At 36.1% G+C, this 72,089-nt stretch overlaps 1 protein-coding gene across 1 annotated transcript; it reads left to right on the top strand.

Annotated features, from left to right (window-relative positions):
• Window positions 1-12,267: 12,267 nt before the first annotated feature.
• Window positions 12,268-63,225, top strand: LOC121418653 (gamma-aminobutyric acid type B receptor subunit 1-like). The gene is made up of 16 exons (XM_041612634.1): window positions 12,268-12,405; window positions 22,684-22,854; window positions 36,384-36,485; window positions 38,957-39,071; window positions 44,524-44,672; window positions 45,570-45,720; window positions 48,041-48,202; window positions 49,719-49,811; window positions 53,559-53,709; window positions 56,352-56,484; window positions 59,188-59,295; window positions 59,416-59,535; window positions 60,024-60,201; window positions 60,544-60,692; window positions 61,833-61,985; window positions 62,990-63,225. The coding sequence occupies exons 1-16, from the start codon at window positions 12,292-12,294 to the stop codon at window positions 63,125-63,127; spliced, it is 2,187 nt and encodes a 728-aa protein (XP_041468568.1). The 5' UTR covers window positions 12,268-12,291; the 3' UTR covers window positions 63,128-63,225.
• The last annotated feature ends 8,864 nt before the right edge of the window (window positions 63,226-72,089 follow it).

Genomic DNA, 72,089 nt, shown 5'->3' with positions numbered 1-72,089 from the left:
CACCAACAAATTAATGCGAGCGCGTAGCACGAGCTTATTTTTTTATTATACTGACAGGAAAAGCGTGCCTGTTTAGGACTGTTTTTAGTAACTCATGAGGAGGATACATATCTCACTATACAGTTAGTACGAGTCCCGAGAGTGAGGTGAAATTTCTTTATATTCTGACCTGAAAGCTTGATGTTCTAAGCATTTTTGCTACCAATGATTAAGATTGGTATCTAAAAAAGAAAATATGCGAGTTGAAAATTTTGATATTTCGATTTATATATCCAACAAAAGATTATTGCAAATCGAAGCAGGAGTTCTTTTGAAGCTTAGAACTGACAACAGGACATTGACATTTACCTATTTAATCATGAAAATTATGGGGTTTTGCTACAAAAATGATGCGAGCGCGAAGCGCGAGCTGAAAATTATTACATTCCAATCTGAAAAGCGGACATTTTGAGCACGATTTTAATCAAAGAACGAGTTGTGTATCTCAATCTCGCTTTCTGAACATTACAATCTTGGTTGTTGTTTTTTTTGCATATCCGGAATTATTGGGGGGGGGGGCAAAATGATATGTTTGCCCCCCATATTTTCATTGGTGGGGTGATCGCCCCCCTGCCCCCCAGGATCGACGCCTCTGCCATCTCCCTTCCCGGCAAAACAACGCGTTGTCAGAGATCAATGTAATTTGAAACCTTAGAGCTTTATAAAAAAGTTGAATATGTTGTTTTTATTGATTTCATATCTAAAGGTAAGTCATTATATAGGCGTGAATCTCTCTACAGTGCTTATCCAAAAAAAGTTTACACTTAGAAAAAATCCTGTAAAATTATATATTTGTAATATCCTGAAGATTTTTCCACATTTTAACATTGGTACAGATCCATTCAAGCAAATGACGATATAACTGTTGAAAAATATTTCCGCTTGAGTGAGCACCACTTACTTTTGAAGTTAGTGAAAAATGATTTGCGCAGAACTTTGAAATAGTTATGCGAATAAAAGTAGACCTTAATCATGAAGAACACGTTGAATTTAGCTAGTAAAATTGGTTTGAAGATATCTTTTACCTTTTTAACTTGTTTTCTTGCCCAAAACACTTCGAAGAGTGCACTGCGCCCCACCCTACTCCCCCAAACACCGAGGCCATCGTGGCGATATTTGCTTTACACTGACCTGTGATTTACATGAAATGGCTTAGGCTTGATTTTCATTTTGTTAATCATTGTCAAGCTTCGGAAAAGTGTGGAGAAACAATTAGTATTAAATTAAAAATGAAATGTAAACCCACTTTAAATGATAAAAACTTAGTGAAAAAATGCTGGAGATGTCTGATATAAACTTTTGTCAGATTTAGTTATGTCTTCAGATCCAGCTGGCACAAAAAGGGTAAAAGTTGTGCTTACTAAGTGTTGAAATTTCATTTTGGGTGGGCAAAATTGTTACAAAATGCTTGAATGTATCTGCTGTATTTCAATTGACTAAAAGTGCAAGAGAAATGGGTGAGAAATGTTTCGGAGGGTAAATTTGATTTCGCCCTTTCCCCTTGACACAGCTTGAAAACGAGCATTTCTGCGCAAACAGATTTTTGCGAGCTTTACAAAAGTGGACAGTGCTCACTCAAGTGTAACATTCTGTCAAAACTTTTACTTTCATTGGATAGATGAGACCCAAACCTAAGATTACATGTGAAAAAATTACCCACATGTTGTATATTTGTGAATTCCCAGGGCTTTTTCAAAGTGTAAACTTTTTTTGATACGCACTGTATATAATCATTTTACGGCAATTTTCTGTACTTGCTTTGAGGATAAATTCAAAACCTACGGTTCTTAAAATATATTGATAATTACAATATTGAAATGAATCTGCTAAATATAATGGAGACAGTCCGTTCAAGTTTCTCGTTGCTCGCCCTTGAGAGACTACTGTACGTGCGTAGTAAGAACCCCTGAAGAGTAGTTTCTCGTTGCTCGCGCAGAGAGAAACCACTGCACGTGTAGGGTAAACGTGCAGGGTAAAACCCCTGATCAGGTAGTTGGGGGTATTTTGGAACACTTTGCCTACCATACCTGGGTGCAATTCCCACTCGGCGCGCTCATGGCCGTACGCAGTGGTTGGCAGGGGGCGGTTGCCCCACCCCCTGACATTTTGAAAACTTCCCTGTTTTACACAGTAAAAAAAAATAAAAGCACGCTGTTTAAGCCTATCACTTTAACAACAAGTTGTTAAAAAAATTTAAACAGTTGTTTAGAAAGTTTAAGCAGTTGTTAAAAAAATAAACAAAAGTTGTTAGAGTGACAGGCTTAAACAACGTGCTTAAAATTTTAAATTGCGTTTCTACAGTATACTGAAAAATTCACAAGACTCACTAAAAGTGTGTATAATTTAACTTCAAAAGGTGTCCAAATGAAAAGCTCGGTCGCTTCGCTTGCTCACTTTCGGGTTTCTTTGAAAATTTAAACGCATCCTGCCCCAAGGAAAAAAATCTGCGTACGGCCATGCAATGCAGAAACTCCGGTGTTGATTTAACACCAGCCCGGAATCTACATATGTCCACACAAGAGAAGTATTAAACAACACCAGTTTGGAATCAAACCGATGCTGTTGGAGCGGAGAGAAAAAAATAAATACCGTTCACCATTTTCGATTTCCATTGTTTTTTTTTTGCTTGCTTTTTTTTCGATTTATGTATTCGATTTTCCCCCAATTTTGTGAGCGAAATTCGGCCCTCTTTCCCTACCGCTCCACGGCCGCTCCAACAACGCTCGGGCGGTGAGACCATGCCTTAAACCCCAGCCCACCTATATTATGCAGGTTTGGTATAGGTTAGGAGGATTCAAGACAGCTTGATATAATTTCATGAAATTGTCATTTCAAACTATTAAGATATTTTCATCCTGTTACAATTTTGCTACTTTTTGACAAAACAAAATAATGTTATAATAATAAAGCCCAATATTCAAACGTCTTTCGGAATCCTGTTTACCGTGAAATGGAAGCGCATTTGTTTTGTTTTGTGAATTTTAACAATGATGTCAGAAATGTTGGTCACGTCATGATGAAAAAAACAATCATTATTTAAGTTTAATCGAAAAAATGATGGCCAAAGCTTTACGAAAAGGACTCACAGGATCGATTTCTGGTCGAAATGGTTGCAAAGACGAAGAAAATAATGGGAGGTGAAATGAGGAGATTTAAGGGACCTGCGATTTTCCTATTTTCTTTCTGACGGAACACTTTCGCAGTCCCTAACAACAGGATGATCTCGGGGTACGTGGCATGTTCTAATGTTCGATCTGAACAACATATCCTCCTCTTACTTCTCCGCTCAGATTGTGAATGACTTATTTTCCCTCCTTTTATCAAGTTCAGTAAAATGTATTATATGACCTGGAAGGGGGAGGGGATTGTGCTTTTTTGGGGCTAAGATCAAATTGTCGTTTTAGAACATGTTGAATTCGAGATTCTCGCTTTAAACCCATTTCATCTCAGTTTTCCCCCAAGAAAGGTTCGATAACACGTAACTGGGATGGTGCCACTGTTTTCACCCCTACATACCTTACGACGCCTTGTTTTCAACGATTTGTGCCGAGAACAGGAGCATCATCACTCCCCAATTAATTTGAGTAAGGTCCTTGTGAAATGTACAAATACCCACCCCGGACGCCCACCCCCTATACGTCACCCCACCCACACTCATACAAACTACATCGCGCAGAAGCATATAGATACTACATTGTAATGGAAAAGTGACATCCAAACAAAGCACATGTTTTGATGGGCATAGATGTATACGGTGTTATTGATACCCTTTCATCGCTTTGGCATTCTAGCATCATCAAAGTTGCATCCCAATCCATTCCCCAAATAATTACGAGGATTCAGAATGAAAACCAGTCAAAATATACGACGCATGACATGATATGTTTACACATTTCTGTCACCACGTTACAATAAATTGGTCGTCTCAATCGATTTGATGTCCCAGTCAACGACATGGATGTCAGACCAATGCAATGCATTTTTTTATCGTAATACACACGAAAAATTTCAGAATCATTGATATACACGCTGAAAAGTAAGGGTTCATTAAAAGTTTCACGAAAACCCTGCAAAATCATTCGGTCAGCCGTGGAAAATAAAATCAATAGAGGCTAAACCGAGAAGAGATGTAGAGGAATAACATTACTGACTTATGATTTTCATTAAAGATCGAGCATGCGATCTTAATACATAGGAGTAATGCTGAAAATTTGTTTACAGGAATAACATTGTTCTGAAGTACCAATCAATTCAGTTGCATTTCTATGTATTGCTAGGTATTTGTTTTTTTTTGTGTGTGTAATTCGTTTTTATTGAAAATAAAAACATATATCTTTCCCTGATTGACTTATAAATATTTAATAAGAGTCCAGTCAATTTACATTAACCACAACAACACATGATTAATTTATGGTTTCTTTTCAGTTGTTATAATGACTCCTAAGTCGATGACAATCTGCCAATACTTGGTATTGTCATGAGGATGCGGCTTACAAAAAGGCGCCAAACACTGACGCATCGGCGCGTGGACGCATCGGCGCGTGGGAATGACCACTCTGCGTCATAAAAGGGGCGGACCTATAAAATCTTTTTCCGGCAACATTCTAAGAGTGAAATAAAAGAAGAAGATTCTCCCTTTTCGCTGTAAATACGGAATATATTGTTGTTTAAGGTAGAAAATGGGTAAAGTACGCATCCTTGGAGGTTCGTGTGTCTGTTCACTAGCAAGTCAAGGTGACTCATCATTACAATGTGTTTGTTAATACGTCGGTATTGTTTTTTTTTTCTCTGGAATAATTAAAGCTGTATCGATTACTCGATGAGCGGGTGGTTTTGTGGTGTATTGTTAAAGGTGACCATTGACGTGATTGTGACGAGATCAATGACGTCGCCGACGACGAGGGTGATGGTTTCGGTGAAGTCAAGGATAACAGAACGATAATCTTTCTTGCATGATACACATGTGCATGTTTACTTTGAAAATTTTTGAACATGTCCAGTTTTGTTGCCCACGTGTTTAGAGAAACGATGAAGCAGTTTGGAAACGTGTACAACAAACAATCTGGCGTTGTACGTACGGTTTATTTCCAATTCGTCTAATGCCGATTCGTCCAATTGCCAACTCGTCTATCATTTGGTCTACCCAATCAATTCGTCCACTCACCGCATTGTCTACTTTCATTTAGTCTAATGCCATCCCATCTAATAACCAGCTGGTCCAATAGCCATTTAGTCCATATACTATTTGGTCTAATTGGACTAAATTTTTGATTGTGCAAAATGAAAGAAAAGAAAATGGGTATTAGCCCGACAAATGTTTGTTAGATGAAACGTTGATGGACGGAATGGCAATTTAGACTAAATGAAGGTAGACCATGTGGTGAGTGGACGAATTGGCAATTTACCGTACGTACAGGACCACACCTTTCATTGGTACTCCGTTGTTAACCTTTGTGTTAGATCAATACATGGGTGCCATTACAACACCTTCGGTTGTTTTTTTTTACACTTTCCAAATTGTTGCTTTGTGAATCAACTCAATTCAACTCTTTCTTTCATTTCCACATAATTATATAGTACGAATTCATATAAATCAAATAAAACTTATCAGATTGACAGCATAATGAAGCAAATGGAAACGGAAATAGTGATCTAGATATACAAAGTAAAGACTATTAAATTCATTGTATTGATGATGATTAAAAAATTACAAATACCTTAATACCTTATCATCACCACGCTCATCATTGTTAGAATTGTGGAACCAGGTTCGTTTAAAGGTGGAGGATTCTGTGTATATTTAATTCATTCGTTTATTGATGATAACATCCGTATTCAGCTACCATTATACTTATACTTATAGGCTGGTCTAGAAAGGGGCCTTGTGAACAAACGAAAAAAACATTAAAATTATGTCTGACGAACAGTATTTATGTATACATGTATACACGAACTACAAAAATTAATGAAAAATATTTCCAAAGATACATAGGACAAAGAAAATAAGAAACAAAATCAATTTGTGAATATGTAAAATTAGAATAATCAAATTCATTAATATTTCAAGTAACTCACATGCTACGTTATATATTAAATAACTGAAAATATTACTATATAACATAATATTTTTAAATGAAATATAAGTTACTTTGAAGTAATTAGATGAAATATAAAGGATAATTTTGCCGAGTTATGATGCCAATGATAATATTTCTGAGGGTGAAAAGGATCAGTAATATTTGATGGTGCTGTTGTTGATGGGGTTGCTGATGGATGTTAAAATGAATCATTTTAGGATTACGATGATGACAAGGATGACGACAAGACCAATGAGGAACAGGAATAGGCAGGAAAAGATTATCATGATAATTATGATGATGATTAATATTTGATCAATGATGATAATTGCAGAACAATGATTAAAAATACAAGCCAAACTCGTAGAAACAACTCCATAAAAGGCAAATAAACGACAAACATTCGACTTGTATAAAACAAAATCGCCCAATTTTTGTTATAACCAGTTGATCGAAATGAATTGCCAAACAAAAATGCTCCATGAGGGTAATTATGTGTCCAACCAACATTGGGCATTTGTATTTATCCAGTGTGCTGCAAATTCTCCCCATTCTAAAGTAACTGCTGCTTATTTTTTTTAACCTTACTGGACAATATGCTTCCCGCATTGGGTAAAATGCTGCCCAAAATTGGTTGGGCACATAAGTACCCTCGTACTTTTACCCAATATTTTATCACAGTAAATACATCGTTTCATGGAAGGACATAGAATACATCACAAGTACACAGAAGATGAATCCATTTCATCTTTACCTCTGCATGGTTTAGATTTAGCATTCCAAACACCCAAAGGTAAAGTTTTCAGATTTCCTGACAAACTTGTTCATTCTTTGTCTTGACCTCTGTATCATCATAATTGTCTTTTCAACATTGAGATATAGTTAATTTAACTGTAACAAAAAATGGTTCACAGCAATTACATATTCTTGTTAAGCCAATTTCATACTCTCTATATCTCCATCGGATCCTGATAAAAAATAATGTCGTGTCGTCGGCATACATTGTAACATGACCGTTCTTTATTGCATTAGACAAGTCATTATTTAGGACCAGAAAGAGTAGTGGGTCTAATAGGGATCCTTGAGGTACTCCGATAGACACGCGTTCTTTCCCAGAAATAGATTTATTATATTGGACATATTGCGACCTCATGTTTAGATACGACTCAAACATAGAGATATGAAGAGTTCGGTTGCAAAAGGGGTAGAATGGAAGAACTTTCAGCACCATATAAATACCTTATTCTACAAATTATTACTTAATTTACTTATTCTTAGGGAAAAGAGAAACTTCTGGAACTACAGCCCTTACTTATAATCAGACAACCTTTGGGCGTTTGGAGTGATAAATCTAATCCATGCAAAGGTTTTCTGATTATAAGTAAGGGCTGTACCATCAGAAGTTTCTCTTTTCCTTGAGCATAAATAAAGTAATAATTTGTAGAATAATGCATTTACCATGGTGCTGAAGGTCCTTCTATTAACCTTTGTCATGGAATCTGAAAACGTTAACTTATTAGCTTGTTACTGTTACTTAAATCGCGAGGAGTGCTCGCGGCGCGCGCATTACGCTAATTACACCACCCTCTTCAAGAATGTTGATAATCGCCCTTTATTATTAAGATCTCCGTGTATTTAGTTATTCTTTGAAGTAATGGCTCATTAATTCAATAATTGACAAATAAAACTTGAGTTCTGGAAAAGCGGTTGGAGGTCTGTTACAAATATTTTTTTCTACCTAAAATTAATCTTGATAGGTTAAATCGCTCTCTTTGACTACTCATACAGTGTTTCTTTGAAAATGCCGGAAAGGCAATTATCGAATTTATTTTGTTATGCAGAACTGAGGCATTTGTTTAGTAACATACTTGGTTAAAATTCAGGAAAGGTGACGCATTCTGAGCCAAGGAGTTTCACTCTACGGTAAAATTTATTTTTTTTTATTTTTATTTTCTGAGATCTCTTTAAATGGTGGCAAATATCAGAAAGATAGTATAAGCACTCCGTGAATCGAAGAATACGTCTAACTGCATTCTCTTTCAAGTTTCGCCATGTTTGCACTGGGGTACAGTTTCAAAGCCAAAAACGATGAGAGATTTGGCCTTTCTAGAGTTGCCCCTCATCATACACCCACTTTAGGAAGTATCTTCATTTCAACATCTTCTAGGGTTGCCTCCTTAACCTCTCGTGTACACCGGCTCCGATTTAGATCATGGAAATCGCTTGAACTGGTTGCTGTCCCCGGTGTTTTGTTTTGTTCGTTTTTGTTTTAATAAAGCTGGTCATAAACTAACATACAAATTTATACACATGACTAAAACGTAATCGTAGGTGTTAATGGCGTAATAATCCAAACATTTTGAGAGGGCCAGATAATCATGCCGTATCGAGAAAAAAATATGAAAAGTTGCGAGTGAGAGAAGTGAGCGAGCTAAGATTTATAAATTTTTATTACAAATATCCAATTATGTGACAGATTTGACATAATATTACAAGATATTATATTTCATCCTTCTTTCTTTCATTTCCCTTTTTTCATTTTCTCTTTTTTATTGGTAGTGATTATTTACTTATCTATTTATATATTTATCTATTTTTTTTTTTTGGGGGGGGCAAGCGCCCCACTTTCCTCTGTCTGTACGCCACTGGTATAGTAAATGCATAACTTGCGAACAGTTTAATTAAACGTCTCCTGTAGCTGTAAATATTACAAGGATACAGATTGCAATATTCAATGGCTCATGAAAATGTACATGCCAAGATTCTAGCAGTGAAAATATCTTCTGAAATTGTCGATGAGACGGATTTTTCAACATTTTTGGAATGTACTCTCTGTGGGTAGCGATAATTTGAATATAGACTTTACTTGAACAATTAGATTATCATGCTTGATCCACGGTATAAGTAGGACCTATAATTATTGACACAAGGAGTAGGTAAGAGCCTTTATTAACAAAGCTTGTCTGCGCAAATGAAAGATTGTTCAAAACTCAAGCACACAAAGGTTTACCTAATAATCATTTAAAAAGGGGGAACATACATTTTGTTGTGTGAAATAATGCCGAATACTGTTTATATGCATTTTATCCATAGTTGAACTGAAATGTACCCCTCCAAAAAAAATGCATTTTGCCTAATATGAAAAAAAAATACCAAACACACAAGATTGCCCCCCTTTTTACCAAAAATTTGGGTGAACTTTTACTCCTTTTTAATAAGTGCATTGTTCCCTTTTTTGCACAAGATTTAAATGCATTTTATGTAAATGATTTGCTGATTAATAGAAAAATGGGTATTTGTGACTCACCCATATGGCTCCAACCGACTCCCTCTATAGAAGTTATTATAAGTCTACTTGTTGAATACCAGTGAATTTCACTATAGATTTTGGGTAGATAAAGTCTACATTCTGTCTTAGTATGGGACGTTTCTTGGTGTTCGAATGTATCGTTTTACGAAGCAATTTCACACGAAGTCATTTTTAATTAAATTTCTCCGTGTGCTCTGGGTTGAAAAACATTGTGATGTTATTTTCACTTTGGGCGAACGATATAATTTCGGCGTATATATTTGTCACTTTTTTTCAGGCAAGAACGGAAAATACACATTTGTTTTCTAGTCTGATTATTTTGATAGGTACATAAACATTGAAGTTAGTCACAATACTATCTTCAATCATTTCAATTTGCAAATTTCTAAATTCGGATGCTTTAATCAACTGTGTGAACAGCACAACGTTTAACAAGTTTGAATAATCGCCAATATATTTTGTTAATACCTCGTTCCAACCGCAGGGAGGCAAGGGGTGCGTTGACACTTTTTTCACCCCCCCCCCTTCAGACAAAAAGGACCGACGGCATGGGATAGGGCTTGTAAGAAGGGCGACAAGTATCGGTGTTGTTATATTCATATCTTCTGTAGATATCTTATACATACTACTAGTATATTAGTACATACTATAACCCCCCCCCTTCATACCACTTCAAAAAAGCTGATGACACCACTGCACCGTCTAGCGATCCGTTATAAGTGGCCATTCATAACTGATCGCGAAAATATTCGTGCCTTCTAACTTTTGTTTTCTACAATCAAAGCGATTGCCAGGACTGACCTCAATATTTTATAAGATCTGGCACGATCACTAGACGATTCCTCTACGATGTAGACCACGAGTTCAATCATGGCGCGAAACGTGATGTCCAGTGAGAACTAGGTATGCCATATATTAGTAATTACCCGAGTGAGCTACTATATTGTCCGTAAATCGCCTTGTATACGCACAGTGGCAAAGTTATGTACGTCAATTCCCAGCATTGATTGAAAGCGAGTGGTGTGATATCATCTTCGTTGAGTTATACCCGAGGGACAGTTGTCAGAATGACTGTGCGTGTGCTTTTCAGGCTTGTTCTTGAAAGGGACGTGAAATATTGCAGACTGCAGTGAAAGAAAAAAACCTTAATTTATAAAATAGATTGACGGAACATCGGTGGTTATTTTTGTTGTTTTATAGACTATGAAAAACAACTTTTAAGGACAACGTAATTATATGCAGCTCACCATTAATTGAATAAACATATATATTACAGGCCTAAACAATAAATTTGAACCTTTGCTGATTCGCACCAACATATATCTTCAGTACTAAGTATCCTGTCCAATTAATCGTTGTTTTCACTGGTTCTACATTGCAACGATGACCGTAATTATGCTGAGTGTAATCTTCTAAATGACCCTTGGGAAAGAACCCTAAAACACCTTTTAACCGCGAAATAATTACATGACGGACGAACACGTGGCTAGCACGTCCATGACGTGACGTAGATCCGCTTTCGTTTGTCATATACTGCGTGCAGTATGCTGACGTCGTACTTCTGATTTAGAACAGATTACCGGAGCCACTAAGGGGTGCAAATTCCATTCAAATAAATATTCATTTGCCTTTTTATTGGTTCTCTTCAACGCTCTTAAAATAGTGGGCTAAATTCCCAACTTTTAGTCAACCCTGGGCAACATACTGTCCACACAACCATTGGTTAAAATCTGTCCAAATTAAGTAGGGAATTTGATCAGTAGGATAATAATTGGCAAGAATATATATATGTTTTACCAACATAAATTACCCAACACAGTGGACAGTATGCTGCCCAACATTTTAAGTGTGAAACTTGCGAAGTATTTAAAGATTTCTATTCCTATTTATAGCGATGTCTTCGCACCCAAGAATCGATTGGTTTATACATCGTGTAACCGCATTCCTTGGCCCTCAACTAAAATAATTCTTGGCGGAAAACCGTTGTATTTTCGATTATGCTGCGTGGTTTTCACTATTGTAACTTTATTTTATTTTGATTCTAATGGGTGGTTTTTAATGATAGCATGTTTCAGTGAGGTATTTTGCGACTGATGCGCACAAGGCTAATCGCCATATAAGTTTCGAACGACTATATAGCATGCCGTTCGAGTCTAAATGACATATTGCCAGCTTTCACAATGACCACTTTCTAGTAATGTCTCGGTTTTGGGTTCATACACACCAATTTTATTTATTTATTCATTTGTTTCATTTTATTGGGGGCGAAATGGATATTTTTTCTGAAAGGCAAAAAAAGTCTGGAACAAAGATGCAAAACCGGTCATTGGTAGGGTGCTCCTTAGATGTACAATCTACAGGATCTGGCACAACGTCAGTGAACTTTGTTAAGTGTTAGGAAATTATGGGAAGGGAGGTTATTGTCTCCTTGTCTGCTGGTGGTTATTATGGTAATTATTTGTCTGTTGGTTATGGTCATTATTTTCGATATTGAAAAATTGCTTATTTTTTTATTACACAAAATTGCTTTTACTAAAATCTTAGATCTAGTAATTACGAAAGGCTTTTTGTGGAGCCTAAGATGACTTAACTCGAATCTGGGTCATTATGACTGTACCCATTCTATGGTTTCCAGGATCCTGTAATGTAGTGAAATGTAATTTGATTGTTTTTTCCATAATATACGATGAATCTAATTCAACAGCTTAATTGTTGACTGTTATTGAAAGCGATCAAAATCAAATAACTTTTCACAATTGTTAAGTAGGGCCTAATACTGCTGGAGACTGCTGAAAATACTTAATTGGTAATTTATAATAATTTTCTTGTCTCCCGCAGTGTAATGGTGGCAAAGGGACCGACGTAATGTACAAAGAACTCTACAACAAGACTACGACAAAGATCATGGTCCTTGGAGCAGGCTGTTCGATAGTTACCCAACCAACAGCGCAAGCATCGCACCTGTGGAACCTGCTTCAGGTGAGTACTGTTCTTTGACCCCCTGTGGGCATTGATATCATCATGGTTGCCCTTCAGCCGGCTAAGAGTTCTTGACTGGTAGTCCGTAGTGTCTCATCCCCATCTCACAATGCACCCACCCCCTTCTCCTATATGCCCTTTGCACAAAACCACCTGCTTCAGGCGAATGCTGTTCTTTGAACGCCTGTGGGTGTTGTCATCTCCATGAACATACACGGGCCCTCTGCACAATACCACCTGCTTCAGGAAAATACTTTTCTTTTAACGCCGCCTAAGGATGTTGGCATCTCCATGAGTATACACCAACTGGCCAAGAGATCTCGACTGGTCCAATTGTGTCCCGTCCGCATCTTATACTAAACTCACCATCCCTCCTAGGCCTATCAACACAACCCCACCAATTAGCTGAACCATGAATATGACCCGTCTCAAGAATGTACATTCCTTGATCGTGGATGTAGATTTTCGTAGAGGGGCTTCCTCCATTCTCTCCGGGATGCCGTTCCATAAAGCTGTTCGTAAGTTAAGAGCGACTTTAAGAACGACTGGTGATCCTGTCATACGCGCTTAACCATCGCCTGTGGTGTATAACATTTACCAAAAGAAAGGATCACCAGTCGTTCTGAAAGTCGTTCTTATCTTACGAAAAGCTTTATGAAACACCCACCAGGGGCCCGTTGCATAAAACTTTTTACCTGAGAAAACTCGGGTTGTTTTTACCGGAGTTTTTGCCCTGTGTTAAAGTCAATGGCAGAAATCAGAATAACCTTAGTTTTCAGTTTTTACCGGAGTTTTCTCAGGTAAAAAGTTTTATGCAACAGGCCCCAGATGTGTTGACATTGTCGCATTTCCAACAAAAACAATCTTGACATGGCATCCTACGCCCCCCTCCTCTCTTACTGGTTAGCAAGGCGATAAATACATTCAAATTCCTGATTTAAATCAGGAGAAGGGAACATATCTTGTATTCGTACATGAAAGAGTGAAGGATATGAACGTGGATCATCCATTTGTTGAGACGTAGAGACGTGGTCGCATTTCATAAGTTGGGTATGCAAAAAGGGTGGCGTATGAACAATTTTCCACACGGTGCCATGGATAAATTGTTGCTACATCACAGCATCTTGACCAAATTTATTGGGTCATATCTCATTTTGAAGCTAGAACTATAGGCTAAATATATAACTATGAATGAGATCAACACAATATCAGGAACAAAAACTATAGCACATTAAGTTTGAAGTAACAGGGGTGGCGGAGCCGGTGGATGCGGTAAATGATAAAATATTAATTAAACCTAATTAACAACTTACTATAATATGTAATATGATTGTTATCCTCATATTTCTGGGCGTTTTAAAGCAGGGAACAACTAAATGTCATAAAAATTTGACAATTTTGAAAATATGCAGCAATGGAATACATGTGTATGTCAGCTCTGATCCGCAACCTAATCAATTACTAAACCGGAGAGATTTGGTTAATTATCTAATTTGTAATCTTAATTTTTAGTACAAATGTTGTGTATCATTGCAACAAACATTTCTACCCATGATGTTGTCATTTTGCCAAGCATATAAATACAGTGACATGTATTTTGGGGGCAAAAATGTGAAATTAAATACTGTTAATTAATTAGTATAATTAATATGCATACAACAATAATAGATAATTATTCGATTTTTGGTACAGATTTAATTATTGATGTTTCAAGATTACAACTGCAATTTACTAGGGTGATCCAATGTTGCATTAACTTTTGACACCATTTTATGTGCAGCAGGTCCAATTTGAGAAAAACACATTTCAAAATTCACATTTACATTGACGTCTATGTAATAATTAGCTGTTAGTTAGTCATTTTCAGGAAAAATAAAAGTATTCGAGACTTAAAACTTTTCCATTATTTAGAGAATGGTAATAGCTATAACATATCAAAAAATTAAATTTTTGACCATTTTTACCCTGTTCGCGAAATTGGACCACCTTATGACATGCGACCACATATACTTTGCTACACACTGTTCAAGGGCAATTCGTAAGACATTTGATCATATTGGTTAACAAGATATCGATGGACGAAAACAACTCCCTCTGTTTCCATCATATCGTAGCAAGTGGGGAAGACGGGAATTTCAGAGGGGTGTTTGGTCGAAGTGTCGTACAACTGATATGATTATATACCTCTCAGTCCCCCCCCCCCCCCATCACATTCCCTCATCCTCACCTTAACATTTTTTCCCTGGCCTTTAAAAACGGCATGTTAAGGATAACAATTGCCAACTGTTTGTCCAGATTTTTATGTAAGGGAAGACGAGAAGGTCATAGATGGCGTTAAAATCAATACGCTCTCCATTTGGAATAAGCCTGATACACTTTATAGTTCCGATATTTCAAGTGGTCAAATCAGGGTCAAATTGAAGATGAGGAAATGGGCAGAGCTATATTAGATTAGAATGTAGGAGTGAATTCCATCTTTTGAGTTATTTGTAACCTGTACAGTTAATCAAATAAGATATTGGATGTTCGGAGCAGTGTTTCGCGTTTTGCCGGTTTTGACCTAGATCTGAATGAAAGCCAACTCAATCTCGGCATTTCATCCGTTTGAAATGATTTTCATTAAAAGGATGTAATGCATCCTGATGGGCGTTGAGAAACTGATTGATTTTTGGTCCTCACGAAAACATCACGAAGATGAATATTGTGAGGGGAAAAAATACAACAATATCAGGCATTTTGAAAACATATGATATTTTTTCCAGCCATGTCCTTCAGAACACTGGTTCGTGTATGAACGGCCAACGTGTGATATAAAGAATATAATTTGGTCATATATATTTATTCATAGAGAATATCAACCGTGAAAATTATTATCAATCGTCCCCTTGTGAAATGATAATTATACTTCATGAAAAAAAATATGGTGTGAATTCATAAATTTCAATTTCAAGATGAAAAACAAAAACACGAGTTATTTGATCGACTACAATATCATACGGTTCAAAGTATTGAAATGTAATCTGACGGATAATTGATTTGCATTTGGGTTTAATAGATTCTTGGAAGAAATTCTGCCCACGTTGAAAATGGACTGGAATTTCGTTGTTGTATTTTCAAAGAAAGAAACTGATGTTATTTGCGTCTGCACACTGTTAAAATACACAATATTCCACTTGTCAGTGTTGTACTTTCAACTCACTTTTGAAAGGAAGAACTTTTTCTAATTTGGTTTGCTACTATGTATAGACAAAATGTGATGTGTGTGTTTTTTTTTCACGCAAGCTTATTTCTCAACGTAATGATTTACAAAAGACACATTATGCAAACTTGCTTTTATTCGATACAAAATGGTTAAAGACTGAGCTAGGCTAACTTACCAGTTGCAGAAAATATGCCTATTAACGCCATATTTCATATCTTGCAACAGAAAAAGAAAATCCCTAATTGAGTGTACGAGGAGTATATAATTGCTTGTTTTTCTCAGAATATCAGGGCACCATTTCACCTCTGGTTTCATGAAGCCTGGCAGCACTTACAAGTTGTCATTATCTGACAGTTTCAGTCCGATATCGGTGCTTCTCAGCCAATCAAAGCCAAGGACAAGTTGGGGGCGTATGACGTAGTTGTCAGTTTCGACATCTTGTCAGACGACAAATTTAATTCCCCCCCCCCTGTCCAAGAAATATTTCACTCTGCTTTAATCGGGACTTTCGCACCACGACGCATGGCGTATTCAAGAACAGAGTGAATCTATTGAAAATGCCCGTCAAATGACAATGAACAGCTGGGAGGTCTTTGTCGAAATTGGTGAACCGGATCAGTAGTTTCGTCCGAGGTTTCGGAGCAGACGAAAAATTGCAAATATTCGCGTGTTCAGTGTCCAGGACGAAACTGTGTTTTGGTTTACTTATTTTCGACAAAGACTTCTTGGTTGCTCTTTGTCATGAAGGGTATTTGACAATACATTTTCTATGATCTTGAATCTGTCGTGCATTGTGGAGCGAAAACACCCGATTGTTAGCAACCAGCAAAAACTGTGGTGTTGATTGGTGTACATAGAGAAAACCACACCAGTCATTTTACTCAGGTGTTACTTCAATAAATATTGGCTTATTACAACACCTTTGGTTGTTTCTTTACACTATTTGGTGTAAGGTTCCATCTCTTTATAGGGTGTTATTCTGATACCTCATGGTGTGGTCATCTAAAGACCAAAAGTGATGTTAGTTTTAACACCCAAGTTTTGCAGTGCATGGTCCAAGATATGTTTTAGTTAGTCCATGATGTTTGGGAATTAGCAAGACTTTGAAATAAATGAAAAAAAATGACTTAATCAATGGATACATTTTATAACAAACTTTTATGGTACCATTAAAAAGTGAATGAAACAATAAGTAGGTGAATAATGAAATTGAACACAATCGATACGCGAAGAACTACCTCGCATCCAACGATTAATCGCTTTGGGGAAAAAATATTATTATATAACTGTTGCTCCTGTAAAATAATTTATTTATTGACCTAATAAAGGATGACTATCATTTCAGAAATTATTATATTTCCTACGTGGTTTCGATCAAGGCAGGTGAACGACACGTGTAGCACGTAATTATAGAAACCACAAATTCGCAGAAAGTTTCTAAAGAGAAAAAGATTCTTTATAATCTTCTCATACTCATATTCACCGCAAATCATCTCCCGTCTTCCCGCCAAATGTCTTGCTGTTATCAGTTTTTATCTTATCTACTTTGACAGGGGAAGGGATGTATCTAAGAATGACCATAGCTATTCTCTCTCCGATGCGTGAAGGTTATCCAACTCTTTATTGGATTATATATATACTGACACAGATCTTTTGGTTATAATTTGTATATCTAGATTGAATAGGTCGATAAAGTACACACCACGTATACTGGTTGGGCAAGAGATGATAACACCCTACATTATACGTGGAAGGTCGTACATGCTTAAAGATAAGTGCACCGTAATTTAAATGCTTAGAATTAATCTTACGAACGTTTGCAAGCCTATTTTACATGGCTGGACATATAAGACTTTGAAATATTATTACCATTATTATTATAATGATAATATAATAGTTATTATTATTGTTAATATTGTTATTATTATTATCATTATTATTATTAGTAGTAGTAGTAGTAGTAGTAGTAGTAGTAGTAGTGGTATCATCATCATTTTTATACTATCTCTAAGGTCTTATCCATTTTCATCGAATCCTTGCTTTCCCCACACACAATGTATGTACTATCTCCGCATGGTGAGCGTCCCCAACAAGAGTTCCAAGGCTTAATTGCTAGTGATATTTCCAATGGCGCACAGATGGGGGGTGGGACAGTTACCCCCCCCCCCCAGTTTTCCACGACCATGAAAACAAAAGGAAAGGAAAGAGAAAAGGGGGAAAATATGATGTTATTCTGAATATGTCAAAATCAATCACAGAATCAAACTTTGGTGATAAAAATGTCGAAATTCTGGCTCGCTCGTAACTTTTTGTGGAATTTTGCCCATAAACCATATCTGGTCCCTCAAAATTGTTGGCTTATAACGCCACTGTACATAACATAGGCTTTTGCATCCTACCAGGTACCCATTTAACACCTTGGTGAACAGTCGCAAAGTGTGCATTAATGCCTTGACAAAGGACGCTAGCTAGGCCGCAGTGGGATTTGAACACACGACTTCTGAGAATCTTAACCCCGACGCCAAGGTGCTTACCATTGATATTTATCATAAGAAAATTGAACGATTCATTATTTTGTGTGTATCATACCCCTAGATTTTAACAAAAGCTCCATTTATTCGCCTATTCTTCCACCTTCTACCCCGTAGTCCAGTAGACAGCCCATAGGCCATGTACATGACCAGGAAAAGTTGTTTAAGTACAAGGTTTGTTGATGGTTTGAAGTTAATGCAGCTTTAATGCGACGATAAATTTGAAAGGAAATGAAAATCAGTGTCTTAAATTAATTCCTCATCACAGAAATCATTGAGAAGAGTTCTGTTATTCATGTTTAGGTCTACTAGATTAAAACAGCAACAAAAGAATCTTGATATTTCACATAAGCATAGTATTGTAATTATGTTAATTACCATGATTACATTGATTAGAAAGGAAATCTATTGTCATAAATTAATTCCTCGTCATAGAAAACCTAAGAATAATTGCATTATTCATATTTCCGAGCTCTGTAGATAATAACGTGACAAAGAAATGTACCGGCCGATTGCATATGAATATTAATTAGCCTATTACGGTAATTATGATTACATTAACCAAAAAGCCGAAATCTAGAGTCATCTAGAGACAACCTTAGAAAAGCTGTATTATTGATGTTTTCAGGCTTTGGGGACATTAATGACAAAGAAATACACATGTTAAGCATATAGTGTATTAAGCTAATTATGGTAATTACTTTATTGGCTTAAAAGGAAAACTAGAGTCATAATTGATTTCCATATCATAGAAACTCTAGAAAAGCTGCATTATTCATGCTTTTGGGCTTTCTGGATAGAAATGACAAAGACATCCATGTATATTACACACATTCTGTTGATTAGTGAAATTATGCTAATTACGACAGTCATACTGTATAAAAAGGAACATGAGTCATAAATGAATTCATCGTCATAGAAAACCAATTATGAGCTGTATTATCTATGTTTTCGGGGATTTCCGGATATACATTCACAAAACGGTCTATATTACACTTATGCTAATTAGCTCGTTATTTTAATTACTCTGGTTATGATGACTGCTTTACCTAAGAATAAAAAGATAAGAACATGAATTAATTCCTTGTCACAAGAACCCTGGGAAAAATAGTATTATATGTGTTCAGTCTTTCTTGTTTTAGACCCGTTTTATAGTAGTTGTATATTACATGTAAAAATTATGCTAGTTACATGATTATTCCAATCCAATTTAAAAAAAGTGCCCAAGGTTGCCAAGGTGGCAACCAAGCTAGATTTACTTCAGAGCCCATCTAGAACGCACATCAAACAAAAAAAAACTTGTATTTTATACTTAAAAACTTTTCCAGGTACGGATGACCTCTACTGGATTACCTATTTTCAGTTCAGTTCAGTTCAATTCAGTTCAATTCATTTATTTCCAAATAAAAATCACAATATAAAAATTCATAAAATACATAATTGAGCAAATGTAAACCAATGTATACAATAAGTCAACATTTAAACAGAGGAAATAGGGAAATTATAAAAACCCCAAAGTAGAGTTTGTCAAGATAACCTCCCACAAAGAAATTAGACAAAATATAATTGACAAAGTAAAATATAAGAAACTTATTTGCCCACAATAAAACACAAGATCAAAAAGAAAAACACAAAACAAACCAAACAAACCCTACACAAAGGTAAAAGGTGGAAAATAAATCTACACAAGTTGAAGACTGATTAAATGCTCCTTTATACTTATTTTAAATGCATTATAATTCTTTATTGATGTTATATCACTTGGCAGGTCATTCCAAACTGTTGGTGCTTTATGACTGAATGAAAATAGCAGATAGGATTTTTCGACTGCCCATAAATGATATTTATTTTTATTCCTTGTATTATAGTTATGTACCGACATATTTAATGAAAGCATATTATTAAGTAAACAAGGTAAAATCCCAATTTTATGTTTGAACAGTAAAATCAAGATGCAATATCTATTCAACTGATAAATGTTAAGAATTTTGAGTGATTTGAACAGGGGTCTACTATGGGCATAGTATGAATTCAAAGAACATATTCTAACAGCCCTCTTTTGTAATAAAAAAGGGACTTCAACTTAGATTTGTAAGTGTTTGCCCAAACAGCATTACAGTAAGTCAAAAATGGTAAAATAAATGTATTGTAAAGCAATCTCAATATATTTTTAGGTAATACTGTTCGCAGTTTACCAATGATACCAACACCCTTTGACACTTTGTTTGCAATATACATAATGTGATCAGTCCATGACATGTTTTCATTGATAAAAATACCTAAAAATTTAACAGAGTGGACTCTCTGGATAATCTTGCCGTTCATTGTTATCTTTAGCTGTTCAGAAATATTTGTATGAAATTTAGATTTTTTGATATGAAAGTATATTAAATTAGACTTTTCAGCATTCAATGATAATCTGTTACAATTAAACCAGTATGAAACATTTATTAATTTGTCATTTAAATTGTTTATTGATAAGTAATTTTTTGTTGAGTAAAGAATGTTGGTATCATCGGCAAACAAAATAAATTTCAACTCATCTGAGCAATTAGGAAGATCGTTAATAAATAGTCCAGTATTATATGTTATTCATCCTTTATTATATGTTCATGGGATAGATGTTGAATGAAACCCTGATAAATTATGTTCTTATATATATAAGTAAGCAAGGGAACATTTAAAGGACATTGGAGCAGTAAGAAAGGTCTACATCCCCCTTGCCAACCCATTGCGAAATCCCATCAATTTCAATGCTGACGTTTGAAAAAAGCTACGTGTAAAATTATATATCAAGTTGATTGTATCAGATATTCAAAATTTTTAGCACACCAACGCATAAATCGTAATGTTTGTAAGAAACCCATATCAAACAAGGCCATTGCAAATGCTGACCCTCTTTCCAATATCTTTTAATCGTTCTGTCATGTTTTGTTTTCCTTCGCATAAGCACAATAAAAGTATGTTCCAGATTTGTCAAGATATCGTTCGCCTGACCTAGATGTGATATTGATATCGGTCGACTGATGGAAACACAGGCGAGTTTGCCGTTATTTTATGAAAACCAATAAAAACAGAAAAAAAATGATGCATGTTGCATGTTTACAACTAAAAATTATTATTTTCTGGGCCTATTGTCATTTTATTTGTGTTCGGCATTTCAGCAAAGATTAAGTTACAAGCAATTTACATGATTACAAAGACGGAACAAGGATAGCTACAGAAAGTCCAGGTGGGTGTTTCATAAAGCTGTTCGTAAGTTAAGAGCGACTTTAAGAACGACTTGTATCTTTTCTTGTGGTAAAGGGTATATTCATTGGCGATGGTTTAGCGCATAAAAAAGGATCACCAGTCGTTCTTAAAGTCGCTCTTTGCATACGAACAGCTTTATGAAACGGCCCCCAGGTTACCTGGAAAAGGAAAAGTAAAATAAGCTACTATAGCATGTAGGCTTTCCTCCCCTACCTAGACTTGTAAGTACATGTAAACATCCACGATAGTGAAAGCACACATGAAAATTCAGATAAAGAAATAGCATGCTTAAGTTGATATGTATACAAAAAATAAAAAATAAAGTGGGATACGAAACAAAATATAGGTCATCTTAAAAGAAAAGGTGTGATGATTGATATTTTATTGTAAATATTAATTATATTGAAGAAGTAAATAACAAAAAATACAAGTCAAATGGTTTCGAATTAAGAACCAGAAAGGAATATGACGGTCGGTATAAGAAGTGTGTGTTCATTAAAACAAAAGGGAACATAATGTACTGTTACTTTTCTTCATCAGGCTTAACAAGAATTCGGAATGCATCGCCATTATTAGTCTGAGAAAAGATCAAATGATTGACCAGAATACTGCTGAAAACTATAAATATAAAACTGAAGTATGCTGCATGGTAATGCTTTCAGTTATGTCTGAATATTGCAAAAAGGGCATCCGTTATTTATGTTTTATGAGGTAATTCTATTTTAAACCCTGTTTATATTTTGAGTGACGTTTTGTAAAAAAAAAAAAGGGAACGCAAACGCACATTTTCACTCCAAATTTACCATTTAGAAATTCACTCCCTGAAGAGCGAACATTTTCATTTTTCGAAAACAGGGAGGGAAATAAAAGTCAAACAGCACGATATCTTTGGTTGATTATGATTACTATTTGGCGACTCTGATTACACTACTCCAGGCACCACTTTTCTTGTACATGTTTATTATACTTCAGGGGGAGGAGGGGTAAACAGATGGTCTTGTACTGCACCAGTGTACACCTACACAAAACAACTAGTATATCTATCGTCTCCAAACAATGTTAATATTCAAAAAGAGAAAGCCGATGAATCAAATATCTAAATGTAAGGTACTTCTTTTTTTTCACTCGGCTATCCACAGATAGATTTTTATACGCCTTTTCCTTAATTCTTGCCATTATTTCTGTTGTTAAACATTTTTTGCAGAATATGTGCCGAATTGGCGCATGATCAATGTTTTGAGCCCAAATCATATACGTAACCATATTTTTTAAATTTTCTATTTAATCTTTCAGCTGTCGTATTCTTCGGCCTCACCAAAGTTATCCGAGAGAGATCTCTTTCCGAAGTTTTTCAGGATGTTCCCACCGGAGACAGTCTTCAACGTCGTGAAGTTCGCCATGTTACGTCACTTCAACTGGCATAAGGTCGCCACTTTACACCAAACCATCGAACTCTTCTCACTGGTATGTACTGATTCTATTCTATTCTATTTAATTATACAATTTCCTTAAATACTTACAAGATTGTTACACACATATAGATATGAGGATGAACATATTAATCAAATTTTTATTGAACAATTTTTAACACTCAAATTTATGTTAATTTTGTGTATCCTAAAATAACATTCTCATTGTTTTCGTCTTGAATTTCTAACCCCCAAAATACTGTAGCCCCTCGAACATAAAATGATTCATGTTTAATACTAGCGATACAAAGTATCACAAAGCGTTGAATGTAGTTCGCATTGCTTTCACCACCCCTTAACAATATTCACTTTTAAAAATCATATCGAGAACAATGTTCCGAATTTCCGTGCCTATTGGCTTAAGTTAATATCTATCTATCTATCTCTCTATATCTATCTATCTATCTATCTTTCTATCTATCTATCTATCTATCTATCTATCTATCTATCTATCTATATATAAAATAATCACAAAAGGTTTAGTAAATGCCGTGGATATAAAATCGTAGATTTTAAAAGGAGCATAGCTCTCAAAAAATGAAAGGTAAAGTCACACTCTTCGTCAGTGCCCATGATGTGACAAAAAAAGAGAATTCAAAATCCATTACTGAAACAGTCGTGAAAAACACGTCTGTTCATGGGCATGCGGATGTGTATATATATATATATGTACACACACACACATCATCATCAAAGTTTAGACTCACAGTTAGTGGTGCTATAAAGTAAGTGATCCCCACCTTCATGCGGAGTGTTGAATGGAGACAACAACACTACAATGTTGGGTGAGCCCAGCGAAAAAAACTTTATTGAATGTAATATTTTATCACCTGACTTCACAATTAGATATCTAAAACATTGCAGAACCAGAACACTTGAAATATGATCATTTTCCGCAGGGGTTCACTAACTTTTTAGCACCACTTTATCTTCCAAAAGACAGTTTAATTTTATGACAATACCTATCTGTTTAACCAAGATTAATACCAACTAAAAAAAAGTATTAAAAGAAAACCACCTTTTTGTGGGGCGAGTTCACAACACCTGGCCTCGCAATAATATATGGGTCATAAAATCAAAGATAAAAGGATCACTAATTTCCTGTAATGTTTATCGCATTTCCGTTCAAGGTTGACAAGCCCATAATGTCATTCATTTAATTTTTAAGTTCATGTTGTTGATGTCCCTTTTTTTACTGACAATTGTTACAAGCTATTAAATTCCTTGATATTTAATATATATATATCTTTGAGGGAACACATTACAAATGAAGATGTAAGGAAGCAAACAAACAAAAAGTTTGCAAAACGGAGGCTGAAATGGCTTGATCACGTGCTGTAAGGATGCCAGGAAACAGCACAGTCAGGACGGATGTTACATGGAAACCAGGAGGAAGGGAAAGGAAAAGAGGGAGGCCGCATCAAACATGGTGGGGGGGACAATTAAAAGAGATCTTAATGATCAGGACACAACTTGGAACGAAGCAGTCCCCATCGCCCAGGATCGATGTCCAGTGGCGGACCCTTCCGAATCAATGTCCACATATATATGGAACATGCTAAGTTCTAAGGTCTAATTAAATTCCTTACAGCTGATTGCCTGGCAGAAACATTTCCAGTAAAAGTAGTCTGTAAGACTGTCCCCTGTAATTCAAGTTGGGATGATTTTATATCTCACTGTATCTTCATATAAACTGACGATGATGTATAGGATTCACCACAGGGCATAATTACGAATGTCATTTATCATCATTTCTCTCTAATTTGTTGAAAGGCAAACCTTGTAGGGAAGTTTATCTTCATTTCTTTCTGCCGTCGAATTTCATTTTTTGTTTGTTTCATTGATCAAGCTCTCAATGGAAAATTTCCACACAATAATATTTTGATACACAGCTCTATAAAGGCATTGTTTAATTTTATTCGGGATCTAAAAATGTTTCTCTTACAGCAAATGCTGTAACCATAGGTCCAAAACTCGAGATCAGACAGGAATCACCTAAAGATTTTTAGGCTAATCGATCAATATGATGACTGCATTCATTAACGTCCATACATTTTAGCCAATGGAGGGAAATGATAATTCGTACTATACATGTATTGAGAATCATGTAATGATACGTTATCAAAAATATTTTCTAGGTATCCTCCAAAAAACAATGTTACATGCACTAGCAGCCTGTAGGGCCTTGCATACATTCGTAATTCCGAAGCTTCGTAATTCCGAAGGTTCGTATTTCCGAAGGTTCGTAATTCCGAAGGTTCGTCAATCCGAAAACGAAATAAGGTTCGTAATTCCGAAGGTTCGTTAATCCGAAAACGAAATAAGGTTCGTAATTCCGAAGGTTCGTTAATCCGAAAACAAAATAAGGTTCGTAATTCCGAAGGTTCGTTAATCCGAAAACGAAATAAGGTTCGTTAATCCGAAAATTGAATAAGGTTCGTATTTCCGAAAATGAAAATTATTCATTTTGGTAACAAACACGGATAATAATAATAATAGCTGGGAGAACAGTTTTCAGAACTGAAGTGGCTTCCCTGGGTAAATAATATAATTTTTATCATTTTAGGCCTACATGAAATTTCCAAAAGTTTGAGCACGTGATTCGCTGGCAACATCTCACAAGGATGCCCTTTTAACAGTAATTGACCAAATAGGCGAATTTTACATTTTCCCAAAAACCGCTTGCTCGCTACGCTCGCAGAAATGAAACGTAATATATAACTTACCAATCAGAGATCACTTAATTTTTTTGCTCAACTTAATTACTACAAAACACACAACCTCTTTACACAGATGATAATCTTATGGCGAAAATATCCGTTTGCACCAAAATGCCCCTATTGGCCCCTTTTTTGGCTCCCCCCAAAAGGAAAATACGTTCCGCCGCCACTGGTTGAAACACGCATCGTCTTCATGGCTAGCTGCAAAAAGTTCTTAAAATGTCCCCTTTAGATCAGGTCAGAGCTTATATTTAAAATTTCTGTTCGCGCTTCTTGCTCGCAGTTATTATCTAGTTACATAGGCATCTCGTTTTGAAGATCACAAACATATTGCCCATCATATTAAAAAAAATATAGCTCGCGCTCGCATTATTTAAAAAGGGTTTATCATGTTATTACATATTTACTTTATTTTATAAGTATAAAGCTAATTATTGACTGTTAGGACTACCCTTTCAAAAAACAAACAAAAATCAACTTTAAGCTGCCGATCGAGGAAAATATGGCCGAAAAAAAAATTGCCCCCCCCCCCATTTGACAAAAGTTGGATCCGCCGGGAGGGAGGCAGGGGGCACTTGCACCCCAAAAATGAAATAAAAAACAGGGAAATGCATAATTTTCCAAAAATGGGAAAGATCATTTTTCAAAAATAAATATGCCTTTTTTCATGTTTTCGAAATAAAATACTCTTTTTAAAGTAAAGTTTTCAGGCTGGAATATTGCAAATTTTCAGCTTGCGCTTCGCACTCTCAGTTATTCGATTGGTGAAATATGTATCCTAAAGAGGTCACTAAATTCTTTCTTTAAGATTCCTTTTCTGGTCAGTATATTTAAGCTCGCGTATTGCGCTCGTGTTAATTCTTTAGTTAGATGTACATATTTTTAGTGACAGCAGAAATCTGCTCGGATTTTTAAAAACTTATTTCCATTTTTATTGAAATACCCTTAAGTTTTAGCTTGTGATTCACGCTCGCAACACCTCGCAATAATGCCATTTAAAGAATAATTGACCCCCAAAACGAGTTTTACAACTTCACATTTGATTTTTTTACCAAGCCGCTCGCTCATTATACTCTCTCCCGAAAAATAAAGGCTAAATATACATTTTGCCATAATAAGAAGTCATTTCAAAAGTTTTTTTTTGATAATCTTAAGGTGAAAATATCACCAAAGTGCCCATTTTGACGTATGAGTTTCATTTTTTGGCTTTACCCCCCAAACGAAAATTCGTTTGGCCGCCCTTGCCTTCCCATCCTCATAACAATTGAACGGCAAGTGTCCCCCCCCCCCTTGCCTCTGCCTCTGCTTTCCCGGTTTTCATTTTTCGGATTAATGAACCTTATTTCGTTTTCGGATTAACGAACCTTCGGAAAAACGAACCTTATTTCGTTTTCGGATTAACGAACCTTCGGAACAACGAACCTTATTTCGTTTTCGGATTATCGAACCTTCGGAACAACGAACCTTATTTCGTTTTCGGATTATCGAACCTTCAGAATAACGAACCGTCGGAATAACGCCACAAATGTTCGGATTAACGAACATCGAGGTATAGGCAATTTACGTGTTTCGGAATTACGAACCTTCGGAATAAAGAACCTTCGGAATTACGAAGCTTCGGAATTACGAAGTGTAACCGTAGGGCCTCATATGGATTTTATTTATCATTTATTATTCAACTACAAAAAAAAGTTAAAGGCCACCGCCATTTCTGGAAGGAACCACTTGTATTTTGTTTTGTTTTTGACAAGCACTAAAATGGGTCATTGAAATTCTGTCAGGGTTCTCTATGGCAACGCCCCATACCCCACTTAGGTATAGGCCTACGTACCACGTGACGTATCAATTTTTCGATTTCCTTCAAGAAGTTTTATTTTCTCGTTTTTATTCAAATCAATGACCGGACATGTTGGCTCAGTGGTAGAGCGCCCGCCTCATGGACGGGAGGTCGTGGGTTCGATCCCCGGCCGAGTCATACCAAAGACTTATAAAAATGGGACCTTCTGCCTTCTTGCTAGGCGCTCAGCATTTAGAATGGAGAAGGGTAATAATAACATCTTATGTTATGCAGGGCCCGCTGGAAGAACAGCTTACAGCTGAGAGTGGCTACCCAGGGTAGATAAGAGTTATTATTATTATTTAACTTTTTGTTTGGGGCGGACTTGTCCTTTAAAGGTCAAGTTCAATCAAGAAAAAAAATCGATTTGAATCAATAGCGTTGGAATTTTCATAAAAAATCGGATGTAAAATAGGAAAGTTATGACATTTTAGAATTTCGCTTATTTCTCTCAAAACAGTTATATGCACTATTTGATGACATGAATACGAGAGAGCTGATAATATCCCTCACTCACTATTTATTTTGTTTTTTGTTGTTTGAATTATACAGTATTTCAATTTTACAAGTCTTACAATAAGGGCCAACTTGACTGGCACATAAAATGTTAAAACAATGGTAATACCACATGTTCAGTGAGGAATAGCATTTCACATGACAATGAGGAGAAAATTAGAATACTTCAGTTTTCATACAATACAATACAATATAAGATAAATAGTGAGTGGGTGACGTCATTAGTCTCCTCATCTGGATACCGACCAGGGTGTACATATAACTATTTTGTACAATTAAGCGAAACTAAAAAATGCCTTAACTTTCTCATTTTGCATCCGACTTTGATGAAATTTTTACTGTTTTGCACGTTGTTCTATTTTTATTCAAATCAATTTTTCGTTGGGGTGGACTTGTTCTTTAAGTGACAATTGAATGGAATAAGCTTTACTTTTTATTTTTTTATTCTGGTAGAACTTGCGGATAGTTAGTAATTAGGTAGAAACAACATATTTCCATCCCTTTAGAAGTTTGGTATTTATCAAGATCATTCATCACCATAATATATGGCTCTTGGAATCAAGATACAAGGACTGTCGATTTCCTGTAATATTTATTACATTTCCATTCAGGGTTTATAATCCCATAATGTCATTCATTTGATTTACTTATACATACTGTAAGATATTCTTCTATTCGGAGAGCATCACATAAAACGATTGCTGGTGCCCCTTTTAATGACAATTGTTACAAGCTATTAAAATCCTTGCTTCTGATTGGCTGACAGAAACATTTCCAGTGAAATTAATTGCCAAGACTATTAGTGAATTTATCCTCTTGATTTTCAAGTTCGGATGATTTGATATCTCACTATGTCTTCATGAAACTGACAATGATGTATCGGATTCATTACAGGGCATAATTACGAATGTCATTTATCATCATTTCTTTCTACTGTGTTGAAAGGCAAACCTTGTAGGGAAGTTTATCTTCATTTCATTCTGCCGTCGTATTTTAATGTTTTTTTTATTGATCAAGCTCTCAGGGGAACATTTCGACACAATTTAATACACACCTCAATAAAAGGGACAGTTTAACTTTATTCAGGATCTATACATGCTTCTCTTACAGCCAGTGTTGTAACCAATATTCCAAAACTTAAGATAAGGCAGGAATCACCTCAGATATTTACGCTAATCGAATGCCTTATACGACAGTCATAAACGTCCATATACTGTAGTAAATGAAGATTGTCATTTTCAATAGTTGAGAATCATGATGCTTTTGAAATAAAATCTTCAAGGTATCCATTAAAAACGAGTTTACATGCACTGACAACATGAAGAGCCCGACATGTCTCAGACTTTTTCAACCTCCACAAATACACTTTTAAATTTTGTATTTTTATTTTAAAGTGGATTGATTCTTGTCAAACACTCTTAAAAATGTTGGGCAACATACTGTCAACATAACAATTGGTTAAAACTTCATCCAATTCTGGGTAGTTTTAATGTGTTGTTTGGGTGAAAAAACTAAACAGTATTGGTTGAAAACTACCCAAAGTTTGTTAATTTGTTAACCAATTTTGGTGTGGACAGTATGTTGCCCATTATTTTTTGGAGTGAAGAAGATTTTTTTTTTCATTTCCAATGGAATTTGGAGACCTACATGTTTTTCATAGCAATTTTGGATATTTATTATTTTTTTGTTTGGCTCCAATCATCTTATTATTTGCAATGCTGTGTATTTCTTGATGCAATCCTATACATATTCCCCTCCATGTCCTCGGGGATACAATCCTTGATGGGTTTGATTAAACTTTTTATATATCCTTAGATTTTTTTTTTACTTCACAGTTACTTGTATATGGATGAATTAAAATAAAAAATAGATACAAATACAAATATACAATAACTGATCAACGAGACAAAAAACAGCGTTATACAGTGCGTCCCACAAAAAACGAAACCGAGGTTTATCGATAATTTATCATAACTTAATAACAAATACAATAGACAAATTACGTCCCCTCTTTCATCTGAAATTACTTAGATTATTTCTCATTCACGCATGAGTGAGCAAAAACAATTGGAAGAGGGGATACCAAAAAGTCATTTAGCGGGCTGTATCTGGGTTTCAAAATGAAAACCACATTTTAAATAGTTCAATATCTGCTCTTTAATTTGATACCTCAATTACAGAAAATGGTCCAGAAATAACAAAGTTCTGGTTATTTGAAATAAGGCTTGAATTTCAATAATTTCATGAAAATGAAGAGGTTCTACAGGCAAGCGTTCAAACTCACTTGACGATCAGCCATGCATTAAGTCTTTTGTTAACCATGCGATAACTTCTGTGGGAAACCGGTGAAAACACGTTTATTTAATGAAACTATGGAAATACAAGCATTGTTTTGAGGGAAAATAACTTTTTTACTTCTTTAACATTTTTTGTGATTAAGGTATCAAATAAATGAGCAGATATTGAACTTTTTAGGCATGTGGTTTTCTTTTTTGAAATTCAGATCCCCCCCCCCCGCCAAATGAGTTTTTGGTATCCTTTCTTCAAATTGTTTTTGCTCACTTCTGCGTGAATGGGGAATAAATCTAAGCAATATCAGATGAAAGAGGAGATTCTATACATTGGTAAGACATTTGTCTATTGTATTTGTGATTAATTTATGATAAATCATCGCTTTATCTTGGTTTCGTTTTTTCTGGGACGCACTGTATTAGCAAAGGAATTATAGGGCTTAAATCAACAATTTACTCATCTATCATATAACATTTGCCTTTATCTCAGAGAATGCTTTCAAGTACGGTTTGAACTGATTGCTTTCCAAGTCATGGTCATCTCAAATCGATCGATCGGTCTCGCAGATATGACAATTATCTCCATTCAAAGTTTGTTAATATGAATAAAATCAATAGCTCATACGATTGCAATATTATTGATCTTAAAGTCAAGGCAGTATTTTGTTTAACTTCCGTACGATATACCAGTCTTCAATGTAATATCAATTTTTTAATCAGCGGCATTTAAAAAAATCTTCATTGTTCTAGAAATTTTATTCTTTATATAAGATTTGGAAAATATTGATTTTTAGCGATCTAGGTTGCCCGAAAATAAGTTTTCGTTTTATAACCTTGGTTATTGTAAAATAATACCTTTTCTATAATAACAAGTGATATTTTATTCGGTGCCAGGTAAAAATGGCAGAGGTAAAAATGGCAGAGGTAATAATGGCAGAGTAAAAATGGCAGAGGTAAAAATGGCAGAGGTAATAATGGCAGAGGTAAAAATGGCAGAGGTAAAAATGGCAGAGGTATAGAGATGGCAGAGGTAAAAATGGCAGAGGTAAAAATGGCAGAGGTAAAAATGGCAGAGGTAAAAATGGCAGAGGTAATAATGGCAGAGGTAAAAATGGCAGAGGTAAAAATGGCAGAGGTAATAATGGCAGAGGTAAAAATGGCAGAGGTAAAAATGCCATTTTTTACCTCTGCCATTTTTACCTCTGCCATTTTTGGGAGAAAACAGGATTTGTCTAATTCCAAAAGGATGAATCACTCTTTTTCTAAATTAAAAGAAGAATAAAAAAATATTCTGTGAAAAATGCGAGCGAGAGAAGAAGTGAGCGAGCAAACAAATGTTGACCATTTTACTATAAAAATCTAATTTTTGGTAGATTTTTACGTAATATTCAAAAAAATAATAATTTTTTTATCTCCTATTTTTCGTTGGTGTGATTTTTGTTGTTGTGGGTGGGGAGCATGACCTCCAAGTACCTCCGAAGCACCCCCATCTGTAGATTAACCCTAATATAAACATACCTCCACTCAGGTACACTACTAATTCAACCCCCTTATTTCTACCAAGAATTTGGTTTGTAACATTCTGTTGGAAGATGGAAATACAAAGTAGAATAAGTAGATCTCGTGCTGTTCTGTCACAGTAGAATAATATTGGTATTTGTTATCCAAAGTGGCCGCGGCTGGTTCTTATATTCTTGATTTGAGTTTGTTTCAAAATAATATAGACCTTGAAAATTCATCGCAAAGAAGCAGTGCATAAGCCATCCAACTTGAACAGGGTTGAAAAGTGTCTCTTAAGTTTGATTAGTTAAACCCGTTCTCATCATGCCGAACATAATTATCTTCCCTAAAACCAGGCCTCATGACTTGTATTCAAAGCATGTAGGCCTATATTATGCGATTTCAGAATAACAGATATGACCATGACATTCATGTATGAAATATGATTTAGGAGCGGAATCAAAACCTCTCAAAATATTAGGTTCCAGTTCCGGATGGCAATGATGTATCTTTTATTCCGAATTTGGAACATCAGATGAAGATTTGAAACCTTATTGATCTTGTTAATTATCGATGCCATAGCTCTCGGGCGTTATCCGACTTTGGCTGATGAAGATATTCATTGCTTCCTTTGACCTTACTAGTCGTCCCCAGTCCCCTTGTTAATTATTGTATCAGTTGATATGAAAACAATGCAAAGCAAAAAAGTTCCAAGCTTTTCGAATTTATGAAAAGTTTTAACTGACATGCAATTATCTAGGCCTATTCGGTTTTGTAAAAATGTCTGTTTATTATTGTTGAGAAATATGCTTTTCGAAAGTTACAAATTGTGTTTTCCGGTTTATGAACAGGAACCGCTCCCTCCCTTTCAAAAACATGAAGCAAATTCATCGTAACTATATGAGGGAGAGATGAATTTTCATTCCTGTCAAACTTTTTACAACGGGAACATGTTTTTCTGACGTGGTCATGAGTTCATGAAAGAAGTTCGATGTCATCGACCCTTTCCGTTTTTGGATAAGGGTTGGTTGTATTTATTCTTAAGTTGTCTTTGGAAGATATGAACTTAGTTCCTTGTAATCCCAGAATTAAACGATTCTCTTCATTTTTTTGTCTAATTCTATTTTCGATTTTTATTCGTACAGTAAGTACTCTACCTCGTTCCAGTGTGGGGTGATTGGTTGACGATTAATGATCTGTTTCATTTAACTTATTGTGTATAATTCTCTCGTAGGTATATCCCCCAGTCCTTAATTTTAAGCCGATGAGTCAAGACTGTCTTATTTCCGGTGTGCTAACAAACTCTGCTTTCAGATTTGTCACGTCCATTATATTGTTACTTTTGTATGAGAGTAAATTAAGCCTTTGGAAATAAATGTACGATAATTGATTGAAATCCTGGCTTCGATTTCGACGACTGACGGGGGGGGGGGGGGGGGCGGGGAGAAGTTATCGAAGCGCCCCGCCCCATGGTTCCTGCTGACAAGAACTTGCCAGTGCAGTGTCAGTGAGGGAGAAATCATCCAAAAGCATCCAAAATTCACTGGTGCATGATATTCGATTCTTTGAAATAAAGTGATTTAGTGAAAGTAATCTCACATGAACCTTGTAAGCTCAGGGAAATTCACGAAAGCATCATTTTTGTCCTGGAAAGGCAAAGATTACGAGTGATGGTAAGAAACTCCGGCCGTACCGGTACCCATCTTCGGGACTGTGGGCGAAGTTACCCCTAGGGCTAGGCCCTACGCCTACGGCGCTGGCGGCGGCGGTGATGAGATGGTTTTGTCGGAGTGGCGACGAAGGCCCGAAAATTATGGAATGTCAATTGTTCTCTGAGTCATAGGAGAACCCCCCCCCCAGCTTTCTTCTCTATTTGTAAGGATCTCGGTAAGACTTAACTCAGGTAGCTCCGGACCGCGAAGCGGGCTGGAGCCTAGGAATAGGATTCGACCATGCAAAACGAGGGAGACACTGGGCGGGGGTAGATTGGGGTCTCACTCTCAATAGTGATCTTAATTCTTATTAATAAAATGTGGAAACAGAAACTAGGCCTAGATCTATGCAGTTACCACGATTATATGGATGAAGGTCTATCGTGACACACAAATCCTGACATCGAGGCATAGACTAGAACCTCAAAAAGCAAAAAGTTCTGTCGTGATACCTCTCCTTTCAAAATTCAAGACAAAATGGCCGATCGAGACCGAGGCAATTTTTTTTTTTTTTTGAGATTCCGGTCTGTGCCTCGATGTCAGGATTTGTGTGTCACGATAGACCTTCATATAATCATGGTAAGTGCATAATTTCTGTTTCCACATTATATTGAGATTACTATTGAGACCCCAATCTACCCCAGTCCCGTGTCCTCGTTTTGCACGGTCAACTCCTGGGCAAATATGCGAGGTAGATTTAGTCCATGATTGGAACATGATGGTTTTCCTTTCAAATTTATGATGGGGGTCCTAAAGCTATGCAATTTGTTTATAAATGACAAAAAATATGCCAATTTTAATTTTTGAACAAATTGTGGCAAACATTTTAAAGATCATTAACCAAGAAGAAAATATCACAAAAGTCACTAGATCTAGATCAAATATGAAAATTCTGCTGCTGTTTTCCGAACACCTCTTGATTTTGACGCCCGATGTAGAGGGGTTCCTAAAGCTATGCACTCGATTTATCATGTAAAGAAATGGTATTCTGTGCCTCATTTCTAAAATATGTTCATATCATTATATGATAATATGAAATTAAAGCGAATATAACTTCATAATTCTAAACAGTTCGTCGGCGGTTATCTGAACTGTTGTGTCAGTCAATTTTGGTAAAAAAATTTATTTGAGATTTTTGCAGAAAATTAAAGTACAAGTTCTACTCTATTCACTACTAAATTTTTAGGCAGTATTTTATTTCGTTTTCTGAGATATGAGAGGATTTTCATGGCGATGCCACACAAATTTTTAATAAAATGCTCACATCCCATTGGAAACGTGTAATGTAACAGAGTGATAAGACGCTTTGACTAACCTCGATTTCAATGCGCTCGGTCAACCAAACCGTTGTATTGGCACTGGCACTGCATTGACTTTGCACGTGAAAAGCGATACGAGGTTTAAACTGATTGCGTGCATTGAAACCGCCGTTGCTTTTTCCGTATGGCGGTCCCTCAAACAGAAATTACAAGCATGTAGCTCTTTTTCCATATTTTCTCGAATCCTTTTGTGTGAAAATAAAGATACCAATGTCAAGCAAATCTCTTGGTCTTTCCAACTATGTATTTTTCAAGCAATGAATATTTTGTCAGGCTGGGGAACTAAGTGTGAAATTCATAGTAAACTGAAGTTGATTATCTTTGAAATGGGTTTGCACCGTCGTACATGTATGTGTGATACGACAGTTTGGATGACTGCTGACGAGTTTTCTAAGGAGAGGGGGCACCCGGGGGGGGCACATTTCCCTAACGCAGGGGCCAGAGCTGCCAACATTTGATAATTGTTGAGATTGAGATTTTATGAGAAGCGAAGCGCGAGGGAGTGGGGGACGGGATGACCCCCTGGCAATCTAATATATGCTCCATTAGTTTACAGCGTACACTAGTTTAATGGCATTAATTGGCTTGTTCACTCTTTATGCCCTTGTAGATAGCTGCAATCTTGGCCTTACACCAATCATCAGGAAGAAGTCTTTGGTCATAATTATGATTGCTGAAAGATTAATTGCTGAACTAGCTCTGGAACTGCAGCTTTTGAAGTATCCAGTTTATTAAACAATTTTATGATACCACTCATTGCAATGACAATCTCAGGCATCTCTGGGAAATTCCTTTGAGGTAGGTTAGGAGTCTTGCCAACATCTCTGGACAAGACACTTTGGAATTGCTCAGCCATGTCTGTTTTTCCTTGATCATCTGGATCCCAACATTATCCTTTCGCCTAGTTTTTACGTATTTCCAGAAATCTTTATAACCTGCTTCAGATAGATCTGATATGAATTCTCATCGTGTCTTCCCAAGCTCTTTGTGAACTTTATGTTTATCCTATTGAACTTGGTCTCCAAGTTTCTTTGCTTTTGAGAACATCCTCTCCTTTTGACAGAATCTCTTGAGTTTTGATGTTAGCCAAGGCACACACGGTTTTCAGGATACAATTCTGGAAGGTACACGCTTTCATGTCAGGTCATGCACTGTATCTCATAATTTACACCAGTTTTCTTCAACTGTTTTTACAGTAGGGTTTCAGTTAAGGTAAATTAACTATTAGTACTTACAAATATTTAAATGGGTACTATGGAAATTCAGCCCAAAGTTTCTTCTCTCAACCTAAATATTTCTTAGAGGCCATTCTAGAAAATTGTTCCAAAGACGTTCCAGATCACGAGTAGCTGGCCACTTCTTCAGTAAGAGAGTGGTCCATCAGTGGAACAAACTTCCGGAAGAAGTTGTGTCTTCACCTACAGTGGCTACCTTTAAAAAACGACTGAGAACCATTCCTTTAGGAATTGAGGGCTAATCTACCAAGTACCTTGGATGCTCAGTAGTTCAATCCACCAAAAGAGATTGAAAATATTTAATATAGACCTTTAAGAAATTAAATGATTTTTACATTCATTTCATAACTGTATTTCCTTCTCTCTTGTCTCTTTTTTCCTGAAATATTTGTAGCCTACTGCGGATTTCCTGACTGGTGCAAGGATGAATGGGATTGAGATCATCGCGTCGGAAAGCTTCTCGGAGGACCCTTCACTTCAAGTAACAAACCTCAAGGTAGGATGTTACACTCTCTCTTGGTGTGTTAAAATTGACACCAATTAATGTCCATAGGTAACCACATCCTAGGGTGTAAGAATTTAACCCTAGAATTTTAACATAACACCAAACAGTGATAAAATCATAACAACCAGTGCCGGCTGAACAGAAATGTTGTTAGCCCAATAGAGCGCCAACAGTAAGCCCAGTCACATATTCTGGATTGTGAAGTCAAAACATTTATTCCAATGTGTAAGTAATGCATTGTTGTAAGATTGGACATCGCGGCCACATTACAGGGCCTCTGTTAGCGCATTGTTAGCACTAACAACATTTCTGTGCGGTCAGTACAGATGTTATAATACCACCCGTTCCGGGGGCCGTTGCAGAAAGAGTTGCGTTTAAACGCAAGCCAAAAAATCAATCGCAAGTCCCAAATGCGCTCTGTTGATTGGTTAAAAATCAAGTTGCGCATGATTTTTAGAGTTGCGATTGCAACTCTTTCTGCAACGTGCCCCAGGCCTCACAGAAAAGTTGTTAGCAATGCTAATAGTGTTAACAGAGCACTAATAGTGAACCAAGTCTCTTCTTTTTTATATGATGTCAAACATTGTTCCAAGAGGTAAGTCATAACAAGTTGTTTTAACATTAGTCAATGTTGTGACATTACCAGTTGTAACAGGGCCTCTGTTTATTAGTGCACTCATAGCTATAGCAAGGATTCTGTGCGGCCGGTAAGTGTTAACTTGAAATACCCATAATTGAGAACATCGGGGTAAAATTATTGAAGTGCTTCTTTGTACACTGGTTAAAACCACAGTTTTATTGATGTGAAGAATGGTACTAAATCTGATTTAGTGTGGTGGTCTTAATAAAAGGTATTAAAAAACAGAATGGTGGTTATTTGAGCCTTTTTTAGCGGGGGGGGGGGGGTTACCAAGAATATAGCATTTCCATAAAAGAGCACTGTTTATTGAATGCCTTGCCTCATGAGCATAAGTGCTGGGGCAGTGAAGCAACCATGGTAGATACCGGTGGTATGGAGTGGTGATGATTGGTAGTGTGTCTTCAGGGGGCGTGCTTGTGTATTATGAGAACCGGAATGTTTAAACAGACATCAGTTGGTGTTCGTAGAGCACCTTACCCTGGGGTGTTGAAATTTCACCTTAGAGTTTCAACATAACAGAGGATGTTAAGCCCAGCCCATGCTATGCGACACGACTGCACCAAGATTTAATTGCAACAAAATCACAGTGTGCACCACCCCATAACACCCAATAACTGCAACTGCGATCCTATTTCTTGCAGTAGGATCCCAGACCAAATCTCAGACATTTGACATTTCAAATCTGTAGCAAATTTTTTTGTTATTTTTTATTAATTAGAGCCAATCAGATTTTTCCTAGATGGCAAGGCCAATTTGCTGTGCTGCTGCAGCGCAGACAACATATGCGCAACAGAAGAGAATCCATGGAGATGCAGCAACTATTGCAATGTGTGCACTGGCCTGCTGATGCAATTGCACTGAGGTGGGATTGGCACCTTGTTGCAATCTGATGCAATCACATATTGCATAATGTGTGCTGCATGGGTTATAAAGTAATAACCAGGGGTGCTGTAATAACACCCTGGTTATTGATCAAATAAAATTTAAAGGTGCACATTTCCAGGATTCAAGAGGGGGCTGTTGTACGTACATACATGCTGCAGATGATGGCGCTACCTGCTCGCTAATTGACACCAATGTTATACAGTGCAGATGCCATGTTGTGAATGCCCAGACTCTTGACGATTTCTCAGTTAGTGTACGCTTTAGCTGCGCTGTTAGAAGATTTTGGCAGGTTGGCTCCGCATCCTGTGTGAAGTGATGTTTGGGCCAATGTCGATGTGGCTGAAAGCAGTGTTGCATATGTGTACTGTGCCTGTGTTGCGCGACTGGCTGATGATAGACAGATGAATGGAAACTATGTCTATGATCTTTGTCATACAGATGGCGCTAATTTCAGTGTAGATTTCAATATTATACAAAGTTCAGTTTATGTGACTGTACCAGATCTAGATCCTCGATGATATACTGACAATAAAGCCTGGTTTTACAGACTTTCTCATGAAATCAGTGTTTACTGCAACTACATACTGGTGATGTGCTCATTTTTGATCGGAGCAATTGCATTGGAGCAATTTCTATAGCATTTCAACACTACAGAGATTTTTCCTTAAAATTTTTTATTTACTTATGGTTGACTTCTTATTTCTGAAATACATCCTGGCCTAATCCCAGGCTCAACATCAACAGCAGGCGAGGTAAATGGGTACCCGGCAGGAAGTGTTAAGCATTTTGTAAGGAAGTAATGATATTATTATTGTTATTATTATTGCCCTAGTTGAGCTCACTATCACATACTCCGGGGTACGTATGGCAACAAAGTCAAAAGAAGCTGAACCAAGATTTGTAAACAACTCTTAATTTCTCTGATCAATTTATACAGAAACAAGGAGCACGCATCATCATCGGGAACTTCTACGAGAACAGAGCCCGACAGGTATTTTGCCAGGCCTACAAAGATGGGCTATACGGCGAGAAATATGTGTGGATAATAACAGGTAAGGGACATTAAGGTAAGAGGGAATTTTTTTCTTTTTAAGTGGGAAATAGAAGACAGTAAAATCATCCAAGAAAGATGAACATAATTTGTAAACCAATGTTGATGAAAATGGGAGTAATCTTCATCAAAGGGAGGGAGAAGTACAAAAAAAAGGAGAAAGTAAGAAAATTGAAGAAATGAAGAAGAACAAGAAGAAATAACTTTATGAACTAGAATTCTCAAATTTAATCTATGAGTTCGCCATGGCACAAAAAGTAATTTTTCAGATGAGATAGAATATCCCTTTTCACGATTTATGTTATGAATTTCAAGAATAATTTTTCATTAAATATTTCTTTGATTATAATTTAAACTTAAGATTCTTTTACATGCTCATTTACATATTGAATTAAATTTTACATTTACTTGTCAACTATTATGCTTTTATTTACTTGTCAACTATTATTATTATGTTTGAAACTTAACATCTATATGAGTTGAAATTGAATTTCCAAATGGACGATTGAAAATACAGGTCTAAGGTCTGAATTCATGAAGTGGATTTAAACCTACATAAACCATCGTCTAAATCCTTAAGTTTGATATGGACAGTCATAAAAGGGCAATTTTAGCTGCTTTCTTTTTCTGCTGATTTCAACCTTTTTGGCTGCCCATAGCCCATTTGTATCGTGGGTTTAGTCAGTGGTCTAGGTTTAAATCTTCTTCGCGAATTCGGGCCTAAGAGTTTATCAAATCCCCACGAAACTCCATGTCTTATGCAAATACAGGTCTACTTATCAGTAAGCGGAAACTCATTTCCCCAATGACTTCATTGGTTTACTCGAAAGTGAAATGTGAAATTTGGGGGGGATGTTTGCTTGTCAATAATTTTTGGGACCAAGCTATTCTGAGGGTAGTGTATATGTAGTAATGTTCTGATCGACAGAGTCATAGCATATCATTGGATAATGTCACAATTTTGGATGTACAACATAAAGGAGGATAGTATAAGGGAAGAGTATTCACTAAAATTTTAAAATTCAAGAAATTCATACCATTCAAGAAAAACGATTTAAATTATAAAGAAGAAAGGAATAGTCGAAATTCCCAACTCAAGCAAACTGCCTTCCCAGTTTCAAATAAACCTTTCTCCCACCCAAGCGGAGTCTTTGGGAAACGGTTTTCTGTCTTTCTGTGAAATGGACATATGTCTACACAACACATGCAGTTTCGTCAGGGTTTAGCCAACTTTTCAGAGATGTGTTTTGTCCTCTACCCATCTGGAACTGTCAGTTTGTGATCCGCCTTTGTTTACGTTCAAGATACCATTTACTAATGTATTCAAACTTAACGGATGTCCTATCAAAGAGGGTGTTTTGCTGTTCAATTCACCTGCTACCGGCAGTGGTAGCATCTGAATGGGATGGGGTCCACCTTCTATCAATGTTTTTGGCGGTATGTTGGACGAAGCTCAACCAAGCTAAAGGGTTCTGTCACTCGTGACCAATAATGATAACGATACCTGCTTCCATTATAGGCATGGTTTTATTCTCACACCTACATGAATGCAGAGTGAAGTTTCATCTCCTGCAAATAATGTCCGGATGTATCCCATGATACTTTCACATCACCTGACTTTCAAAACGCGTGACCTCAGAGCACGCTTGAGAATACAATACGGAAGTAGCATTATTTACCCCCATCGTCAATGATGCAATTAAATTCATCAGGAGCATTTAATTATTGTATCTTTTGTATTTTCAAAAGATCGAAGCTGTAACAGTACGTTACATGATTTTAAATTCAAAAGGCCTGTCACATTGTTCCTCGCAAGCCGTCCAAATGATTGCCCACAATTCACTTGCAACAAAGTTTTGAGCATGTTCCAAACTTTTCTGCGTGCAGATCAGATTTGCGTGCGCTCCTGCAAGCAACTGTGTGCAAGGGTGCTACATAACTGTTTAGAAGCACTTGCCCTGTCGAGGAAAGTAAATTTTTGTATACGTGGAATATACTTGCCTGAAAATCAATTGCGCTTGCCCCCAAAACACCCCTTGAAAACAAAGTTTTACCTCCTCAAAATAAAATAATTATTGCAGTTTTATAAACCATTAACCTTTTTTTTCTCCTTTTTGACATGAACTGATGTACCTTGACCTTGCATTTCTTTCTCCAAAGTGATTTTTATCTTGCCCACCATGACAAAATTTAGGGTCGATGTATCATATCAACCCTACATGTAATTTTGGTATTCATGACGAAAAACTTCCATTTGAGATCACTATACCCTGGTTTCCCTTCTCATCAATTCTCTTCTCCAAATACGACAAACCCTAACATGCCCCAAGCAAGCAATTTAAGTTTCAAAACACCTGTTTCTTGACGTCGGTCCGAAGATAACGCAAGAGCCCGGCATATACAGTCACAGTAGGGGGCCACACACGACGGGATGCATGCGCAGCGCTGAGCTCGGTTTCTGCAAAACATGCCGTCATTTTTATTCGCTTACTTTCCTTATTTCGAGGTCGATTTTCTTCGTTCGAAATTGAAAATGGACTAGTATTGGATGTCTGAATGTAATATGCCTTTGAAAACGTGATTAATATCAAATACTATAATTTAATTCCGAAGATCCTTCTACAGGCAGACAAGTCTTACGTAATAGCACAGCTGTTGTTTATCATTTCGTCCTTGGCTCAACTCGTTTGGCTGGCCCGTGGTGGTGAAATTGAGACAAGGGGATTACCTGGCCAAGATGGGTTTATCGGGGTTGGAAATGTTGTTTGAGAGTTTCCAAATGAAAAACGGGGTATCCGACCGCAGTTTGCAGTCCGAAGTGCGGTCGAGAATCAAACGGGAAATTTTTGTAATGTTGTGAGAATTTTGCTTGCCCAATTTGTACTTGCCCTGGGCAATCGGGCAAGTGTGTATGTAGCACCCTGCGGGGCGAGATACAAAAGTCACCCACAAGTCATACGCAAAGCTTGCAAAAACGATGTGACAGAGCCTCGAATATTTTTTTTTCGTCATGGGTACAGAGTGGCGGATGTGTCAATATAAACGTGCCTTTATGTCTGGCTACGTAGAAAAGATATTAGTTTTAGATAGCTGGTATTGCATGAGGCCCAACAGCATGCGTTTGATGGGTCATTACCATAACCCAGTATCTTTTCTGCATGATCGATATCATATATAAAGATGCAGATATCGTTATCTTCATTGGTTTATTATGTGACAGGTCCTTTGTTGGTGTAGAACTTAACACACATAATTTGAATACATTAGTAATGGTTTACTATTCGACAGTTCGATCTTTGTGTGAAAGATTTTGTTTCTATAATTTAACTGCAAACGCTTTTTAAAATCTAAACTAACATAAGCTTAAAGCGCAATCCTCCAGTTTTTGACAGGTCTTAGCTTGCTTGTTCCCAGCGGTAAAAGTCCTCCCCTCTCGTCATTCTTCAAGTCTGCTCGCCGATCACCTAGCGCCCTCTGGAGTTCATCTCAGGCTCACCCCCGACCTGGTTTTTCTCTGCGTAGTCTGGTTTGATTTTTAGAAAAGTCAAAATGCCAATCTCAGCTGCCTATATTTTCTTTTATCTTCAATTATAATTTACATTTTGAATTGCAATCCTGAAAAGAGATGCAATAGTATTTTTTGCAAAACTTTATAGAGTCGAGAATGTTTACCTGCATGACCAAATACTTGATGCAGCTAAAAGAAGAAAACATGATGGTACTTGTGTTAAACATAAAAAAGTATTAAGTCCTCCATTTTTGTTGAAATACTGTAACTATTGACCAAAACATGTTTGAGCAAATTAATTTGCAGGAATGTTCCTATATTCATTTTCTTACTTTTGTGTAAAATTGTATTAATTCCATCGATTCATGCATGAATGAACATGCATATTAAAGAGCAAAGCTTTCACTTTCAACAAGTTGCAGCAGTAATTAGTTATGCCAAAATAACAGAGTAAATAATAACAATTTTGCATTAACTCTTTGCCCACCTTGTTCGACTAGAATCACATACAGCAGACTGCCAAGTTTGACTCCAGTCACTTTCTATTCACAATACACACAGAGCATATTAAGTCTATTGTTCAAACCCACATATAAATACAAATCAATGTATGAATGTGATGCATCGTACTGCGTGCACACAAGTTTTTCTTTACAGTAAACCAATCAAAAGGTATTATGAGCTGGATTAGCATAGTCCATGCAAACCCCTAATAAGGTTTGCTTCTTGAAATAAATGTGGCGCAGGAGTGATTCTGTCCATGGCGGGCAAAGAGTTCATTATAAAATGGGCATACTCACCCACTTACAAACATATAAAAACACATTTACATATCGTGATTAAACAAAATAAATGAATTTTAGAATATGAATGCGTACAAGAAAGTGTTAAAGAAAGTGCAATTTATTTCAGATCACTAAACAATAACAATGCGAAAACTTTACTGTGTAAGGGCTCAAACAATACCGTACTTTATTATTCTTGAATAGCATTTAATAAATTGTAGAATATACAGTGTAAAAGTGTCAAAAGAAGGGGTAATGCATTTACAGTCACTAAACAGATGATTTTCCGGTGTAAGGACTCCAACATAGTTTATTAACACCAATAGCACTTACATGTATATCATTCATCCCATGCCTCAAAATGAACCTTGTTACTTTTATCAGTTTTGCCTTTGATACGTGTATGTGCTCACTCATGTACGACTTTATGGATCAATCAGATCTTCACATGGAAGTTCGTCAATGAATGTAGCAACATTCCTTCTGAATTCGTTTGCTAAAACATTGATATGTCAATAGAAATTTATGGTATTCTTTAAAAAGGGAGTTTTGGGGCTCTATATGTTTTGTATAATGATTGCAGAAACATATTACTGGTAAGTTGCAAGATAGTGTAGTAGTGATAGTTGTAGTATTTGGGTGATGCAGTGTATTTTATGTTATTGTAATGGGTGTTAGGGTGTTATTTACTAAAAACTCACTTATATCATTTTTTATATACTTGGTATGATCATATTTTGATTTACATCATGTATCCTCTTTTTATACAGAGTTTTATTTATCAAAAATTTTGGTTTCACTGATTCACCCCACCACATCATTACCCGATAGGAGTAAATATGCATAGAGATAGTAATATGATTAGTGAAAGATAGTCATTAGAACGTTAGTAGATGATAGATAATCCTCTTACAAATTTTGTGATCAATGTTTAAATTGCATTTTGAACAATTAGAATAGCAGTAGTAGTGGAGTGATTAGAACTATGTGTTGTAGTTAACAATCGTAGCATGTGGCCTCTTTCCTGTAGTGATTGGGTTATAAGGGTATGATTCGCTAATTATTCTGTAAATAAAAGATTGAGGGGAGTATGAAGATTGCTACCTTTTTCAAAAGGAGCCTCTATTCATGCGCTTGTCGCCTTGAAATTCCCTTTTTAGGTTGGTATAGCAACGAGTGGTGGAGGGTGAGGGACCCGGATCATCCACACGATTGTACCTCGGAGCAGATGGATGAAGCGGTGAGGGGCTACTTCACCACAGATGCGTTACCTCTCAGTCTGGCGCAGCATCCGGGCGTGTCTGGGAAGGTGAGGAGAGGGGAACGGAGGATGGAGTACGGAGGATGGAGTGGGAGAGGGGGAGAGAGAGATGGGGAGGGGATAGAGGGAGAGACAGAGGAGAGATAAGATAAGAGAGAGGTAGTATATGGTAGCCAAAAAGAGAGAGTGGGTTGGGAGGGATTGGTACTGGAGAGATAGATGGAGGGAGAGATGTATTAGTCTGCTGGGCAAACCCTTCACTCAAGGAAAGGGTCTGAATTACAGCCTACTCATGCCTTGTGTACTGAAGGACAGCAAGTTTTGTATGTACTAGTCTTTGCGTGGAGACACACTTGTTGATCAAAGTTTCAATCAGGGTCTGTGCCTGCAGTATCGGGAGGGTGTGTTCATTACAATATGTGGAGTGGTGGTGATGAAAAACATGCTGTAATCAACCTGGAAGATGTACATCGTGAAATGTAGATTTGCAGGAAAAAAAAATTGGAAATGAAAAAGGTCATTGACAAGACAATGAGATAACTTGAGTCTATTTAATTGTTGGTAAAATAAATAATAATGGTCAGTGTTTGTATAGCGCATAACACATAACAAAAAGTCTCTATGCGATTGAAAAACCAAAGGAGAGGAAGAGAAGTGTTGATGAGTTCATTTTATTGAGGCTAGGTACAATTTAAATGAGTATGTTTTAAGAATTTTTTTGAATTCATTAACTGAATCGATCTTTTTCATGGAATTTGGGAGTTTGTTCCATCAAAAAAATGTGCTGAGCAAATGAATGTTCGCCATAGGATTTTGTTGATATTTTAGGTACGACTAATAAATTCATGCATTAGTGTTACTAATTGTTTCCGTTTTGTATCTATCCTCTGCCAAAAAGTGCTGTAAAAATCTAGCTATCATTGTTGTCATTATTATTGTTACTAGACCACAGAGCAGTTTTGGGAGGAGTACACTGATTATGTCGGAGGTAACCCAGAGACTCTTTCAGGTTACCAGGAAGCACCCTATGGCTACGATAGCGTCTGGACCATCGCTCTTATGCTTCAGGAAGCAGAAGAAATACTGCAAAGAATGAGTGAGTAAATGGTCATCATTCATATATTCCACATACTAAGAATCTTGTCATAGGATTAGTCAGAAGTCGGTCACATGATAGAGGGTAGTTTCCCCCTTCAATCATCACTCGCAGTGATGGAACTTTTGCGCTTCACTGATCACTTTGGCCCAGAGGGTCAGAACGCGTTTTAAATTAATCTGAGTATGTGCGAAACGAAGAGGTCATCGCCCGGCCCCTTGATTTGTTTTGTCCATCAATCTCCATTTTGTATACACACCAGCAGTAAAGCTTTGCCATAACAAAAGAACGTTTCCCCTCGATTGTTTTTTGTGATGGTAAAATTTCTTTGTGAGGTCACAATAAATTTTGCTGGAGCAAGATCTCGGGTGCTTGCGCACAGTTTACATACTCACTAGCATTAAAGCAAGCATAATTGTCTCGATGGATTCTTTTTTTTCAAAGGAAACTTAAAAAAAAAAAAACTTCTTATAGAGATGTATGGATATTGGATCCTTCATTTATGGTGGATCCCAATGTGAAATATAAAGCATGTAATCGCCTCATGATTTCTTGTGAAGAGGCAAACAATCATTTCCTCGGCAAGCTGGATGTGCCCGGTATCTTTCCTCTGCTTAGCTTCAGAAAGATAGTTACAGTACATCCAGCTTTCCTTGAAAGTGATAATTTGCCCCTCACCTTTAGCAACAGTGATTATTTGCTCTATGTTGAAAGCCACAAAAATAATGAAAGGTTTCCTCCCATGAATGAAGGGGGGGGGGAAACAACCTATAATCGACACTATCTGTGTAAGAGGAAGAAAAACGGACTATTGAGAATGGGGAGCCTGACCAATATGGAAAAGCCTTTGTGAAAAAAAGTCTGAAGTCATTCCAGGGCCCCGTCTTACAAAGGGTGGGAATTGATCCAGTTAATGGATGGAAATCCATCCAAGTTGCACAATGTCATTTGTAAACAAAGAGAAGCATAGCGAATTTTCAAGAAGATATTGAATGCATGAATAAACATCATAGCTAGAAAATATTTTGAGCAAACATGCATAATAGATGTTGACCTTGCTGGCTGTCTATATTTGTGATCGATCGGATCAATTGCAACTCTTTGTAAGACGGGGCCCTGATCAACCACAACGATGGAAAGCTAGCAACGTCAACATCTAAAATGCATTTTTATTCAAATTATTCTCTAGATATGAAGTACATTTAAACATCCATCGTTTTCTTGACAATTCAGTGTGCTTCTCTTTGTTCAAAAAGTATTATATGCAAATTTTGATATTTTGTCAAATTATGACATTGATGGATTTCCATATATTTGACATTGATTAAATCAATTGTAACTCTTGGTAAGATGGGTTCCTGAAATACTGTACATATACTCTACCCGGGGGGGCAATCGCCCAAAAAAGTGGTGGGGGTGTGCCGCGGGCGAGACAAAAAACGGGAGCCTTGGAGCGGGCTAATTGTAAAAAGGAGGGTCCTCGGAACGGGCTTCAAAACTACAAATGTTTGTGAAAACGGGGGTCCTTGGAACGGGTCGCCTGCATGTGAGTGCGTATATGCATCCCTATGGAACGGGCATACGTGCATGTAGCTAGCCTGGCAGCACGGGCGTTGGGTGCGCTAGCACATCGGCAATGGTCGGACATCGCTCAGCAGCCGCTTTTCACCAAAATTGCGGCTCATTGTAGCAGATCAATGCGACCGGAACGGCGTAACAGAAAATATGCGAAGCTTTGGAGCGGATTTCTTTCTTCCCTTTTCAAGATAAAAAGAAAATGCTATGCCTTGGAGCGGCTTTCTCTGTTCTTTTTCTCAATAAGACAAAAATGCTATGCCTTGGAATGGAAATTTGAGTGTGAAAATGGGGGTCCCCTCCACGGCACATACCCACTATGCATTATATACTGAGTGCCCCCCCCCCCCAGTTCTCTACTACCTTCCATGAAATTGATACAAGACAAAATTTGTGAAATCCTCAACAGTGCAGGAAAAAGAGTGGAGCAACCCAACTTGGTTTATAGGCACTATTTTCTAGGTCTTGTTATAGAAATGTGATTTATGTAAGCTTATTATTATATTTGCAATCAAATTGAATCATTTCAGTAGCTTTAAATTGTTATCGCATTTTGTCATAACTTTTTATGTAACGGGACCTATCAAAGCAGGTCTTGTGTTATTGATGCGCTTTATTTTGAAAGATAACGAGACATTTTTGAAGGCTAGATTAATATTGCGACATTTTAAATAATTTTTTTATAGTTTCCAGTGTTTAACCTTGCTTACAACAAATCCTCATTGATTTTTGTTTCATTTCTCAGATCCGCCAAAGTCGATCGCCGATTTCAGCTACGAGGACGACGAAATAGCGGACATATTCTACCACATCATGAACAAAACCAACTTCGAAGGGGTGTCTGGTCCCGTCCAGTTCACTGCCGTGGGCGACAGAAAGGGACTAATGCAAGTTGAAAGACAGATAGGTGAGTTCTATCTTCTGCGCTAGGGAACATGTCGTGGAAACAATTTCATTGACACCTGTTATAAGCTACTAAAATCCTTGCATCTGATTGGCTCATAATGCTTCATGAAACACTCCTTAGGTATTGATTGTTGTAATCACCAAATTAATGTTGTGGATGTGGGTCTTTCTTATCATGAGCGGCATTAAATTCCAACTTGTCCTAATTAACGTCAATAAAGTTTTTACTACTTTAAATAGCCTTTTTAATACTATTTCAAATGTAATTCTTTTAATGTGCATTGATTTTTGATATAATCTAGTACATTCTCAGTTTTTTTTTATCCAACCCAAAATATGGTTAGGATATGATCCAACCAGAGGTTGAAAAATAAAATGTAAATCCCAATACATTTTAAACAACTTTATACAGGTTAATCGCTAGAGGGTATTCATTTGTCTCACAATCTACTATGGTCAACAAGGAAATTCGTGACCACTCTCGCAAAAAGTGTTCACTAGCTTTCTAGGAAATTCGTGATCACTCTCGCAAAAAGTGTTCACTAGCTTACAAGTTCACGAGCTTTCGAGTGCCGCTGCAACTCTTTATCAAGAGTGCAGCGGTTATTTCAATCCGCAATAATGAACCTATTTAGTTTTATACAGGTTGTTTAGAAAAAATCTGAGAGTGTACCGCCCAAGTTATATTGCAAACAGCATGAATACATAGTTCATAGATTTTCTTCTATCAAGTTTTTTAACCTTATTCAACTGTCCTTATAAACTAATCAGTGAAAAGGTACTGTCAGATTTTATAAGCATGACAATCATGAAATTGTGAAAAATAATAACTGATGCTAATATCAAAGTACAACATTGAAATTATTACTGACCTTTTATCTTAATTCCAAGGTGACTTCTGAATAGACTTATTCATAATTTGTATGTATGATTTAACATTATTGAGAAATTAAAACAAAATTTAGAAAGGCAAAACCAGATGTGAAATCACACATCATCATCGTTTTCGAAAATACAATTGATGATTAACATGAGAAAACACTAACGTCAGTACCATGCTTGTGATCACTCAATGTTGCAATGTTGGGTAAAGTAAAGATAAACTTTATCTCTATCATCGTTCCATTAATATTACTTCAGAAGGATTTCTTTCTTATTATCAACAGGTGAATTCGGTTTGGTATGTGCATATATAATTGAAAAAAGGGGTTAAGTAAAGAGTTGCATTGTTAAAAGGGGACTTCATGGTTGTGTATAAACAAAATGTATGTTTTATGGGTAATGTTTACACAATACTGTGTAAAACTGATGCAGCATTTTGTGTATCTTTACCAAGCAAACATGCATGTTCTCTTTTACCCAATATTTGGTAAATTTTATATTGAATATGTGTCTTTCAAAAAAAAAAAAAACAGTAAATGCCAGCTCTTTAAAACATTCATGCATGGCAATCTCTGTGGAATGAGAGTTTTGTAAGGTTACCATGGTAATGAAAGATTCTGCATTATTTTGTACAGGAAACACGGAAGTACGTGTTGGCATTTACGACCCGTCGAGGAGCCCTGGCGACGAATTAACATGGAGTCAGGAAAACCCAATCACATGGAAAGGTGAGATGTTGCCATGGTAATCAATGGACAGCCCTGATTTTTTTCTTTTTCATGATGTATTCCAAATTTGACATTGATTTTTCATTGATCCTAAAGTTCCTTTGAAGGTTTCTTCCAATATTGAAGAAAATGAAAGAAAAAAGTTGGCAACAATGTCAAATTCACTTTAATCAGAATGTGTTTTATCATTGGGGTTCTTTTTTCATCTTATTTATACATTGAAACCTTTGCAATTCAGTGCATGGACTGGGAAAATGTTCTTTTTCCCCCAATAAAATCCTTCAATCAATCAGTTACATTGGAGATTGACTTTAAAAAATTTCTCAAAAAAAATCTCCAAAGCATTAGTTTTCTTGACATTTAAGTACTAATAATTATCTTATTTGTCCAATTTAACTACAATTTTCATTTATCTTATTCTTTGATTTTTCTGCATTCACTCAAAATAAAGAGGGTTTCATTCTCCTTAAAGCATACGCTTGTTGAGTGAAAACCACTTTCAGACAAAGTCATTAGAAATAGAATGTGTGAAAATCAATATCGATCGACGGTGATGTATTGGTGAACATCAGGAGATGAAGGAATGTGAATGTATCATTTTACAGTCAATGACTACTTAATTCAAATTGATAATGCCTCCTACTTCTTTGTCTCTGTATCTATCTCTCCCTGTCCCTGATTCTATCTCTCTCTCTCTCTTTTCACCTTATCCATTTTCCTTCTACATTTCTTTTTTTTCTTCTCTTTTTCTGTATATCTTCTTCACCATTTTCATCTTCTCCTCCTCTTTCTTCTTCATCATCCACTTCTATTACTACACCTTCTTTTATACCAATTTACTACTCAAATAATAATTCTATGCTAATATACTACTGATATTATTTTATCATCCTTTTTCCTTCTACTTCTTCATCTTTTTTTTTCTTTCTATTTTGTTCTTCCTTAAAACTGCCTTCTTTATTATTGTCACATTGTTTAATGACTGTTTTAAGCCATTCTTTGTTGTATTTTCATAAGTTTGCTGAACACGTGCATAAATAAGTGAATTACTAGATTTATATGTGCATATACTTTCAAAACGATGATAAAGTTTGTGATATTTAGGTAATTTTTTTATCTTTGATGGTCATAAGAAACAAAGATTTGTCCTATTACATGTATTTTCATTGTAAATATTCAGAATGAGCACCTGGGCTCAAACACATTATCCTATTAGGGCGTGTTAGGACCAAAAGCTCTCCAACATAAATAAAAGGAGATGCAACAACGAGATCCACATCTCACTAATTTTTATGTCGCCTGCGTAGCGTACAGGACTATAGGCGCATGGGTTTCAGGTCACATGACCATAATGTCATAGGTCATGTAGGATCAATGAACCTTTCTTTCTGGTACTCTTCTGTCTTATTAATCTCTTTTCACCCTTTTACTACATATAAAAACGTGGTGGGGGGGGGTCACCTCCCTGTGCTGCTCCTGTAGCGCAGCCCCATTGAGAATGAGTTACTATTATAACAAGATATCTTGGGCATCAGGCTCAACGGCTAATCTATAACTCTATTCATCAAACATAGTCTGACCTAGCAACAACCATAGACCATGCATTCATCTTTGTCTGTAAGGTATGCATGAGAGCTAAAAATAACAGGTGATTGTCTGACCTAGCAGCATTGTAGAGTCCTGAAGGTGATGCATTCTGCATTTGTATTGAGTACTTGTACCAGACAGACCCTTATGAATGCTAATCATCAGAATTCAAAGAACCAGATGGTAGCTTGGTAAACATTTCAGCTATTCTGGGCTTAACGTTTGAATACACCATTGTGAATTCCATGTCCATGTATATTCAATTTATGTCATTCCCAATTTGCATTCCTGAATGGATGATAAAAGATTCTCACCTCCTCTGTGCTTATTGGATGAAATCACTAAAGCCTATTGTCAGACGTCATGTTTATATGCATGAGATTTAGGAAATAAGACCATGACGTGGAAGTTTCTTGACTAACTGTCCAAAAGTTTGCCTATCACTTGCTGGAGTATATAAGAGAGACCTTGCTTGCGAATCAGATGGAGGCAGTGAGCAAGCAAGGCCAGTATGAAGAGACACATAACAATATGTGACCAGTCATCTGATGATGATGTCATTTGCATTATGATGTTAAGACATCAACATAACAATAACCATGCACAACACAAGACTTCTACAACATATCATAACCCCAGCTAACCTTTATGCTGGCCTTGTTTATTATTTGTTTATGCCAGCCTTTTTTCGGCTGGCATGAATAGGTGATGGTGTGCTAGTGGGCTGCGTTTTCGATTCAAAAGCATTTTATGCAAATTAGATTCAAGTGTACAGCATAGAACATTCAGTGTACAGCTTGAGAAAGGGAAAAGCATTCAGTGTACAGATTGAGATAGGGAAAGTGTACAGTTTAAAATAAGGACAGCATACAGTACAGTCATGGTGTAGGTAGGCTATATTTTGCTATTACATTTTGTTATTTAGGGTGTCATTTAGGGTTTTATTAGTTCCATTCTAGTTGAAATATCAGGAATTGTGCTTTTGGTTGCATATCAGAATGAGACTTTGAAATCTTATAAACCAAACTTAAGTTTTTGTCATGGACCTATTGCGTTAAACTTGGACAAAAGGTTAATTGAGTATTACTATGGGTTAAAAGGTTAAAAGTTAGTCTGCTGGGCAAACCCTTCACTCAAAATAAGGGTCTGAATGTGCAGCCTACTCATGCCTTGTGTACTGAAGGCTGTATTTGAACAGCAAGTTTTGTGTATGTGCTAGTCTTTGTGTGGAGGCACACTTGTTGATCAAAGTTCCAATGAGGGTCTGTGCCTGCAGACTAGTTAAAGGTCAGGAATCATTTAGAATATTTTTATGGTGTTTTACCCCTCTTTACTGAAAGATATTCATCTTGCTATATTAAATTGCATAATGCAGGCACGAATGCCAGAGGTGTTTTACTTGGTATCATTTTGAGTATATTAAGCCCTATTCCATTTTGCTGAGGGCTTTAACGCGAAAAAAATTTGGTGATGTATCGATCTTTTTCTTGACAAAACAAAAGCAAGACCTCAATTTCTTACCCTTTTGTATCTGGCATGCGTAATAGAGGCGTGCGTAAGGAAACAAGATGGCGGCATCAACATCGGGCAAGTTTCTTCCGTCTTATCATATTTTTCTCATTTTTTTTGTTGATAAATTCTCCTTTAAAAATAAAATCGATGGCGCAGATATGTCGGAAATGAAGTTGCATCCCATGTACATGATTTAGGGCTAGATCTTTTAGAAGGAAAGTAGAAATCTCGGGGGCGAAAGTTTCAGGTTTTGGCTGCCTACACGCACGTGGAGAAGGATTCCTGGCTTCGTTGAGAGTAACCTTACGTTAGTAAATGATTTCTCTAGAAGCCTCCTGGCTAGTGACGACAGCGGTATTGTCAGCATTGAAATCTCAACCTAGTTTATACCTCAGTCACATTTTCCCTACGGCGGAGTCAAAATCAGCCGTTTTACACACCATTGTAGCTGGTACAAAAAATATTATCTTTCAAGGTCAATAAATCTGACCATGCAGTGCTATCAACATAAACCAAGGTTCTGGACTACCAGATAGAGGCATCCAAATTGTTTAATTTTGTTTAGAGCAAGTTTTCATCCCTACATCTAGAATTTTTAGTACCTACCTCAGCTATTATTAAATTCCCTCTTTTTTTGTTTACGAACAGGTGGACGACCACCGCTGGATTCGATCATTGAAAGAGAAACCCGCGTGAATATATCTGTAGCCATCTTCATTGTGATGACGGCCTTAGCCGTGTCGGGTATCGTTATGGCGGTCGCTTTCCTTGCCTTCAATATCAAGTACAGAGCCAAGAGGTAAGGGGTTTTTTTTCTGTAGAACTCTTGGTGTTAATGGAGAAGTCTACCCTGACTGTTGCAAACAACATGAAATATATTGATTTGAGGAGAATCCATCAAAGATTAAGAAAGTTATTAGAATTCAATTTTTTTTTTTTATTATTTGTGACGTCATATACGAGCAGCTGCCCCCTTGGTAATGTAATAAATGCCATAGTGGTTCATGATGAAGAATTTCTTCATATCATAAATTTTTTTCAGAGCAAGAATATAGGCTCTGCTTTTATGGCGGTGTCGTCATTGAAATCTTAACCAAGGTTAAGTTTTTGAAATGTCTTAAGTAAATGGACCTACAGAAACTTGGAAATAAAGGTAATCAAGTAACATTGAAAATCCTGCTTGAGTTTCGGATCACATGGTCAAAGGTCACTAAGGGTCAACAAATTTTGGCCATGTTGGGAATATGTGTTTAATCAGCATCGTAAGTTGGAAAGTTTATTGATCTAGCTCATGGAACATAGACATAAGGGTAATCAACTATGAATTATTGTTTTGCGCATTTAGGTATCATGATCAAAGGTCAGTTTGGGTCAATGACATAATGTTTTATTATATTCCTATTTTCTTCTGTGAATGATTATTCATCTGCTGCTATATCAAATCGTAGAATGCAGGCGAGACTGCCAGAGGCGTTCCACTTGTTTGCCATATGATACGTTAGAAAGCTGCTCATATAATTATGATGTCACAAAAAAAAATCAATTTTTTTTCAATTCTTGAATAGATTTACCTCAAACCTTCATAAATAAATTCTGTCTGCTATTTTTGCAATAATCCATCCTTGGTCATAGGATAGTGTTAAAGGAAAATGGAACCTTTGGAACAAGATAGCTTGTGTGAAAAATTATAGAAACAGATCAACAAAGTTTGAGAAAGCTATGAACATTTGAATATTGCGATCACTAATGCTATGGAGATCCTCACTTTGACAATGCGATAAAGATGTGTGATGTCACTTGTGAACAACTCTCTCCATTACTTTAGTATTTCATTCAATCTGCCTCTTTTATGACATTTTCTGTTTTCACACAAGCTACCTTGTTCCAAAGGTTTCATTCTCCTTTTCAGCCCAGTACACACTGCGACTGCACTAAGATCCAATTGGAACAAATTGGCAATCACATTGCAGACCAGCGCAGTCGTTACAACAGGTCTTCAATGCCTCCTCCTCCTCGTACTGATGCAGGGCCAATTTGATTTTGTATTTTTTTTCGCCGTCATGTTGCAATTTTATCTTTACAACATCCTCATTTCAGACTTTTACTCTTAAATGTCAAATGAAATTAAGATTATTAGATCTAATTGACCAATTATCGCAGGAAGATGTGTCAAATATCTATGATTTTGTTGCAATCGGATCTTAGTGTAATCGCGTGGCATAGTGTGTTTGTAATAGGTCTGTTAAACAAATGACGATCCTCTTTAGTACCTGAATATTTCCAATATGCAAAAATTAACATGGGTACTTGTGCTTGATTTTTTGCTCAATCGAAGTGTTCCAAAATTGCATTAAATTTGGTCTAATCCCATCTGCTATGCTCTTAAAATTAAGAGTAAACAGTTGAATACAACCTTTTAGTAGACATATTAAAAAACCTCAGTATTTTTACTTCTACAAAAAAATTACCATTTTAGTGTTTGAGGCTATCCTGAAGTTTAGGAATAGATTAAGTAACTAATAGAGCCTTGAGTACCCCTTTCAAAATGGCAAAGATTTTTTAAATAATGTCATTTGCAACTCTCCCCCGAGTTCCATTATATAAACTTCTCAAAAAAAGTTTGAAATCTCACTTTGATCAATCCCTCTTCGGTTATAGTGAATATTGATACCAAATCATTTAATTTTCTTTAAAATGATACCCTACATGATATGATAATGGTTCACATGGAAGTTTAAGGTCACAAGTTAAATTGAATTAAATTGCAAAATGACACTCTTGAAAGTTACTGTTCTTTTTTCCGTGGTGATGAGTCATTATCTCAGCAATTTCTTTTCTTTTCATGCACCACAATATACAAACATGAATAAGGGGCTTGATTTGAATGGATTTTCATCTCTATGGAAATAGACAAAAAAAACTTATGTTCATTTTTGACTATTTCTGCTTGTTATGCAGCTTTTCAATTCAGACCTTATCCAACACTTTTGAATCCTGCTCTTTTCGTGATGGGAGAAATTAATAGCCAAACTCAAATTTCCAATTTTTTTTAGGGGTTTATATAGAAGTGGAGGGGTATAAAGATCAATAACTGCTATTCTTTGATGCATGAATTACAACCTTCACCTTCCTGCTTGTCTAATTGCCAGGGTTTAATTGATTTTATCCCCCTACAGAAAAAAGAATTAAAATGAGCCTGAAAATATAATGTCAACCACGGGATTAATGGTTATGATTACTATCAATTTCTTGGCAAGAATGTATGGCTGCCCAAGCGATTGACCATTCCCTCTCCCACGGTTATACATCTCATTATCCTCTAAAACCTAAAGATTGATGTTACGTATTAAGAAAGCCCGGGTAATTAACCATTCCTCATCTTATTCCAATTTGTATCCGTTTATGTAAATGATCTCAAATTAATTTCTTCTATCAAATAAGGTACATCAAGATGTCAAGTCCTAAGATGAATAATCTAATTCTTGGTGGAGGGATACTCGCCTACCTCTCCATAATATTCCCTGGAGTAGACTCGATCGATATTGATGATGTCACATTCCTTTGGATGTGTAGGGTAAGTCCTTTTATCCTGAACTCGTGTGTTAAAGACCAGGGGGGATTTACATTGATGAGTTGGTATCATCCACGACCAAAAACAAACATTGGAAAGCTACGTGTTAAGGGTATAAACAATACTAAAATATTATTTTTGCCCCAATAGTCAACACTGTGTTTGGGGCTGTATAGTCACATGCAAATGAGAAAATCAATGATGTCCCTCACATTTGTCCCTCACATTTCTAAGAGAAATTAGATAAACTTAATAATGGGTGATGTCATTAGTCCCCTCATTGGTATATTGGGCTGTACTTCTTAACGGGTGCATTTCAGAAAAATGTAAAATACTTGTTTAAAGTGTTTTTGTGCAACCCCATGGTATCCACTCATCAAAGACCCAGTCCAGGTGGGTGTTTCATAAAGCTGTTCGTAAGTTAAAAGAGAATGAAACCATTGGAACAAAATGGCTTGTTTGAAAACAGATCAACGAAAGTTTGAGAAAAATCAGACAAATAATGAGAAAGTTATGTGCATCTGAATATTGCAATCACTAATGCTATGGAGATGGCAATGTGACAAAGATGTGTGATGTCACTTGTGAACAACTCTCCCCATTACTGTAGTGTATATTTCACTTGAATTGCCTCTTTTATCACATCTATCCATAGATCATGTGTTCTTTCTACATGAGGGCATGTAATACATATTTTTAAGAATTCATCATAAGAAAAAGCAAAAAGTTGTTCATCAGTGACATCACACATCCTTGTCGCATTGCCAATAGGAGGATCTCCATAGCATTAGTGATTGCAATATTCAAATGCTCATAACTTTCTCATTATTTTTCTCAAACATTCTTTGATTTTTCTGTTTCTACACAAGCCTATTTGTTCCAAAGGTTTCATTCCCCTTTAAGAGCAACTTTAATAACTGGTGATCCTTTCTTCTGGTAAAAAGTATATTCATTGGTGATGGTTTAGCGCGTAAGAAAAAAATCACCAGTCGCTCTTAACAATGGGAAATTCTGTTTACAAGCCTCAAAACCATGGCATCATGTTGAGTAAGAAAGTTCATACCAGTGTTGTAGTGCCTTGATGCTCGGCCTTGCTTTTTCAAGACATTAAATAGTAATTAATAAACATGTTTATCATTTATATTGAGATAAAATAATACACAATCAAGCTATAGCAAAATTTCTGCCAAAAATAGTTTATGATATCACATTTACTTTTTTTTTTGAGGGGGAAGGAGGGGGTTCTAATATTTGTAAAGAGGTAAGAAAATGGGAATATTCTTTATTACGGTTACAAGAAATGAGATTTTAAGCAACAAAAGTCACTCATTTTCAGGTCAGCATTTGAAAATTACAACTTGTGCTCTCTTGCCCCCAAAATGCCCTTTTTATCTTCACGCTTGCATTATTTAGTACAGTATTAATTGTGTTCATGGTTTTAAAATTTTCAGGTTAAAATTTCGCATTATTTGATTTATGATAATCATTAAACATGCTAAATGCAAACTTGTCAGTTTTATTATCTTCTTCATGATAACAATTTAGTTTTTACTTTTGATTCACACTGGCAACATCTCGCAAAGATGCCTATTAAAAGTGATTAGAACTGTAAATGACCAAACATCGAGTAATTTTTTTTTAAACCACTAAATCAAAATATCTATCTTATTAATGAGTTTTTGGCTTTAACCCCCTTTCCCAGGGAGTTGAGAATGGGCATGCCAGAATCAGATGACCTTGTTAATAACAATAATTGCAATGTAAATTGCATAATAGTTTTTCATGTAAAAAGGTCAAAAGTTTGCTCTCTCACCTATTATACATTTTCCATGTATCGAACGTTTGAAATGCCTTGACTACAAGTTTACAACATTGGCTTCAGATGCTCAATTTTTTTTATAATAAACATCATTAAGTGCACAAATAAAATAGAAAAACAATTCTGAAATAACACAAGCTATCTCTAGGTGATTGAAGTCAGTTTTTCTGTGCGTCATATCTCATGTACATTAACATGATTTTGAACTGCAATAATAAAACATTACTATTTCCTTTCACATGAAAATACCTACAATGAAGTTGAAATATGACATCAATAAAATACAGGTGTACACTTTATTGGGACTGTACACAAGTGTTCCACTATGAATTAAATCCAGCCCTTTCCTCTCAAAACACTCTTCAAATATCTCTAAAGCTCTGATGGTTCAATAACTTCGCACAATTATGATAATAAAACTTCAATGTATTCAGGATCATATATTTCTAGCAGTTACCTGCTAAGACTATTCAACATTAAGTTTGTTTCCTTCATGTAATGAGAGAAAGATGTTTTGAGAGAAAGATAGTCCGGTGAATTAGTGTTAATTAACTACATATGCAAGCAAATGAAGCCTGAGATTCACATCATTACAATGTATATATCACAAAATGCCACCTACATGAATGCCTTTTGTTGAAGCCATGGACACTGATCAAACATACATTTTCAGACGTTAAAAATACCATGATTTTCCCCCTTTTTTTTTTCCTTCACTGAAACTTCTCGCAGCCCACCATTTGAGAAGCGCTGATCTAAGTAATATACAGGTACATTTTTCCATCGACATCCAGAAACCAGACTCCTACTTGCATACAGTTTTTGACCCGAGGAATTTTGCATGAAGCCAGAATAACATTATATTTCATTGCATTTATCTTCAACAGTCTAATACTTGGACTTTAGCTATTGGGTTCTCGATGGCTTTTGGAGCCATGTTTACAAAAACATGGCGGGTTCATCGCATCTTCACAACCAAAACTGCAATGAGAACTGTGAGTATAAACTTTATATGTATTCATGAAAAATAACTAACATTAAAAACACACAATACTTAAATGTTAGTCATTAAAATCCAATAGTCAAATCAACTAAACTTTCCGTTTATTTTTTAGATGATCAAAGATTACCAGTTATACGGCGTGGTCATGGTCCTCATCATACTCGATATCATAGTCTTCAGTTTGCGAGAGATCTTTGATCCGATTTTCTTAAACGTTCAGACAAGTAGACAGGTAAGCCCTTGCCGTCTCTTCATTGATCTCATTCCCTTTGCCTTCAGCTGCTATTCAAAGATTTTATCGTTGCTCTCCCTCTTCATCACCATCATGACCTCCTCGACCTAGAAAATGAAACAAACTTTATTCAATATTGATGTGGATCCAGGGAATGACACTTTCATCTTATTATATAATTTTTTTTTTTATGTATTAAGGGCCTTGTCATATATATGAAATAGCTTCATTGTTTACCGAAGATTAACTCCCAAAAAACAAAAGTTTGCATGCCATGAATGAATCTGTATATTGAAACTGCCAGAGGCGCTCCACGTGTTAAATTGTTCCAATTAATCAATGGCCTAGCCTAGCATTTTGTTATTAATGGCAATTTTATCTATTAAAGCTGAGGCCAAGAAAGGTAACAGCAATGCATGATGAATACTATGTCAAATTGCACCCTAGTTTTGCTTTACAAGAATTCTTATCATTTGTATTTATTGTAGAATCAAGATGAGGATGTTGTATTAGTACTGCTTCGACGGACGTGCACATCACACTTTGTAGTATATTGGAATGGTAGTCTATTTGTTCTAAATGGTCTTCTACTCATCTTTGGGGCTTTCTTGGCCTGGGAAACTAGGAAAGTCACCGTACCCGCTCTAAACGATTCCAAGTACATTGGTATGTATTGATACATTTTAATTCATTATCAAATGATATAGACTCGTATTCTGGAGCAGTACATAACTCATTTGACACTCTAATTGTCTGCGAATAATATCTGAAGTATTTTAAATATTTTTCTTCATTATGACATTAGTAATATTTTTAAGTTAAACCTGACTTCAGAATACAGGCCTCAAAGTTGATCCTGAAAAAATCATAGATTATTGATAATCCATAATTGATATGAAACTTTCAGATTCAAGCAGTTTCTGTTGACATTTCATCTCATTTCCATCGAACAAATAATACACTATTTTTCAGAGGTAATCTATTTTGAATATCTTTTTTTTTCTTCAGGAATGAGCGTATATAATGTAGTGGTTCTATCATTTGTTGGAGTACCTGTATCTCTTGTATTGGATGATGTCAACGCTCACTACGCAATCATTGCAAACTTTGTCTTCTTCGCCACCACACTTACACTGTGCATGGTCTTCGTGCCTAAAGTAAGTTTCCATTTTCTCAAAATAGAATTAGTATTCTTTTAATTTCTAAAATATCCCTCTATACCTAATAAAAGAAAGTGATTGCTTCTTGCCTTACCAGATAGAATGTAGGCAAGCAAAAAAATAGAAATGCTAATACCCTCCCCTTCCTATAATTAGTAAGCCAACACCTTAAAAATTTAATACTATGGTGCTTCACTTATAATGTGACAGGGGATTGGAAAAATCATCACACTCTGTAATATTTATATAATATTGGATGGCCTTGAGGTTAATACAAGGAAATATTGGACGAGCTTTGCGTAAATATTGGACGAGTCGAAGACGAGTCCAATATTTTGCAAAGCGAGTCCTATATTTCCTTGTATTGACCGAAAAATGGGACATCCAGTATTATGATTATTATTCATACAGAGAATTTTAGCAAATAATTTTTAACTTTCCCTCCCGCCCTCTGACTCTGCTGTATGATGGGGGGACCTAAAGCTACGCACTTTGTTTTCAAACAATAAAAACTGTCCCAATTTTAATATTTCAACAAATTATATTTCACTAATTTGTGGCAAACATTCTAAAGATCATTAACCAAGTAGAAAATATCACAAAACTCACTAATACGAAAATCCCGTCGTGTTTTTCGAAAACCTCTTAATTTCGCCGCCCGATGTAGAAGGGGTCCTAAAGCTATGCACTCGATTTATCATGCAAAAAAATAGTATTTCCTGTGCCTCAATTTCTAAAATATATTCAAATTATTATAGGATAAAATGAAATTAAAGCGAATATAACTCCAAACTTCCTAACAGTTGTTGGTTTTCTCTGCATTTAGAGATTTACTGCAGCCTCTGTAGAAAAAATTTAATAGGAATTGTTCATCACTCTGCAGTCACAGTTCCGTGCGCATTTGCCATTGAAAACTGCATTGCGCGCGCGATGAGTGGTGCGTACACTTCGGGAATTCCCCTTCTAGTCGTCCAATATTTTCAATATTGTGTCACCTCGGAAAAAATATTAGGCGAGTTCAACAAACTTTTTAAGTGGGTCGAGTGCACCAACAAAATAACACTTGTATTTGGGCTCTAAAATTGTCTGTATGAATAATAATTGTTAATATATCTTCTTCTGCTATCCCTTTCTTAGCTTCGGGTTCGCAATGAAGTAGAACCTAAAGGAACTATGTTTTCAACGATGGGTAACAGTCATAATCATCATAGCATTACCGAACCTGAATCAGATAAGAAGATAAGGATGCTGAGTGACAGGATAGAAAACTTACAGGATCGCCTAGATAAGGTAAGTTTAAAACAATAATACCCAATGTGGTCGTAAAATTGGAGGAGGACAAGAGTAATCCGCATTATTTTGATGGACAAGATTTTGAGTTTATGAACGCATTTCCAAATAATGCGGATAATTGCCATGGTGCGGTCACCCTTTCCCAGCACAACCGCATCGGAGGGGGCGTGTCCAGTTGTCATGACGATTATCCACCTTTTTCAGGACGAGCGCTCGTAAAAATAATGCGGCTTATTTTCGGAGTTTGTGAACACAATTTTTATTGAATTATCCGCATTACTCTAATACCCCTTTCATAAACCCAATTATGCGGCTAATAGCAGCATAATTTGGTCGTAAAATTGGAGGAGGACAAGAGTAATCCGCATTATTTTGATGGACAAGATTTTGAGTTTATGAACGCATTTCCAAATAATGCGGATAATTGCCATGGTGCGGTCACAAGGTCACCTTCCCAACACAACCGCATCGGAGGGGGCGTGTCCAGTTGTCATGACGATTATCCGCCTTTTTCAGGACGAGCGCTCGTAAAAATAATGCGGCTTATTTTCGGAGTTTGTGAACACAATTTTTATTGAATTATCCGCATTACTCTTAGGCGGCTAATTGGAGGATGGGTTTATGAAAAGGGTATAAGTCGCCAGGAAATGCTCTATGTAAATGGCCAAAATGTCAATTTCATCTTCTAATGGCATAATTCTTCTTCATGACAAATTTTTCCACACTACTGAGAAATTTTATTGAGACTATTGCTTTATTTGTCGGTAGTCAAGGTTCTTCACACTTTTTTTTTTTTGCTGTAAAAGAATCATCTGGTATCATGTGAGAGATCTAATACATTAATTTAATAAGGACAGCCAAATGAAATAAAAAATATACAGAAAAATAAACCTTTAAATCCGCAATGATACCAAAATAGGAGTGGGCTTTTTATGTCTACATAATCTTGGGAATTAAACATATCCTTCACTAGAATCTTGCCCTCTTTTTCATCATTGCAGAAAAATCATCGAATAAAGGAGCTAGAGAGTTGTGTTATCCCGTCCTCTGATGCAACCAAAGGAGAATGCAGCAGTGAACTCAGCACAGATAGGGGAGAAGAAGCGCTAGAACAACCGGGTCCTTCTGGACACAGATGAGGGTTGCTCCCCTCATATGTATTCACCATCATACCAACAAAAGAACATTTTCATGGGGACTTTTGGATGTAGATGAACTAAAGATTGGCTCTACTTAGCTTGACGAATTTCACGACATGAAGCTTTTTTGTATACATATGCTAGATATTTCTATCACAAATTTTCTGATGATTTATTTCAATTGTAGGTACAGTTGAAATCACCCTAATTTAATAACATTTATGCACAAGACTGAAATGAAAAGAGAACTGTTTCTGGATATATGATTACATAACTTATGAGCGCAAATTATTTGATACAATAACTATACTACCGTACTTTCCACTTAGCATGCTGAATATATTAAAGAAATGATATATGTGGGTCTAAATTTATGTCACAACAAACTTTAAATTATCATAAAGTCCATCTTCTGTTCACCTTTTTTACTCCATAAAATCAAATAATAGCTGTTGCATTTTGATAAATAATGCTTAAAAGTTAAAATAACCATTTTTATTACTACTGTCATTCCAAATGTTTAACATAAATTTTAAGTGAAAAAAGTATGTTTATCGCTCAGTGGCATTTTTATACCTAAAGGAGACAAATAGTCTAAGGGCCATTGAAAAATAATGTCTTGGCAAAGATACAATTTCCAAGTTGAATTACACTTTTTAAAACAGATATGCATGTTCGGGTTCAAGGTAAATGGTTGAGTCGTCTGCGAATTTTAATTTCAATATAATCATACATTGTTAAACCACAAATTTATATTTGAGTATCCATTATTTATTACCCAACGAAAAATTTTTTCATTAAAACCGAGCCTTCTTAAAATTTTGTATATAAAAGACTACTCAACTGTATCGAATCGAATGATTTTACAAAGTACAATAACGAATATCAATAAAAAGTCTTATATTTTCGCCAATATAACGTCCTTTGAGAAAATCACATTGATCATGATTTATAAGAGGTGATTTTTTTTAATTTGAAAAGGTATTTTGCAAGAATCTTGTAATCTTTCCTGATTGAGCAAGCACACTAAAGAACTTAAAAATTAATACTGTATTCTGTGCATGTATGATGGCACTTATCTACATTCTTACAAGGAAAGTATACCTGAATAATCAGTTCACATGGAAAAAATGTTGAGGAAAGTGGGGTAAATTAAAATAAAGCCGCTTGTTAATTTTTTTTTTAGCTAAGAATGTTGGGGCCAAATAGATTAATAAAAAAAATTGCAGTGTTTATGAAATTAAATGTTGACTGTATCAAAAGACCTCAACTATATTTACTTCGAATACAAAAATAAAAAATAAGTTTTAATATGGCCGATTTATTCTCACATTTCTAATGAATAATGTCAATCTATTAATAGATATCTACTGCTTTGAAAGAGATAATTAGAAATTTTAAAAAGTTGGCCTTATTAACCCTATTACCTCACTAAGTAAGCAACGATCCAAACGATATTTTCCACGTACCCCTTGGATCCCTATGGTTCGTGGTGCTGCTGAAGATAGTGATTATGGGTGAAACTGGAGAGAGAGAAAACAGGAAAAACATCAATATAATGGTTAGAATGGATATTAAAAGTTTTAGTGTTTTATGATAACATGTAATATCCAAAGTATCTTCTGACATTAGAGACCTCATGGAATGAATAAATGATTATTTTTCCACCCCCCCTTTAACTAGATCTTCACCTTTGGGAATACTTGACACGTTAAACCAGGCAGGCCTTCATCTTCTGCCACCAAAATGGAGTGGGTGTGCATGTATGATTAGAACGGATATTTGTCAGGAAGAAAAAACAAAATGTGTATTTTTTAAATAAAGTACACATACCTATCATGCATATAGCATGTCCATTTACTTGAATGCAGGATATAAAGCAAGGCTAATTAAATGCCTTGCCCACGGCATATCTGCTGCAGCATCGGTGGATTCAGGGCCCCCCCCCCCATTCCCGGAGGAAGAAAGGGGAGCAAGCATGTGAAAAGGCCCGGGGGCCACTTCCATTCACGAGTGGATACCATGCGCGACCATGGGGTCTCGAAAAGCACCCTAAACACGTAATTTCCATATTCTGAAAATGCACCCCTTAACAAGTATTGTAAACAAAACGATACTCTTGGCAAATATTCCCTGAAATTTATTGTTACGTGTCCTTCGGTCGTCAGCTTTACCTTATTTGGTTTAGTACGTACGACCCCACCTTCTACACCACGCGAAGTGTTGGGTAAAAAGAACATCCTTTATAAAACATTTTAATTTTGTTTTATCATCCCCCCAAATTCGACCCTAAACACGTAATTTTCCTAGCGAAATAGATACCCTTTTTTCATTATTTTTGTGTTTTTTACACCCTTATCACGTTACGTACGTAACGTGCCCTATCGTGAAAAGGACATCCTTTTTACGTGTTTTTTTTTGGTCGCGCATGGTATCCATTCGTCAATGTAAGTGGCCCCCCCCCCCCGGGTGAAAAGGTGAGAATAGAGAGGGAGATGTAGCAAAAGGAATGAAGGAGAAGAACAAAATAGACCCACAGAGAGAGAGAAGGGGGGGATAGACAGGAAAGACATCTAATCATAGGTTACATAATTATGTACACAATATAAGCAGCAATAATAAATACTGGTCAGACGCCAAATGAAAGTGATAAATACCAAATTATACTAAAAAACTGTGTACAAAAACGTAAAAATTACCAAATGATTGTGAGTTTTTGCATGGTCAGGCACCCCCACACACTTATGGCTCAGCTCCCACTTTGAAAACCGTTCCGCGGCCCCTGTTAATGATTTGCATTACTGATTTACATTTACCTGTTAGGAGATTTAGAATACATATCTTGTTCAATATAGAGCTCAAATATCAAGTTTGGAAGTCAATATACAAAACATATTTCACCTCGGAAATCGAACTTTCATTATTTTGTGTGACTTACAAATTGATTTTTAAAAAGTACTTTGTAAAAATTTCAGTTTTTTATGGTCTGAATATTAACGTTTTTTGCTCGCACTGTGCACTCGCAAATATTGATTTATCAGGTACCTATTATTTTGTGTATTCCATCAAGTTTTTAAAATCTACCTTTTCAGGTCTGATTATCAAAATGTATCACCTAGCTCTGAACGCTCGCATTTTTTTTTAATTGGCGAGTTATGTATGTCCCAATGTTGATTACATCAAACTACTTAAAATCTCTTTTTCATGACAGTGTTTATCAAAAATTTCAGCTCACGTTTTACGCTCGCATTAATGGTTAAAATATAATAACTGATGCATACTTTTCATAATTACAAAAGTGCTTGAAATGTCCAGTTTTCAGGCCGTAATATCAGATGTTCTTTTTGTTTCATCGCGCGCTTAGCTAGAGAAATAGGAAGATGGTCATCATTTTCATAATGATGACATGTTCTAAGAATGTCCCGGTCCTATGTCAAAACTTAAAGAAATAATGAAAAATGTTAGCTTTTTTCAAGTACGATTCACCTCACAATTTTCCTACAAAGTGCTTGACATAGTTATTGACATTCATATCGAAATATCAAATAGTTTAAGCTCTCGCTCGCTTTGATTTTCATGATAAAAGATGTATTTAGAATGCGTATAGATTCTATATAGGTCTAAATATGACAGACACGCGCGCATGTTTATTCAGATACTCAAATTGTTCTCTATTTAAATTATCATCCAATTTCAGATCACAATATCAATTTCTTGTGCTCGCATTATTAATGTAGGAAGATCATCTATTACTCCTTTTCATGATTTACTAAACATGAATAGAGTGGCCCATTTTTAGGTATAAATCTCGTAGAAATGTCCAAAATTTTCAGCTCGCGCTCGCATTATTTGGTTGTTGAAATATGTAACATTTTCATGGCTACGTGCAAGTAGTCAACACGTACATTTTCGATCAATTCAAAACGTTTATAGAAAATTTCTGCTCGCATATGTAAGAAGATCCCCAATAAATAACCGATCATGATTTACAAAACATGAATAGAATGTCTCGTTCAGTAGGACTAGGCCTGTATCTCGAAATTAACAGGTACTTTTTTATCAGTTCATTTCTGCTCGCGCTTCGCGTTCGTAGTAATTATTTAGTTGAATACACATCTTTTTCAGGATTACAAACATTACCCAGAATGATCAAATTTCAGGAAAAATATATAAATTTCGCGCTCGCATCATATAGATTATGATATATATTTATGTTGATTTATAAGAATAAAGCTAAGAAGTGTCTATTAGGGCTACCCCTTCAAAGAACTAACAATAAACATCTTCGATCGGCCGATCTGGGAAAATATGGCTGAAACAAAATCCCCCCCCCCCCCTTGGCGAAGGCTGGATCAGCCCCTGCGCAGCGGGGATCGAGCCACGGCATCTCTGCTATTAAAATATTGCTTTATGAATTCGATATAAAACAAAAAAAAAATCCCCTCGGTCAGGTCTGATAGCCCACAAAGCCTCACATGATTTAATGTGAGGTAAGTCTCCATTGAAAAAAATCTATTATCAAACATTTTCAACTACCGCTGTGCACTCACATTTCATTTTTTCAAGAGTGATTAAAATGTCCCGTTTTCTGGTTGATTATATATCGTATATACAAGAATTATTTTTTACACTTCATTAAAACACTATAAAGCAAGTGGATGAACTATGCTGGAAGTAAAAAGCTCATTATTATCCTGGCTTTCTTTAAATCTGAATTATATATCATATGCGTGCGCTAATCGGGGGGGGGGCTTTCGGGGCCAGCCCCCCCCCCCGGGTAGGAGAAGAAAAGATAGAAGGAAAAAAAGAGGGGGGGGAGTTCCGAATCGATGTTTGTCCTGGGGCGCCAAATTTAAGTTTGCTCGCATTTTGATGCTTAGTTACATGCAGATGCCCATTATTTATGATGAGCAAAAGTGCTTAGAAAGTCCAAATTTTAGGTCAGAATATCAAAATTTTCATCTCGCTCTTCGCGCTCGCATCAGTTGTTTAAGGTGACGATTCAGTTCATGGTTGGATAAAGTGCTTAAGATGTCAAAATTTTAAATCAACGCAAGTCAAAAAATCAATCGCAAGTCAAAAATGCGCGCTGTTGATTGGTTGAAAATCAAGTTACGCGTGATTTTTAGAGTTGCGTTTGATTGCAACTCTTTCTTCAACGGACCCAGGTCGCATTTATTATTTTCAAAAAGTAGTGTTACAACATTCATGAATTTTGCAAATTCGAGGTCTAAATTCTTCAGCTCGTGTTTATAAAATTGTAGTCATCTACTAAATCCGAAAAAATATGAAATTAGATTCGTTATTCCGATGGTCCTCCGTTATAGTCCGAAAGAGAAATAAACGAATTTTGGAGAAAAACATGGTGCTGTAATTAAAACATAAGATTTCATGCGAAGTCTCAGACGAGGACGATACAAGTGTATTTATTTTTGGGGGGGGGAGGGGAAGGGGGCAAAGCAGGTATTGTATTAAGAAGTGGCCTTGGTCAATCATCCAGTGATTTTCATTTAATCTGAGCAATTGCTGTGTGAGCGAATGTATTAAGAATGTGCATGGGGATTTTTTTTTTTGGGGGGGGACTTGTCATTATTTAATAGCTTCTGCCATTAATAACGATATCAGTTTTAAAGGCATACGCATACCCAATTACGAGCACTAAAGCTTTTCTTTTGATCCTTACCATGAATTTCCGATTATCATTATCTAATGATATGTTTTATTTTCTTTTACTGCATTCGATTACGGCTAAATTAAGTCAATATTTGATAAACAATTACAGTTTGCCTGTATTTTTTTTAGCAGCTCCTGTTAAAGTTTGCATTATGTTCAAGAAAAGGAATATAAATGTATTTGTATCAATTAAAAATATAAGACCTATAATAAGATCGCAAACCGAAAGCTGACATTTTAATCTCTATACAACATTGAACTTACATTAAAAGGATTATTTTCATGACATTCATCGATCAGATGTGTCTAATATTGAAAGCGCTCAGCGCCCGCTGAAAATTGTGGATATTCAGACTTTAAAACACTAGATTTCTTTTCTCACTAAATCATTCGAGTGCGAAGTGCGAGCCGAATGATAAATGCGTATCTCATGAACGATCGCCATGCTCTTGCTTATTAGTGGGAGATCTATTAGAAGCGCTAGCTGATATTTTTTTTTTTGTTACTCAAGAAAGGAGCTATTTTGACACATAAACAGGCCATGCGATTCACGACCATAAAATTGTCGATATTCAGACCTGAAAAATAATTTCCTTTTCAGCGGTGGTCGATCCAGCATTATATAATTTTGAGGATGGAAGATTTTTTTTGTTCATGAAGAATTCACACGTTGGGTTGCTTGAAGACCTATAAAAGCCAATATTTAGATATAATAATGTCATCTTTATTTTTTTCTAGATGGTTTTATAAAAAAGGAAAACTGTAACTGTATGTAGGAGTTCATAAAGATTATGTAGGAGTTCATAAAGATTATGTAGGCCTATAATTATATCCCTCTAATCAAATTTAATTTTATGAGCGCGATATTGTTGATATTTTTCAACAGGGGCACCAGCATTGTCTAATTTTGAGGGGGCGGAATTTTATTTTATTCATGAAGACTTCCCCCGATAGGTTGCTCGGAGAGCTATAAGCTCTATATTTTTACAAGATAATGTAGTTTCATTAGCATTAATGAAGGGTGCGAGCACGGAGCGCGAGATGACTAGGATTACCTTGTTCATTGAATGAGTGACCTGAAGGAATTCCCGAAAATGCCTTGTGGGTCACTTATCAAATTGTACGAGCTGAAAATGGTAGATGTTCAAAACTGAATTCTGAAGATTTTAATGACTATATCTGTATATCCGGGATTAAAATAATGCAAGCGCGAAAATCAGCAGAATTACTTTTTGTAGCCAGTGTCATTTACCCGAAAACGAACGTTTTAAACAGTTTGAAATGCAAGAAATCAGTAAATTAATCTTTCCAAATTTATTCGAGGGCTATGCCCGAGCTATAGTATACATTTTTTTTTTATAAAGTGACATGGAAAGCCATGTTTGAAGGACTATCTCTAGGAATGCTTAATCAATGCGAGGGAGAAGCGCAAACCGTTTCTTTATCATAATCAGATTTGAAAATTAATATTTAGGAAAATTATTGTGCGGATACGTTTGTCAAGTGAAAAGGCCTATTAATTTAGGTTGTCAAATTTTACCAAGCGAAATATAACTACAAGACTTCGGAATCTTTGGAGGGGGCAGGGCGTATTGCATTGATTGTTTTTCGCCTGCAAGGGGGGGGGGTGAATTTGTCCCCTGCCACCCCCCCCCCCTCGTCTATAACGACCATGATGGCATACACTTAACATTCCAAATCTCTTAACAATACGAGGAGTATCTCGATGTTTAACGTTAAAGAAAAGAGGCTTACCATTCTTGCAGTGTTTTCTTTCCTTGACCATTGTTGCCGCTCCGTACGTATGATCCCGTATGAGGCATGGCCTCTCATTGGTCTCCGTGCTGTAAGCCGCCATTTTCAAAATTGCAAAGCCGTGTCATAAACTATGAACAAAATTTAACAGAATGGAAGCAAAGTTCTGTCCAAACAACTGGTCTCCTGCTTTCTATATTTATAGTATTCTCTTCCAGTTAGTTTATATTACAAACATTCCTTTGTTATTCTCGATGTAGAGAGATTTTTTTAGAGCTTCGTCCCGGAGCTTGATGATAAAGTCATAACCCACCAGAAAGAACGGAAGTGGCGCCCCTCACTACTGACACAGCAGCAATAGCGTGCGCATAGTCGTGCACTCCCGAAGCAAAGATTGGTTTTGACCATAGAGTTATATGATTTTGACAATCTAAATTAGTTTCCAAGAGGCTTATCAAAGTTAGCAACATGCGATGTGCGCAATCTGATTATTCGTTATTACTAACTGTTATTAATGATTATTATAAAATGGAGTTAATGTGTTTGGTAATATTTTACTTTCTAATGATTTTAAAGTGCCGAAATGATTTGATGAAGTCATCATGACACAAAATTTGGCAGAAAATTTTGAAAACCATACTACATGATTCTGAATGAAGAAGTATACGTATTTTGAGATAATGAAGGTTAGATATTATTGTGAGACAATTAGAAGGAAAACTTGTTATAAACAAATGATAGTTTGTTTTTTTTAAGATAATTTTAAGATCATTTTTAGTGATATGCAATTGAGTGATTAAGGTGTTAACTTGTCAGTTTACGTACACACCAACGGACAAATTACCATGGATTGATCCTTACTTGAGTTATGATAATAAATATGAATATTAGCACGGCGTAAGAAAGGGCCCAAAATCAAAATATTCGATTTTGAGTGTGGGGGCGGGGAGGCAAGTGTTTTTTCCCCCATTTAATACATCCTGTAAATCGACAGATTATTATAAGTTATTGTTTCAAATACTCTTATCACTGGAATTATTGATTTATCTTATGATATCAATAATTGTTTCCATGATAACACACTCAGCTTATAATATACGATTATATATGCCCATTTGTATATATTATGTGCACATTATTTAATTTTTATCTAAAAATATCATATTTCACCCGTTTACTCTTCCCTTTATTGGTCGTGAATTTTTGTGGGGGATCAACTTTGCACCCCCTACGATGTAAGTTTATTGTGTCTTGTCTTGTCTTTGATGTACATGTATTTGTTATTTATTGCAGTTCTACCATCCAAATTTTTTTTACACTTTCTTAAGGTGTAATTACCTTGTAGATTATTAATGTTGATTAAAATGGCAAATATATATATATTTTTTTTTCATGTACATGTGTCAATGGACTGATGAAACTTGGGACTCAATAATAACACTGCCGGAATCGAATTCACTCTGTTTATTAAAGTTTATATACATATATCTGTACCTTTAAATTGTTTACCGGTATATAAATCATATACATCAAT

The sequence above is a fragment of the Lytechinus variegatus genome, chromosome 1 (assembly GCF_018143015.1).
Source record: "Lytechinus variegatus isolate NC3 chromosome 1, Lvar_3.0, whole genome shotgun sequence".
In the NCBI taxonomy this organism is placed as follows: Eukaryota; Metazoa; Echinodermata; class Echinoidea; order Temnopleuroida; family Toxopneustidae; genus Lytechinus; species Lytechinus variegatus.
This window is presented reverse-complemented; position numbering and strand designations above follow the sequence as displayed.

Bases quoted from the DNA above. Each gene is read 5' to 3' on its own strand.
- LOC121418653 (XM_041612634.1), top strand. From the start codon at position 12,292: ATGTACAAAGAACTCTACAACAAGACTACGACAAAGATCATGGTCCTT. The intron at 56,485-59,187 runs GTAAGTCCTTTT...TATCTTCAACAG, and splicing joins CATTCCTTTGGATGTGTAGG to TCTAATACTTGGACTTTAGC. The intron at 60,202-60,543 runs GTATGTATTGAT...TTTTTTCTTCAG, and splicing joins AAACGATTCCAAGTACATTG to GAATGAGCGTATATAATGTA.